The following is a 71,262-nucleotide window of genomic DNA, read 5'->3' as shown; positions in this document are numbered from 1 at the left end:
GAAAGGTGATTGAAAGTGTTACGAAAAGATTCTACCAATAACCCAACTTCATAAAGTTCTTCACTATTTGAGAATAAGAATAATAGCTACTACTTTTGTTTTTTTAATTTATTTTTATTTTATTTACTTTTGGCTGCGTTAGGTCTTTGTTACTACACACGGGCTTTTCTCTAGTTGTGGCGAGCAGGGACTACTCTTTGTTGCGGTGCTTGGGCTTCTCATGTTGCGGAGCACGGACTCTAGGCACGCGGGCTTCAGTAGTTGTGGTTCCCGGGCTCTAGAGCGCAGGCTCAGTAGCTGTGGCGCATGGGCCCAGATGCTCTGCAGCATGTGGAATCTTCCCGGACCAGGGCTCGAACTCATGTCCCCTGCATAGGCAGACGGATTCTTACCCACTGCACCACCAGGGAAGCCCCTAAAGCAAGGATTCTTAATCATTAAACCTTCAGACCTCACTGCGCACATATTTTTAAAAGTTACTTAGTTTCTAGGCTTTCCTTTTGGATCAAGATAGTTCCTGTTTTACATATTTGTTCAGATATTATGCTTGTACAGATGAATCAGATATTTAAGATTTGTTCTATTGATAGCTTATTCACACTGTTTTAGCTCTGCTTGCATGTATGAGGCCAGGTGCCATCTAGTCTTCAGGTTAACATTTGGGTGAAACTAGGTTTATTTTCATAGCCATTAAGAGAGTGAAGGGGAGTAGTCAAGGGAGATGGTTCTAATGACTAGTTTAAAAAGCACTTAAAGCAGAAATTCCAAAGAAATACAATGTGAAGGAAGGGCAGTCAAAGAGAAGGTCGGTGAAATTTGGGGTGGGTTGGGGATGGTAATAGAGAAAGGGAAAAGGAAAGGCCAAGTCTGAGGTAGAAGGGAAAGGTGATGTGTCTTTTACGTACCTTTAATAAAGGAGGCTTATAGGCTTGTGAAGAATAATAAATTAATAATATCCACCTGTTTTAAGATAAGGTTGCCCCCTACTGTCACTTCATCATAAACTGAAGAAAAGGTGGTAGCCTGCTGTTCATTCTGGTTTAGATAATGTATATTCCTGAAGTGCTTCAGGAGGCCTGCAGTGCTCAAATTTGGATAAGCGTGTGTGGGTGCTGCCCACTCCTATTCCAGGTATGACTTTTATTAGGACTTTGGGAAAGAGAGTCAAAAAGTATATTGAACACTTAGTATAAGAGAATAACTACTAAGAAATAAAAACATACATGTATATAGACCTGAAGTTTCCTGGCCTCTGCTTTGATCATAAACCTTTAAATTTTAAAGGATATAGAACCTTCATAATATAGTGGTTAGGATTGTCGACCTGAAGTCAGATTGCTGTGGTTTATATTCCTGCTTGATTTTTAGGGCCTTGGACTTGCTTAAACCCTGTGTACCTTTCAGTTTCCTAAACTGTAAAGGTGGGATAAGTGTTTCTGGCTTCATAAGGTTATGAGGTTTTATGATATCCATATAAAAGCCCGTAACAAAATAGGAAGAGCTCAAGAAATGTTGGGTGTTATATCATGGTATCTTGAAGTCACATATTCACATGTGGGGATGGTGCTTATTTTGCCCCTTTGTGCATACCTGTTTTTGTTCACAGGATTTCCACTAGGATCCTTGGTTCTTTAATGTCTTCCTGTTAGACACCTATTTGTTCTTTGCAACTCAAATGTCTCTTCCTTATGGTTTTTCAAACCACTTCCCAAAGAATTTTTTTCTTGTGTTCTATAGTACTTAATACATTTGCCTTAGCATTTACAGTATTGTTATGTGTTCACATGTCTCTCAAGCTTGAGGATATTTCTTAGTCATTTCTGTTCCATGGTGCAGTAGTGCCTGGCCTATAGTTATTAATCAGGGTTCTCCAGAGAAACAGAATGAATCTCTCTCTCTCTCTCTCTGTGTGTGTGTGTGTGTGTGTGTGTGTGTGTGTGTGTGTGTGGAGAGAGAGAGAGAGAGAGAGGTAGAGGTAGAGACAGATATTTATTTTAAGGAATTGGCTTATATGATCGTGGGAGCTGGCAATTGCAAAATCTGCAGGGCAGGCCAGCAGACTGGGGACGCAGGGAAGAGTTGATGTTGCAGCTTGAGTTCAAAGGCAGTATGGAGGCAGAATTCCCTCTTTCTCAGGGGGAATTTTCTTAGTCTTTTTCTTAAGACTTTCAATTCATTGGTTGAGGTCCACTCACATTATGGAGGGTAATCTTAAAGTCTGCCGATTTAAATGTTAGTCTCATCTAAAAAATGCCTTCACAGCAACGTCTAGACTGATATTTGCCTGATATTTGCCCAAATATCTAGGTACCATGGTCTAGCCAAGTTGTCACATAAAATTAGCCATCATGATTGAGACTGAATTGAATCTAGTAAGAGAAATAAACAGATATTAAAAATAGCTATAATAAAAACCTGGATAACATAAATGCCAAATGGGGACTATTAAAATAAAAAGATTAAGTTCCTGAAATTGAAACATGGCTTGGGAGTCTGTAATCCTTGGATAATCTGAGCCACTGCTTCCATCCCTGATTACATACTCAATTAGACTAAAAAAAAAAAAAAATGATAGCCAGTCCCAAGATCTTGGGAATAAAATGAGTTCAGAGATAATATGTGTACGGGACTGTAGAAAAATAGATGCTACATCAATTGTAGCTTTATACCTTCTATATTAATTAGGGGCTGTTCAGTTTTCTTAAAAATGGCTTCTAGGAAGAGGTGGGCAGTTTTAGAGCAGGCTCAACAGATGAGCACATCTTAAAATTAAAACCTGATGAAGCACAGAAGGGACAATGCTGCCATCTTGTGGTACTCTGCTCCCCTAGTCAACAAATTCTGTATTGTCTCAACTAGTTTGATGAAGTTTGGCCTAAGCGTTTTCAACTATAGTGTTTTTGGTAAGTCAGGGTTTTCTGTATGGTCTGAACTTTTGTTTAAATAGTGAGGTATTTCAAAGTGATCTGTGAAACATCAGGTTTAAAACTACACTTTTCTAACTTTTTGAATCTTTTAGTTTGATGTTAGGCTTGACGGTACCCCCCACCCCCCCACCCTTCTCCAATCTCCTATCATCATCCACCATGCTCAGAATACTGTTCTAAGAAAAACATTCCAGGCCAAAGATCTTGCTGTGGGCAAAGGTCTCAGGAGTTCTGTGCTTTTATTCACCTGACTGTCCCCATTGGGCCTTTGCTGATAGGATCTGGGGTTAACACCTGGCCCAAGGGCAGCCAGCCCATGGGCTCAGTGGTGGAATAATTAGCCTGGCAGGAAAAACTCTGCCTAGATGGGGACATAGAGTATCTCATTGGCCTAGTCGGTTACTGTCTTGGGAATATGTATTAGAATACTCGGAGAGAATCAGCCCTCTAGTAATTGAAGGAGAAATGAGAAGACACACGGAAGCAGACAGAACAGCTGAGTGTTATGTGGGGAGGAGTAGGGATCCATGAACTTCTACTTCTGAAAGGGGGCTAGGTCATAGACCCCCTCAAAATATCTTGGATCCCGAGCTATTTTCCTGTATAAGGCTCTGTGTGACCTGGGTGCTGGGCTTTTCTTAGGTCCCTATGGGATTTAATTACTGGGCTAAGATTCCTGTTTTCCACAGTACCACCCTCCCATTCCCTACTTCCCTTATTTATGAGATAACCTTAACAATTCTTTACTTATTGCAACTTTAAGCATCTAGCATTGTCATTGTCTTTTAGTTTCCCTAGCATGTTATATCTTTCAAAGTGTTTTAGTGTGCACTATCTAATTTAATAATAAGGATGCTATTTAGGAGATTATGTGTTTCCATGCCTGCTAATCCAGGAGTTCAAGGAAGAAGATAACACTGACCAGCACCCAGGTAGGAGCAGTGCTGCTGCCAGCCACACACCTACTCTCATTGCTTGCTGGGGTTTTTCTCTTGTATTATCCAGTTTCTTAGAGTGTTCTCATCTCTGGCTGGATTTCTAATCCCACATCTACTTCCAGCTCATTCCCAAGCCTAAAGTTCAGAGCCCTAGCTCTGTTGAGCATCTGTTATATGCCAGGTGCTTTATACACAACGTCTCATAACAACAACTTTAGCAGTTACCACCCTAACACCATATCCTTATCAGCATTTTATAGATGAGGACATTTTACAGATGAGGACAGCTGAGACACATTGAGTCTGATAACTGCCCAGATCACACAGCTGCAAGTGGTGGAGCTGAATTTGATTCTGGGAGAAACCCAAAACTACCGTGTTGCTGGGGAATTTTCTTGGGCTAGAGACCCCAGGACCAGAGATAGAAATAGGCTTGGGAGTTTTACTTTAAATCTTTCTCTACAGCTATACCAGTGATAGGGAATTATGTGGACAAACCATCTGCTCATTTGTCTAATCCAGTCTGATAGTATTGGAAGAAGTGGAGGAAGCATGGGTTTCCCTGTTAGGAGAGAGCCTGGTAGGAATAATGCACAGAACTCTTCTTTGATTTTCCCGCAAGGCTGTTTTAATTTTAGGCTGACTCTGAAGCTCGACATTTCTGCAATAGAAACAAGCAACGGTGAGACTGCACCTGGGTGAGATGCGGCTCAGGAGCCTTCCCTTGAGATGCTGCTGCTGCTGGAGTAGACGGAAGAAGGGCAGAGCTGCTGGGAGAAGTGAGTGACTCCAGAAGGGCCAGGACATTCCCATTACAGCTGTTTTGAGACATTCACCACCACCACCACCTCAAGAAAGCATGGATGTTGCCTTGCTTGGCCTGCATTTCTGGGTCTTCAGCTGACCACTCAGCTCCATCTCTTTTTGCACTTTTATGGCTTTGGGGGAAGAACACAGGACGAGAAGCCAGATTTCCTCACTGGAGGCCCCTGAGCAGTTCAGTTTCCCTCAGGGGTAAACATGCAGACAGGAGGTGATCCCTAAGACTTCTGGCATTAACATTATGAGACACCTTGTATCTCATGGCTCTCAAGGAATGTTGGCTTATGGGCTGTTGCTTCACCAGTCCATCTGCTTGGTGCAGTGGCAGCATCCAGGCAAAAGCACTCATCTCAGATGCGATTTTTTTAGCCTTTAACTACCTCACAGCCTGGGCCTCAGAAGAATCCTAAGGTCCGTGAATTTACCCTCGCACAATGAGGGAGCTGGGAAGAGATCGCTTCTGAATGAGGGCAGATGTACCTTTCCTGTCTGGATTGAAGGAATAATGGCGAGGAGAGAGGAGGAGAGGCACACATGAGGCACCTTGCCTCTCTGCAGTCCATCCCGGAGCCTCTTATTCTCCTGATTCACCCTCCTTTCCTAAGAGAGGTGTCGTTCTAAGCAGCAGCTCGTGCCCCCTTAGAAGTTAGACCTGTTATTAAGGATGCAGACTGGCATGTCAATCAGGCTTTGACACACCCACCCTAATCTTCATTCTGTGCTCCTGTCGTCACCGTGAGACTATGTCTCACACACCTCTAACTAGTGGACCATAGCTGACCAAGGGCTCTGGCCACAGTGCTCCGAGGCCCCCCCTGCATTTGTACTGAGGCACGCTTTCTCCAGGCTGCCTCCAGCCAATGGTCCGCTCCCTGGGAGACATGGGACTTCTGTGATGTCAGCTTTGGCTCAGGGACTCCCCATTGGCTTTGATGAAATTCTGCTTAGCAGTTTAGGATGCTTCTCCCCAACCTCTGCTTCTCTCCTTCACTCCAGCAGACAGTCCAGGAAGGAATAAAGAGGCTGAGGAAAGTGGACATGCTGGAAGGGCTCTATTATGTAAGCCAAAAGACCCACCAGAGGATGCATCCCATGAGAGGACACACCAGTCACCAAGCTATCAAAGTGTACTGATGAGAGGGGCACCAACATCACTAAGAAGTTCTGGAGGCTGGGGATGATGGAAGGACAGACGGTTACAAACTGAGCTTGTTAGCATCTACGGGGTTCATAGAGGCCAAGAGGTGGCACTTAGCTGCCAGAAGCCAGGAGGCCATAATTACCTCCCTCACCAAAAGGCAAGGCTGGAGGGCAATCAGTGGGCTTTGCCAGCAGGGGGTTGTGGAGATGGCTAATGGGACACCGTGTCGATTTTGCACCTAGGAGCAAAATAGGCAGACAGTTGACAAGATGCTTAGCATCTGTAACAGGGTCAGCAAACTTTTTAGGTAAACGGCCAGAGAGTAAATATTTTAGGCTTTGAAGGTCACATGGTCTGTGTCACAGCTGCTCCACTCAGCTGTTATAGCACAAAAGCAGCCATAAATAATATGTAAACAAATGTATGTAGCTGTCTTTCAATAAAACTTTGTTTACAAGAACAGGTGGTCGTCTCGATTTGGCCCATGGGGCCATGTTTGCTGATCTTTCATCTATTTAAAAAAAAACCCCAAAACACGGGAGTTTCCTGGTGTTCTACCGATTAGGATTTGGTGCTTTCACTGCCGTGGCCTAGGTTCAATCCCTGGTTGGGGAACTGAGATTCCACAAGCCGTGTGGTGTGCCCCCCAAAAACAAAAACAAAAAAACACAACAAAATGGGAGCAAGAGGCTGAGAGCAGTCACTTTAAGAAAAAGTCATGATCTCTTGCTCAGTTCTCAGACTTGAGTCAGTTTTCAGATCTGGAACCCATTGACTGAAGAAGTGGCTGGAGGACGGACCCTGCAACACTGTGGCAAGTATATACTGTGGCGATTCCTCCAGTCTTTCCTCAAAAGAATCTACCTATGGCCATTTACTTGGGTGACTATACATTAGGACTATTGGACAAAGGTTCTGAGCTGACACTGATACCTAGAGACCCAAAGGAGCATCCTGGCTCTCTTGTTGGATTGGGGGCCTGTGAAAAGTGAGGTCCTGGATAAAGTCCAGCTTACAGTGGGCCCACTGGATCCACAGATCCATGTAGTGGTCACACTGTATCTTTTCCCACCACTGACCCCTCCAACACCGTGGGGGTCAGCTGGCAGGGCTACCTGCACTGCGCTTGGACCTGTTGCAACACCCTTACCTGCTCCGGCCCCACTCAACACTGTGTCGCTCGGTATGTGGGCCAGAGAAATATCCCTGGGGAACACAAAGAGGTCTGTAAGACAGTGTGCTTCCTTCTTTGTGACATGGTTGTAAGATGCAGCAGTTTGTCTTCTGCTTTAGAAAGGGCTATCCCAGAATACCCTTGACCAGTAGACTTCTAAAAACGTCATTGAAATGGCCTGTTTCTGACTCTCCATAGGGTTTATTTCCCATCCTCTGAAGCACAAGCATCTTACTGACTGTAGCATTCTAGCCTCTTCTTGCTTGTCCTGTCCAATCAGGGACATCATCAGTGTAATGGATCAGTGTGCTGTTCTCTTGGATATTTAAGAGGTCCAGAGTTCTCAGACTATAATATGATAGGAGGTGGGAGAGTTAACATAACCCCGAGGCAAACTGTAAATGAATATTGTCTGCTTTTGCTGCCTACAGAGCCTCAACCAGCATTTCTCTCTGGAGGCTTAAGGAATGTCTGATCCACAGGTATGGAATCTCATATAGCAGAGCATCCAACCAGGGGATATACTTTCAAATGGAGGGGGTGTTGGAGAGGGTCATGACCAGGGGTCCTCTGGTTGTGTTGTGTACTGCTCCACTCAGAGGTAACTGGCCCAATGGATTGGGAGGGCCTTCTCTACTCACAACTGAAGCGCCAGCTCTGAGAAAGCACTCTGAAAGGATGGAGTGCCATCATTCAGAACAAGGTGTCTTTATTAAATCGGAGACCTCTATAGGGTGCTGTGTCCTCAGTAGGAAGGATATAAGGGTCTGGAAACCAAGCGGTGGAAGCAGGGATGGCCTTGTTTACTGTCATTCCTAATGACCCACTGCGGGATTTTTTTTTTTTTTTTTTTGCGGTACGCGGGCCTCTCACTGCTGTGGCCTCTCCCGTTGCGGAGCAGCTCCGGACGCGCAGGCTCAGCAGCCATGGCCCACGGGCCCAGCCTCTCCACGGCATGTGGGATCTTCCCGGACCAGGGCGCGAACCCGCGTCCCCTGCATCGGCAGGCGGACTCTCAACCACTGCGCCACCAGGGAAGCCCTCACTGCGGGATTTTGTGCTTCCTTTCCCTGCAACTCTGGGCTCTGCATGGTTGGAGTTTCTGGCCCCCAAAGAGAACGCACTATTGACAGGGGCACAATAAAGGTCCCATTGAACTATATGGTAAAGCTGCTGCTATGGGGTAAAAAGTTCAAAGGGTACTTTGAACTTTTTGTGTCCAGGGACCAGCAGGCAAGAGAGGAGTTGCCATGGTAGCAGGCGTAACTGACCCTGGTCATCGGGAGGAGGAAGGCTGCTTTTACACAAGGGGAGCAAGGAGGAATATGTGTGAGACTCAGGTGCTTCAGGTGGGCATCTGCTGGACTCCTTTGCTCCGTTATAACTGTGAATAGACACATGCAGCAACCCAGCCTGAGGAGGGTTTGATCAGCAAGTGTTCAGACCCCTCAGGAATAAAGGTTTGGGTCACACCACCAGGTAAGCCACCAGGACCTGCCTACGTGACAGCTGAGGGTAAAGGGGATGTAGAATGGATAGGGGAGGGGGGAAAGGGGAGACGGTGAGTAAAAATGTGGCCTTGGGATCAACTCTAGTGATCTCAGGGGACAGTAACTTACCCAGTTTCTCCCTCTTCTGAGTTGCCCCTCAGGAGGGAAGGCCCACAGGCCCATGAGGAGCTGCTCCCTGCACCTGCGTGGAGAAGTAGATCTGTAGGACACAAGGGGTGACTGCGGGGACAGGAGACATGGTTCCCAGCCCCTCCAGGGAAATGCTTGCTGCCCAGAACCTCAGCTGCACACCTTCAGAGCCTCCCAGTGCTCCCTTACAGGTGGACTTCTCCTGTGGTGTTCAAACGTGCATAGAAAAGAGACAGATGAACTAGTAGAAGATTTGCTACCTGCTCCAGGGGTCAGGAAGGCCTTAGGTCCTCATACTCTCCGCAACTCCTGAGTTTTTCATTGACTACTATTCTCCAGGTGCTTATCAAATGCGAGTCACAAGTTTGCTGGGCCTTTAACAGCCCTCTGGGCAGCCTGTTTTAGCTTCTTTTGACACTTCTACCTGGGAACCATTGCATGGAACCCAACACACTTTTGTTGGGAAAAAGACATTGCTAAGTCCTGGGGAGAAGAAGATGTAAAAGACACAGTTCCTGCCCTCAGTGGCTTTATGTTTTTCATGGCGAGACGCAGTTTGTCACGTTATGCATAACTTTTTAAAAAGGGGTAATAAGTAACCATGACACGAAGTACCAAAGGAACAGAAACTGGTAATGATGGGACTCACTGCTGGCACGAAGGCAGGTTTGGGAAGAAGCATCTTGAAGGAACCGATGCTGACAGGGAGCCAGCCCTCGCTACAATGGAGCCCTTCCTACACACCAGCTCTTGATCTTGAGGCAGAAGGAACACCCACAAGCATTTATTTGCCCTGGAGGATACATTGAGACCTCCCCCACTTTTTGCTTCATCTCTTGGGAATATCAGTTCCACTCTCAGGTTCAATTTTATGTCTAAGGGGCACTTTGCAGTGCAGTATATCTGTACTGTAAATAGTTTTGTACTTTTCCGATTACTCCCATCTTTGAGAAATGAGGTCTAATATTCTTATACCAGACTCAATACTGTACTGTTTCATTTGCCTTAGGGCAGACCTGTAGAACTTTCTCTTCAGTACCTTGTATAACGCCTGCCTGAACACTGGATAACAATAATTCCTATAATCCTATAGTTACTTTAGTAACTACAATTTACTGAATACTTATTCTATGCCAGGTATGGTACCAATCACTTTGTATATATTAACTCATTTAATTTTCATAAGGATACTATGAGGTAGGTACTGATAAAAATACCCATTTTACCGATACCGTTAACCGAGGCACGTCAGTTCATTCTTTCTGAGAGTGGTGGTGTATGAACACAAAGGTAACCTTTGGTCTTCACAGTCGCACATACTCTGAGGTATTTGTGGCCCAAAAGTCATAGTGTTTTTTCCTCCAGCATATCCTTGAGGTAGGAGGACATATTTATTCCTATCATGTAGATGAGGAAATTTAGGCAAAAGGAATTTCCCAAAACTGAGTTTATGAAGCTAAGTTTCTGAGAAAGACTTGATTCCACTCATGTCCTCAGAGACCCCTTTGGATGGAGAGTCTGAGTCTGCCTGAGCCACACCGTCGTTCTCCAGCACTCTAATGTACATTTTTTTTCCTTAAATTTTTGACTGCATCGGGTCTTAGTTGCGGCACGCAGCCTCTTCCGTTAGGCGCGCGGGCTTCTCTCTAGTTGTGGTGCGTGGGCTCCAGAGCATGTGGGCTCCATAGTTGTGGCACACGGGCTCTCTAGTTGTGGCTCGAGTGCTCAGTAGTTGCGGCGCACGGGCTTAGTTGCCTTGCAGCATGTGTGATCTTAGTTCCCTGACCAGGGATCAAACCTGCATGCCCTGCATTGGAAGGCAGATTCTTAACCACTGGACCACCAGGGGAGTCCCTCTACTGCACGTGTATTTAGCAGAAGTCTTTGTTGTTCTAGGGCTGAGGGTTTTCACTGTCATACCACCTTGCTTATATAAGTAGAAAAAAATATATAATAAGATCTAATATGTACGGAGCCTATAGTTGCCATCTTCCTTTTTTTCTCTTGGCCGCCTAGTATTCAGTCCCTTTCCCAATTTGGGGGAAATACTCATCATAAGAATCCTGGTGGAAGTCAGAGGGGCCATGTACACTCTCTCCTTCCTCTGACAGCTGTGGCGCTGGGCTTTGTCATCAGTTTGGTCAGTGGACACTTCCATGAGGACTTGAATTCTCATTCCCTTTATATTTGTGTCACTTACTCTGGAGTCATTTGCCAAGGCAGGGGGAGTATTCTGAGGGCTGCCAGGCTGTTCCTACTGAAAGATGGTGTTGCGTTTTCTGCTTTTTGATTTTGCAGAGCTGCTGATTCCTGTGCACTTTTCCTGCCATCATTACTTTGTCATTTTGAGGGTAGTGTGAACCCCTGAAAGCCTTAATACATTCCTTTTCTGTGTAAGTTATCCAGAGCTGCTTTCTTGCCTTCAACCAAGAGTGCTGATTGAGTTAGAGCTCTTTGTAGTTTGTGAAGCACCTCCATATGCATTAGTGCTTCCGGTCTGAAAAACAGCTTCATCTTCTATGTAACAGATGAGAAAACTCCAGCCACCCTGTAACCTGATAGCAATTCTAGTTTTTATTTGACATGCAGAATGACTGTGATGAAAACAGTACATTCAGGAGGTGCTGGGGCTGCCTTCAAAAAACACCTGGCATAATACACACAATCATGCTCTGTCTGCCCACCCCCTTCTGCTTCTGAGAGTGCCTGGTGGTCGGGCAGGATGAACACTGTGTGCTGGCGGGTCCCTGCACTAGGAACTCACCCTAGCTCACACACATCTCGCTGCAGCTCCTCAGAAGCTTTTTGTCAGCTGCGCTGCTCTCTCAGCTAGGGAGGGTTAGCTGGGGCCAGGGGCTGAGGCTGCTTCTCTAGCTACTCAGGGAGGGGAGGATTTGCTACGGGGAAGGGACGAGGGTGGGGCGTGCTGATCCGGCTAAAGCAGGGGATACTATTTAAAGCTGCATGCCTGCAGGAACAGCCTCTTCACAATGCTTCCTCCTGCGCCTTCCTTTTCCTGTTCTCCAGAGAGCACTTTCCTCTGTTCCGTTCCCCGTGCCCACCCATTCCTGTTGCCAGCCCTTCCTGCTCACTAGCCTGCGTGTCTTCCCAGAGCCCTGCCAGTTTACTACTCTGTCTCCTGGATCTTCTTGAATTGGGGTCTGTTCCTCTTCGTGTCCGCCCCGCCTATCACTTCCTCTTCCCACTCTTAACAGTGCGTCTCCTAGTTTCCCCTCTCCCTAGGTGCACTTGCCCTACTTGGCAGGTCCCACATGGGTAGGAACGGAGTCTGAGTTTTTCAACAGTGTATGGCCAGGCAGTGGGAACAGGGCTTGCTTGATGCATAGCAGGCAGGGACCCAGAGATCATGCATCATATGGAAGAAGGACTGTGTGAGTGAGCGAGCGAATGAGTGAACTCTCAGCTCCCCCTCTTCCTGGCTGTCTCATGTTACGGTCCCAGCTCTTCTTCAAGGGCTTAAGAGAGGGCTTGGGTGAGATAGTAGGATGAATACAGGTAGAAGCCCCCAGCATGTGGGATCTGCTCAGGACACCTTTCTTAACTCTGAATCTGATTTCACACCACCAACCTCAAACCACCCAGCAAGCAGCACATCTCTTGTGATTCTTTCCTGCCGGCACCCTTCCCATCTAAACCAGGGCTGCTGCTGCTGCTTTTTTTGTTGTTGTTGTTAAAACCAGGACTGCTGATGCTTTTTTTTTTAATTTTTATTTTTATATTGGAGTACAGTTGATTTACAATGTTGTGTTAGTTTCAGGTGTACAGCTAAGTGATTCAGTCTTACATATACATATATCCACTTTTTTCTCAGATTCCCTTCCCATATAGCTCATTACAGAATATTGAGTAGAGTTCCCTGTGCTATGCAGTAGGTCCTTGTTGACTATGTATCTTATATATAGTAGTGTATATACCAATCCCAAACTCCTAATTTATCCCTCCCCACCACGTTTCCCCTTTGGTAACCATAAGTTTGTTTTCAAAGTCTGTGAGTCTGTTTCTGTTTTATAAATAAGTTCATCTGTATAATTTTTTTAGATTCTACATATAAGTGATATCATATGATATTTGTCTTTCTCTGACTTACTTCACTTAGTATAATAATCTCTAGGTCCATCCACGTTGCTGCAAAGAACATAAGCCATTCTTTCTTATGGCTGAGTAATATTCCATTGTATGTATGTACCACATCTTCTTTATCCATTCCTCTGTCAGTGGACATTTAGGTTACTTCCATGCCTTGGCTATTGTAAATAGTGCTGCATTGAACATTGGGGTGCACGTATCTTTTTGAATTAGGATTTTCTCTGGATATATGTCCACGAGTGGGATTGCTGGATCATTTGGTAGTTCTGTTTTTAGTTTTTTAAGGAACCTCCATACTCTTATGCATAGTGGTTGTACCAATTTACATTCCCACCAACAGTGTAGGAGGGTTCTGTTTTCTCCACACCCTCTCCAGCGTTTATTGTTTGTAGACTTTTTTGATGATGGCCATTCTGACCAGTGTGAGGTGATACCTCATTGTAGTGTTGATTTGTATTTCTCTAATAATTAGTGATGTTGAACATCTTTTCATGTGCTTTTTGGCCATCTGTATGTCTTCTTTGGAGAAATGTCTATTTAGCTCTTCTGCCCATTTTTAAAATTGGGTTGTTTGTTTTTTTGATATCGAGCTCCATGAGCTGTTTGTATATTTTGGAGATTAATCCCTTGGTCACTTCGTTTGCAAATATTTTCTCCCATTTTGTGGGTTGTATTTTTGTTTTGTTTATGGTTTCCTTTGCTATGCAAAAGCTTTTACGTTTAATTAGGTCCAATTTGTTTGTTTTTTTTCATTACTCTAGGAGGTGGATCCAAAAAGATATTGCTGCGATTTATGTCAGAGAGTGTTCTGCCTCTGTTTTCCTCTAAGAGTTTTATAGTGTCTGGCCTTACATTTAAGTCTTTAATACATTTTATTTTTGTGTTTGGTGTTAGAAAATGTTCTAATTTCATTCAGGTTGTGGAACTGGGAGGTAAGGTGGGGCATTTTGGAAATACACAGGGGCATTTTTATTTGTCAGGGTGATTAGGACACGATCTATTGGCACTTAGAGGGTGGGAGCCGGGAATACCAACATCCTGTACTCTGTGGATAGTGCCATACACAATTAATTGTCCTGAGTCCTGCATGATTTCTGGTGCCCCCTCTTGCCCCAACATTTAAGTATAAAAAAAATAAAGAAAAACACGTGGGTTGATTGGAACACAGAGAAGAGGCAGAACCAAGGGAACAGTGGAGGTGGTGCCTGTAATCCCGGCCTTCCCCACCATGGCAGCTGAGCCTGCAGCCCCAGAGAACCCAGGAGTAGCAGGGGAGGCAGTACACATGACTCTGGCTTCCTGGCCACAGCAGTGCCTGCAGCCACAAGTAGCTGGGCAGCAGTGGCAGTGGTACCTAGGATACCGGCCCACCAGCTGCTGAGGTGCCCCGTGGTCTACCACCTGCAGTGGTGGACCCTGCAAACCTGACAACACTGGACACGGCAGAGGCAGCTGCATGACCCCAGCCGGCCTCCACCCTCCCTCCCAGTGGTAATGGAGCCTGTGACTCAGGGGATCTTGGACGCAACAGAAGAGCCCACCATCCTGGTGCACAAAGCAGCCACATCAGCAACACTGACCCCCAGAGGAACGGAAATGATAAGGAGGGCAAGGGGCCACCCCTGTGACAGAGGTGGTAGAGGGTGGAAAGTACTGATTCTCAAACATAATTTATCAGAGGCAGCGCAGGTAAGAGAAACTCAAAACTTGTCCTATAGTGCCACCTACTGGAAAAACAAAAGAAAAGCCTCTAATTTCTAAGCTGTTGAATTGTTAGAATCACGCAGAAAGTTGTTGGCTACTTCAAATGCACCGGCAGAGGAACAATTCATCAAACACCATGAAGAACCACAGTAACACCATACCACAAAAAGAAGATGACAATTCTCCAGGAACCCAACTTAAAGTCACAGAATATTGCGATCTCACTGGTAAGAGAATTCAAAATAGCTCTCATGAAGAAACTCAATGAGCTACAAGAAAACTCAGAAAGGCAGTTCAGTGAGATCAGGAGTAAAATTAGTCAACAGAAGGAATACTTTACCAAAGATGCTGAAACTCTAAAAAAGAGCCAAACAAATTCTGGAGCTGAATAAGTCAGTAAATGAGATGAAGAATGCATTAGAAAGCGTTGAAAATGGAGCAGACCACATGGAAGAGATAATTAGTGAGCTTGAAGATAGAAATCTAGAAATGATGCAACTAGAAGAGGAAAGAAAAATGAGATATTAAAAAAATGAGGAAATTCTATGAGAGTTATCTCTTTTAGGAAGGGTGACATTAGGGTAATGGGTATCCCAGAAGGAAGAAAGTGAGAAGGGAGCAGAGAATTTATTTAAATAATATCTGAGAATTTCCCAAACCTGGGGAAGGAACTGGTTATAGAAGTCCATGAAGCTAAGAGAACATCTAATTACCTAAATGAAAAAAGACCTTCTTCAAGACACATTATATTAAGATTGTAAGAAGTCAATGACAAAAAAATGACTTTTAAAGGCAACTGGGGAAAAAAGGATGGTAACCCACAAAGGAACCCCCATTAGGCTTTCAGCAGATTTCTTAGCATAAACCCTACAGGCCAGGAGGAAGTGGAACGACATTCTTAAAATATTGAGAGATAAAAGCTGTTGCCCAAGAATACTCTATCCAGCAAAATTATAGTTCGTATACAAAGGAGAAATAAACACTTTCCCAGACAAACAAAAGCTGAGAGAGTTCATCATCCCTAGACCTTCCTTATAAGAAGTGTTGAAAGGAGCTCTTTACCAGAAACAAAAAGTCAAAAGTACATAAAACTTTGAGCAAGGTGATAAATAGAACCAGAAAATTGCAACTCTCAATCAGAATAGGTTTTAAACACTTTATTATAGCATAAAGGTTAAAGGGGGGGAGCAGAAAAAAGTAACTGTAACTACTTCAACTTTGTAACAAGCTCACAACATAAAGAGATAATTTGAGACAACAAAAACAAAAAGGGGGGAAAGGAAGAAACCCATATAGGTAAATGAAGATAAGATGCTATCAGCAGAAAAAGGATTATTTTACCTATGAGACATTGTATACAAATCTCATGGTAACCACAAAACAAAAATCTAGAGCAGAGACGGGAAACATAAAAAAAGAGGAAACTGAGAAAAACATCATAGAAAACCCCCAAACTAGAATAGCAGACAGAAACACAAGGAAAAAGAAACAATGGAGATATAGAGCAACCAGAAAACAAAAAGTAAATGGCAGTACTAAGTCCTCATCTATTAATAATCACCCTAAATGTAAATGGATTGAATTCACAAATCAAAAGACACAGAGTGCCTGGATGGATTAAAAAACAAGACCCAACTATATGCTGCCTCTAGGTGACAAACCTCAGCTCCAGGGACAAGCATAAGCTAAAAATGAAGGGATGGTAGATGATACTCCAAGCAAATGGCAGACAAAAGTGGATGTAGCCATACTCATATCAGGCAAAATAGACTTCAAGCCAAAAAGATAACAAGTGACAAATACAGACAGTACATAGGGACTTCCCTGGCAGTCCAGCAGTTAAAACTCCGTGCGCCCAATGCAGGGGGACAACTTTATTAGGTTGCTTTACCGAGCTCTTACCTCTGTGATTGCCTCAATTTTAAGTTTGCTAGGGTTCCTCTTTAAAAAGAAAAAAAGAAAAAAAAAAAGTTGACTGAAACAAAAAATTCAAAAAGAATTATTCAGAATTCACAGAACGAAATAAATGTAAAAGAAACGTAATTATACTTTCAAGGGACTTTAAAGTTTGTAACACATCTGAAATTATAAAAGCTTAAAATTGCAGTAAGACTTCTGGACACCCTATATGTGTTATAAAAAGGTGCTCTAGATCTGATGTGGTCGAGGACCACTCACCTACACTTCGCACCTACTTAGAGCAGCCAACTGAAAACATCCAGTCATCAAAGCAGGACGCAACGTGGTGTGGAGACCAGTGTCTGAAAGCCAGCTGACCCTGACCTCCACCCTGAGGGAAGAGCGCTGCTCCAGCGCTTACCAAGGCAAGTTTTGGGGCTTCTCTGAGCCTTGGTTACCTTATCTGTGAAATGAACGCGGGAACAGTTGTCTCTCTGGACAATCTTGGGAAGCAGATGAGAAGCCCAGCAGGGCTCACTGGACGACCCAAAGCAAACCGCCAGGGCCTCTATCCACAGCCCTGCCTTCACCTTGGTTCCTCCCAGTTATGCAACGGTGTAGGCTCCCGGGAATGGGGGGAGCGACAGGTGGCCTCCGTGCCCTCCTATGTCGCGCCAAGGGCACCCGGCCGCGCTCCAGGGTGCGCTGCGGGTAGGGGCGTCTGCCCTGCCGGCAGCGCCCCGGGCCCTCTGGACTCGCGTCCCTGGCTGTACCCTGTGAGCGCTCGAAGCCCGGGTGCAGCTTGCACTTGGCCTTGGCTCCTCGGCCCGTGGCGCCGGGCGGGGCAGCGGCGGGACCTTTCCGGAACTTTCCTGGGGTGGGGGTGGGCTCGCTCTCCCCGCCTCCAGCTTCCGCCCACGGCCGGGCGGGCCCCAGCAGAGGCGAGAGCCCTCGCAGGGAGCGGCTGCTTCTGCTGCACCAACGCTGTGGCCGGAGGCTCTGCGCACCCCTGGGTAAGAGGCATCCTGCGGCCTATATCGGGCACTTGGCCAGGGGAGGAGGACCGGGCGGGGACAGAGATCACCCATAAGGCCGACTGTTAACCCAACTCTGTCCCAGCAGCTGGGACTGCGCGGCGCCTGTGTGTCGGGTTACATCCCTCTTCACACTTTTCTTCCCCACCCCCGGCATCTACAGCTAGTGCTGACCTTACTGGAACCCGGGTCTTGGGACTACTTCCGGTAGTGTCGGGCCTCGGGGTCGCGGAGAGGCTGACCTGCGAGGGGCGGTTAAAAACCCGAAGTATCCGTCGTCTTGTGTATGGGAATTTCTTGGTATCTTAGTGTGTGGGAATTTCTGGCACCTTCTGCTTGTTGACACTCAGCATGGTTCCCAGGGCGCGAGGGGTGCTCAGCCCCCGGGGGTAGTAAGTGACGTCTGCTTGCCCACAGTGGGGCACATTTATCCACACAGCTCGAGGCACAGAGGGGCGCTCAAGGAGTCAGCTTCAGCTGCGGCTGGAACCAGCAGAGGAGAGCATTTAGGGCACGTGCTGAGCAGGAACTGGTGGAAAGGGTAGAAAGGGTCCTCTCGTGGAATTGGGGTCCTTTCCTTTCCTCTTCGCTTCTCTCTTTTAGTTATAAAAGAATCCCGACCTAGCTTCTTACTCAAAGACACAGTGAGCAGAGCCTCTGGATTTGCCTGGGCTGCCCATTGCTGTAATGTAGGGTTCTGACCCATTTTTCTGCCAATTGCCACTTTGGCATTTCTGGGAAGCCTAAGGGCCACTTCTTGGTGCAGTACTTTTGAAGGTGTAAAATAAAAGGCATAGAATTATAAAGGAAACCTATTTCAAAACACTTGTCAACATATTAAAAGAATTTATGCAGTAGTATATGTGCCTTTAGAAAAATGAATGCATTAAGTAACATGATCTAGCAGTGGATCTAAGAGCTATCATAATTTTGAAATAGTAATGAACACAAATAATGTTTCAGGATTTGGGCAATGCTTGTAATGTAAGAAAATATCTGTGATTTCTATTGGTGACATAGTCATAGGTACTACTAGTATTGCTGGGGTTTCTTGTATAAATATATGAAGAAAGTGCTAAAGTTCAGTTAGAGATTAGTGAAAATAAAGATATAAATTTTTATCTTCCACCCAAGTTCAGGAAGTCAGGTCACATGGCTTCTGGTCTTGACACTTCCACTGACCAGCAGCACGAGCTTGTCTTTTGGACTTCTTTTCACCTTGGCTTCTTCATTGTACTGTGGAAATAATTGTACCTTCCCAAGTATTTAAGGTATCCAGTATTGCACCTGGCACAGAGGGGTGAAATAGGTACCATTTATTAGAACTTCTCTCCCTCACTAGACCCCAAGCTTGTGGCAATCACCATTATGTCCCCAGTCCTGGTACGTGGAATGTAGTCAATAAATATTGTTTGAATGAATAAGTGCATTGGAGAGGGTTGCTTGTAACTACATCTAAAAAACCCAGAATTTATCCAGGAGACAGCTGGTGGTTTGCAAAATGACTCTGCTTAAAATTCGAGCTGCTTTTTCCTACTGGCTGAACAATGTAGAAACACAGCTGGAGCTGGAGGGCTTGAAATGTCAATCAGGGCCTATGGGTCTGGGCGTGTGGGTCTGTGTGGCTGGTGTTTTGCCAGAGAAAATGAAATTGAGTGTTGATAGGAAACTAGAACTCCTTTGCAGAACAGTTTCTCCTCCATCTTGCCTGTGTCTAGGCCTGTTAATCTGATGTGATGTAACGCAGGAAATTGTCTTATAGGGAATGGAGACAGACCCATGATGAGGCATTTCTGGACACAGATGCACATTTCTCTTTCCTCTTTTCACGTTTCCCTGCTCTGTCACCCATTACATAACTCCTCTATGACCCTTGAAGATTTGATAAAAAGGAGCAGAAGGTGAAAGTTGCTACAAGCTGCCTAGACTAGACCTAAAGCCAACTAGTTGCTTCTTAATTCCCAGCCTTAAAAGTCTATGTAATCCTGGACATATACACACTAACAAACGTAGTAAGGTAGATAGCTAGTGGGAAGCAGCCGCATGGCACAGGGATATTAGCTCGGTGCTTTGTGACAGCCTGGAGGGGTGGGATAGGGAGAGTGGGAGGGAGGGAGACGCAAGAGGGAAGAGATATGGGAACATATGTATATGTATAACTGATTCACTTTGTTATAAAGCAGAAACTAACACACCATTGTAAAGCAATTATACCCCAATAAAGATGTTTAAAAAATTTAAAAAAAATAAAGAAGGAAAATAAATTCTGAAAAATAAATAAATAAATAAATAAATAATCATGCAGGGGAAAAAAAAAAGTCTATGTAATCCAATAAATGTGGATGGTAATAGGAAGAAGAAAAGTAGATCCAGCTAGTGAACCCTGTGGCTTACTTTGTAAAATTGCTAAGTTGGGGCAGAGAGGTGGGGAGAGAACTTTGTAAAGAACAGTAAATTTAGAGCACGCTGGGTCTGTCTACTCCTGTAACTTTGAAGAGGGCAAATGCTGGTGTTATGAACTGAATTGTGTCCCCTCAAAAATTCATATGTTGAAGCCCTAATCCTCGTACCTTAGGATCTTACTATTTGGAGAGAGGGCCTTTAAAAAGGTAATTAACGATAAATGAGATCATAAGCGTGGGGCCCTAATCCATTATGACTAGTGTCCTTATAAGAAGAGGAAAAGACACCAGGGGTGTGCAGAGACAAGACCATTTGAGGGCATGAGAAGGTCCAAGCCTAGGAGAGAGGCCTCATGAGAAACCAAACATGCTGACACCTTGATTTTGGACTTGTAGCCTCTAGAACTGTGAGAAATCAATTTCTGTTGTTTGAGCCACCCAGTCTGTGGTATTTTGTTATGGCAGCCTGAGCAGAATAATATACAGGCTGAGGAATTTTACATTGAATGTGAGCTCTTTATTCTCTTTCTTCCTTTGTTGCACTGACCTTCAAGGCCATGTGTTCCAAATGATGTTGCCAAAAGATGGAGGAGGAAGGCTCAACCCAGATAAGTTTTCTTGTGTCAAGCCGCTGATATTTCTGGTTCAATTTTTGCTGTAGGATAGCCTGATGTTAATCAGGCAGACTAATTCAACCTGGACCTTGCCTTTTGAAAACAAAAGCTAAGCATCTGACCTTTTGGTTCTGCAGTTCCATAGGGTGAACCCTCCTTGAGGCAGTGGGTGCCACATGTCTGGTTGCATGAGTGGGGTTGACTCCCAGGGTAACTGGGAATCTCAAGGTGAAAAGAGTTGGTTAATATATCAAAATATTATACTGCTGCAATTACATAGGGCCCCAAGAGACCTTGCTCTTGAACTTCCAGCCTCTAGAACTGTGAGAAAATTAATTTCTGTTGTTTAGCTGTGGGTTCTCTCTCTCTCTCTCTCTCTTTTTTTTTAATGGCAGCTCTAACAAGTTAATATAACTTGGCACTCTATTCTAAGTCGTGATCCCAGCAGGTCCATCACTTTCTTTTAGGACCCCTCTCGTTTACCTACCCAAGAATATCTTATGCTCTCTTTCTACAGACACTCTGTATTGTCCCTTGGATCCTGTCTGAGGTCATTAAGGCCTTCTTCACCTTCATGGTCCTGTTAGGAAAAACAGTCTTAAGCAAATGACCAGCCTAGCTGCTGAGCCATGTACAGAGCAGATGCTTTTATAAATGCATGGTGGGTGATGGGATGATGGTGTTGGTGATCATCCTTAAGTACCATGGGGTAATTCCTTTCCAGTCATAACGAATTTACAAATCTGACCCTAGCCCAGCCCTCAGGGAGCTTTCATTCTGTGTAGCTGGGAACCAGCAGCTCTAGCCCAATCTACAGTAATGGAGAGGAAATATCTGTGTCTTTATCCTGGGACCAATCCCTGACTTGCAGCTGTAGCCCAATCTACAGTAATGGAGAGGGAATATCTGTGTCTTTACCCTGGGACCAATCCCTGACTTCTGGAAGGGGGAGGCCTCGATATTGGGGCCTGTGGTGATTTCAGTCTATGATACTTTCTTTTTCCCTTGGCAGTTTGCTGTAAGGCAGCCCATGGTGTCTTCATAGGAAAATGGTGTGTTTTAACAATCACCTTGTTTACAGTATAGATTGTGAGAACATCCCAAGGAGGTGCTGCGTTGAGTAAACGTGGTTTTGTATTTCTGTGAGCATGTGCGTGGTGCTTTAAGTGGGTGACGGGCCATCCTATTTTCTGGCCAACTGGGTTTGCACGATAATCGTGAGCCTTTCAAGGTCTAGGTAATCAAATCCAAGCTCGTTTTGAGTCATAGAGTAGGAGGGACCTTTAAAGTCAACTGGACACATCCACTTATTTTACGCTTGTGGAAGAGGACTCAAAGCGGTTGCGACTTGCCCGTGGCTCCACAATGTCTGTTTCCTCACTTATAAACAGGGATAATAATACCAACCTCTCGGGTTGTTGTGAGAAATTATGAGAAGTTCACAGTGTAATGCCTGTCACGTAGAAAACCTTCAGTAATTTTTTCTGATGTTTTTGTTGTGTCTGGGATAGTGCACAGTACAACTGCCCAGTGAATCATGGTCAGCAATGGTGCTGGTGTCAGACTCGGGGGAAGAGAAAGGGAGATATGGTTTCCATTCTGATTATGTTCAAGGCTTGGTTACAAACCATTGTCATTCTTTGCTGCAGTAGTTTAGAGCTCCAGTCAATTTATGGAGTTAGTAGGACAAGTATTCACATTTGAGTATCTGCTTGTGAACCTCTGTTTCCCTTTTCCCCTCGTTTAGAGGATCACAGAGTTTAAAAAAGGAAGGGACCTTTGAAACTACCCAGTCCAATCCTTTATTCCACTGATGAAGAAAACATGACCCAGAACAGTTAAGGACAAGCCCTACCTGGCACTACCTGGAATGTAGACTTGGGTCTCCTAACTCCTGACACGTCCTCAGACAAGGCTTTTGCAGGAATGGGAAACTGTGTCATTTATTTAGACATAGGAAAGACACTAGCTTAGGGAACCTGGCACACCTGTTACTGTGTCTACCCCCTCATTCCATCCTAACCATTAAAGTATTGAACTTGGCATCTCTTCAATCACGTTCAAACAACACATGTGTAACGTGTAATTAAAGAGTCTCTTCTCATTGTGTTAAGACCTCACACGCTGGATTCCATGGAACAATATGCCTGACAAATGGGCCAGTCCCTGTTTATAATGAAACTCCACTCCTCAGAGACTTCTTGTATGTGAAACTCTGGGTGGGCATTCCAGCACTCCAGAGGCTGATGAGTAATTTTATTGTGATCGTTGAATGGGTTCAGGAGATCAAGGCAAAGGTGGATCCCTGCTGTGTGACTGGAAGCAAATTAATTCCACATTAGGCCTCCCTGTCCCGTGTGTCTTGCTGTACAGTCTCGGGATGGACACACAGAGGCATATGCAAACATTGAAACCTTCAGTATACTTGACTAGAGGCCAACTGTGAATGGTGGGGTTGAAGGGGAGCTAAATTGTGATGATTTATACACTAGAACATGAGTGGTCAAGCTCCCACTGGCTAAAACAAGCAGAGAAACAAGGCACTTCCCCCCATATAATTCAGACAAAACCTTTAACTTCATTTGAAATAATCCAATTGACTGTCTTATTTTTTTTTCCTGGAGTCGTAATGTGAGAGAATTCTCTTTCTGTAAATAGGATTTTTATTTTCTGCTTAGCAAATGTATGGTTTGGTGAAATTGTCAGTCCCCCCCCCTATTGCAAAGCTCTCTGATTGTAAAATGAACATGGGCTAGGGAAACTTGTAGGAAATTTCTCAGTAGCAAAGGGAGCCACTGTTTCATTGCCATGTCCTCATTAGTAACTCTTTTTTTTTTTCTGTACGTGGGCCTCTCACTGTTGTGGCCTCTCCCGTTGCGGAGCACAGGCTCCGGACGTGCAGGCTCAGCGACCATGGCTCACGGGCCCAGCCGCTCCGCGGCATGTGGGATCTTCCCAGACCGGGGCACGAACCCGTGTCCCCTGCATCGGCAGGCAGACTCTCAACCACTGCGCCACCAGGGAAGCCCCCTCATTAGTAACTCTTAATCAGTAATTCTTTAAAGAAAATTCCTACAGTTTCCCCCTAAAGAGTTAGGGAACTAAAAAACCCAATGTGACTCTAAACCCTGAATCATCAGGGAGCTGTCCAGGATTGTTTCTGTTGCCTGGACAATTTTCTCTTGGTCCACTACTAGAGCACTACCTTCACAGCTTCATGTTTAAACAAATATTTGGCATTGTAACAGCTCTAGAGGTAGAGTTCCAACATGGCCCTGCAGGCCTAAACGAAGATTGCCCCATTTTCTTTATTTGTTAACAAAATAGTAATCCAGTTCCTGAATTCAATGGGGAGGTGAGCTGAGAGGAAGGGCGCCACCTGCCTAATCCCTTCTCCGGCTCAGCTCCTTCGGCTCCTTCGTTCTCAGGGCCCTCAAGGGGCGTGGTTTCCTTCTCTATCACGCTGCTTTGGATCTTCACGGCACTCTGAGTCGTCCAGTACTGTTACTTACACTGTCTCTCCAGTATAGCCACCTGAACAAGGTCCCGGTTCACATCCTTCCTTCTTTATCCCCTATGGCTAATTTGTCACAAAAATTCCTTCAACATCTGTTTTGCATTCACACCTTCATCTCTGTTCTCATGTCTATTCGAAGCCCTTGCTGGTGCCTGAATTTCTGAATCAGCCATTTAATGGACCTTCATATTCCTGGTCTTCCCTGGGACAATAGACTCTTCTTATTCATCCCAGGTTCTGCAGTGCTTAGCACAGTGCCTGGGACATAGTAAACACTCAAGAATGCTGAACTCAACCGAATTGCTCTAAGTCATCCTTTCGACTCCCCCCCAGGGGGTCTTTTGCAGTTTCCTTAAGAACTTCCAAGGGCTCTCACTGCCTTTAGCAGGGACCACAGCTCATGTGCAGCTAGGGCTGAGCAGTAACAAAGGAGTATCGTAGGCCACGTGGGGCTGGGTGAGAGCTGGAACCTCGTGCAGGGCCTAGATGGGCAGTGATGGCTCAGCTCCAGCCGAGAGTTGACATGTGAGAAGGTGGGTTCAGATGTTGTCAGAGAAGCCAATAATCTGGAATCTCAAGGGTAAGATATCCAAAAATTTTAATGTTGGCACTAATTCAAAATTTAAGCAGAATTTGTGAGTCAAACAGAACACAGCTCTGGTCTGCATTGGGCCTGCAGGTTGCTACTTTGTGACCCCTAGACGAGATTATGAATTGTCTAGGATTAAGCTTCCAACCCCAAATTTTACTTAATATGCCTATACAGTTGTATTTCTCTGTCTTCCCAGTTGGCACCAGCTTAGGCTCTCTTCTCCTTGTCCACAGTTATGCCATGCTCATTCTAGCATTTGGGATTCTATCTCCCAAATCCCTAACTTGTCCCAAACTAGCCCAGACCGGCCCTTGCCTAGACTTTCCTGTTTCTGTCCACACAATGCCTCTCTCTTCAGCTGCCTAGATTCAACTTTGGCTCCGTCCCCACAGGGGCCCTTCTTACCTCTCATCCAGTCATTCTCTTTCCCTTACCTCTGTCTTATCTGAATCTTTATTTGTATTTCTTTTCTTTTCTTTTTTTTTTTGCGGTACGCGGGCCTCTCACTGTTGTGGCCTCTCCCGTTGCGGAGCCCAGGCTCTGGACGCGCAGGCTCAGTGGCCATGGCTCACGGGCGCAGCCGCTCCGCGGCATGTGGGATCTTCCCAGACAGGGGCATGAACCCGTGTCCCCTGCATCGGCAAGCGGACTCTCAACCACTGCGCCACCAGGGAAGCCCTTTATTTGTATTTCTATTGCTAGCACTGAATCAGGCCCTTATCCTTATACCTGGACCACTAGTCTCCTAACTGATGTCCAGAATTGGTTTTGTCTCTCTTTTGACTTAATTTTCTCCTGGACACTAGATTGATTTTCTCAAAGCTTTCCCCTCTGTTCTGAAAACTTTGATATATAAAGCCTCAGTTCCCTGGCATGGCCCTTTATAATCGGGCTATGATGTTTCTTTATTACCTACTCCTCTCAATATCAGTCATATCTGGTTGGCCTTCCCAGCTTATTAGTCAGGGTCTTGTGAAACACTTGGCACACTCAAACAGTGCTGTTAAGGGTTTAATGAAACAACTATTTACAAAGATGTGGGCAGGGTTGAAGGGAACCAACAAGAGTGGTGAAGCAATGGTATTGATTTGGGGCCTGAAGAAGCAAGTAGAGGGAGTGATTACTAGAACCCTGAGTCAGGGCGGTAGCTGAGGGGAAGGCCACCCCATAGGAACCAAGGCCTTCAGCTGGAGGAATTCAGCATTGCTCAGCTGAGGCTTGGCTGGGAGGGGTCTGGGGAATAAATATCCGAATTTCATTCTTTTCGCATCCTCCGATCTCCTGGTGCCTCCCACTGGCTGAATCCAACTGGAAGCCAGAGGACCAGGGAGGCCAGCTGATGCGCACCTCGCAGGTCAGCTCCCAGGGTTTGGAGAGGGCAGAGAAGGCTGGAGAGAGGTCTGGAGGGCAGTAGCCTACTCTTTGATTCATTTACCTATGCTGTTCCCTCCCATAGCATCTCCACTTGTCCAAATGCTGCCGATCTTTTACCTGCTGCTCAGATTCTGTTTCACCAAGTTTTCATTATTTCTTCTCTCCTCAAAACACCTAAGGTGTTTAGCTCATACTGATTACATTGTACTTTGCTTCTGCTAGTTAAATCTAAGATACGGGATATAAACCCAGATTTTTGGAAGCCAGCGCCAACTTTCCTTCCCCTAATCCAGAGATGATGTAGGTGGTGGAAAATACAGGTGCCTCATTTTCTGGCAACTGTCCCTGAGGAGGTGGCTAGAGAGTGCTGCACTCCTGGTAGGCTGCAGAGGTTTTCTGCCTGTTGCCACCAACTGTTTGGACCCCAGGGTTGACAAGAAGGGCCCAGATACTCGGTAAGTGTTGTGGGGATAGATGGGACCAGAGTTAGAACCAGAGTCTCCAACCATCAAGAGGTTTCAATCTCTCTGAGAAAACATATGCATCAAAATGCCAACAAATAACAGTGACCACAAGAAAGTTCCAAGAAGGGCAAGACAGGTACCATGACTTGTAGAACCAACCTGGGCTGGAGGGACTAGAGAAGCTGGGACTTGGACTGCACTTTGGGCCACGGCTAAGATGAGGAGACAGGAAGGGGCATTTCAGAAGGGAATAATAGCCGGGGGTGAGGGGCTAATGTGTGCTCCATTCCACTAGAATGTAAGTTCCATCAGTACAAGGACCTGATGTGACACGTTCACTGGTTTTTTTTCCCAGCACAGCTCCTGGCGTAATGAAGGAGAGGATCTCAGTAATTGTCTTAGTCTGTTTGGGCAGCTATAACAAATACAGTAGCCCCCTGTTATCGGTGGGGGAATACATCCCAAGACCCATCCCCCTCTCCCCGCCCCAGTGGATGCCTGAAACCATGCATAGTACCGAATCCTGTATATACTATGTTTTTTCCTCTATGTGCATACCTGTGATAATGTTTAATTTATAAATTAGGTACAGTAAGAGACTAACAACAACAACAATAAAATAGGGCAATTATAACAATGTACTATAATGACAGTTATGTGAATGTGGTCTTCAAAATATCTTGCTGTATGAAGTTAATGCCTTTTCCATCCTAACTAAGCACTTATCACACCGGGGCTGTAACTTTGGCAGTATGAGGTGCAACATCAATACTAACACGAATTTCTTTTTCCTTCTTCATAATTTCATGGATAGAAGATTCATTCCTACCATAGACCTTAGCAAACTCAGTATATGATTTCTTTTATTTTCTTAAGTCGAGGTCTTTCACCTTTTCAATTAAAGGGAGCATTTTACATCTTCTCTTTGGCAAATCCAAATTGCCAGCATTGCTACTCTTGTGCTTTGGGGCCTTCATTAAGTGAAACAAGGGTGACTTGAACACAGCACTGAAATACAGTTGATCTGATAACCGAGGTGGCCACTAAGTGACTAAGGGGCAGCTTACTCTGGACAGAGTGACGATTGATGTCCCAGGTGGGGTGGAGTGGGATGGCGTGAGATTTCATCACACCACTCAGAATGGCATGCAGTTTTGAACTTACGAATTTTTTATTTCTGAAATTAAAATTTTAATTTCATTTAATATTTTTGGACTGACGTTCACTGTGGATAATTGAAACCACAGAAAGCAAAACTGTGAGTAAGGAGGGACTACTGTACCACAGACTGGGTGGCTTATAAACAACAGAAATTTATTTCTAACAGTTCTAGAGTCTGGAAAGTCCAAGATCAAGGTGCCAGCATAGTTGAGTCAGGGCCAATGTCTTTTCCCTGTGTCCTCACATAGTAGAAGGGGTGAGGGATCTCCCCGGACCTTCTTTTATAAGGCACTAATCCCATTCATGAGGGTTCCACCCTCATAACCTCATCACCCCCAAACGCCTCACCTACTAATACCATAACCTTTGGGAGTTAGGATTTCAACGTATGAATTTTGGGAGGGCACAAACATTTAGAGCATAGAATGAATTAGCAGATGGCTGGATTTCTTCAGTACCTTTGTATGTCAGATGTGTACACAGTGAATGAAGGTAGTACTTAATTAATTCAGAAACACTCTATTGAGTGTAGAGGAAAACACAAAGCACTAGGACACATCCCTACTCAAGCTAGAAAGGGAAAGATGTACACACATCTCACTACCTTTAACCTTCCAATATTTAAATTAGACATTCTAATGTTAAAAAAAACTTTCCCTTGGGGAATCCTGTAGTGGTCCAATGGTTAGGACTCCACGCTTCCACTACAGGGGGCCTGGGTTTGATCCCTGCTTGGGGAACTAAGATCCTGCAGGCCACACAGTGCGGCCAAAACCAACCAAACACCTTTGCCCTGAAATTTGGCTCACCTTATTATTGGCCTACCTTATCAGTAACTGGCAAGCTCTGCTGTTCTTCCATTAGCATCTAAAGCTAATAGACTGGGAATGGGACCAGGACTGGGTGGGGAAATTTCTGTCCATCTGCACAGGTCCTTGTATGTAGTAGGTACTCAACGAATACTTGTAGAAACATTCTTAGATACAGCAGAATTGTGGCCATGCAGATTTCATGTAACTCTTTCCATAAAGATATGATTGCACGTTTAGCATAGCTAAATGTAATTTAATCTGCATACCTTTTGTGTAGGAAATAAATCTGTAAATAAAAATATAGCTTAGGTGATGTTTTTTGAGCACTTCTGGCTGATGACACCTCTCTTTTATCAAGGATAAATGGCTAAAATATATGGGAAAACTTTCCTTGTTGGAGAAGATATCCCGTTTCAGTACATTAATAGAGTGGGACAAAAGAGAGGACCGCCCGGTGCTGTATTCTTCAGGAGTAATTATTGCATTAAAAAATCATACCGTAGCTATGTTATTTAGTTGCAAAACTTGGCTCACTCACTCACATAATTATAGCATTCAACAGTAATATGTAATTAAATTGCTTTTTAAATGCCACCTGACAGTTCAGCGAGTTTGTAAGGAGAAGGAGTAGAGCAAAATTTGTTAAACACGTAAAATCTTCCATCTGACTGGACAGTAGTGAATGCACTTTAATGTAGTGTATTAAAATGTACCTGGGATTTGTTTTCAATGAGGCATGGTGAAACCAGCACATCAGGCGATGACCGCCATGAAGGACAAAGTTTTGACTCTGAGTTCCCTAGGAATGGGAGGCCTGGTACACCATGTACCAGGGCCACATGGGGAAGCATGCAGCTTGGTCAGGAGGTAGAACAATTAAGGAAACCCTGTAATGTGGTTTTCATGAGGCAGGGGGAACAGGCGGACCAGGTTTGGGATTGGCTACTTTGAATAATTTTAGTGGGCTCTGGCGTATAGGGACGGCCCTAGTTGTCTGATGTCTGGTCCTGGGATGATTAGGGCAGGAGAATGTTGCCTTCTGGAATGTAAAAGCCAGACAGAGGAAGTGGTTCGGGTATGGACTCTGGGTTTGTTGGCTTTACTTATCAAAGGTGTGCTCCTAGACTGAGTTGTGTACTGTCTTTAGGAGTTGGTTAGCCCTGAGAGGGGCAGTCTCTTTAGGATTAACAAAGCCCCCAAATGTCAAACCATCATAAAATACAGAAATTAAAAACATGATTAATACAGTAGGATTCAAAATATCTCCAGGAAGGTTTCATGAAGTGTCTTATTCAATGCCATTGATAAGTGCCACAAATATGCCTACATACTTGCATGTACTTCAGATTGAGATGAGATCGCATTAAGGTACCATAGCATTTGGGGGGCAACGTTTGGTATTTTCCCGGCAATCCAGTCACAGTGACAATTTCCTTCCTGAGATTTTTTCCATATTTGGACCTGCCCTTTTATAGTTTAAGTCAGAGGGTGTGATGGCCAATATCATGTGTCAACTTGACTGGGCCACAGGGTGCCCAGATGTTTGGTTAAACATTATTCTGGGTGTGTCTATAAGGGTGTTTCTGGAGGGATCAGTAGACTGGGGAAAGAAGATTGTCCTCCTCAGTGTGGGGAGTGTCATCCTATCAGCTGAAGGTCGGAATAGAGCAAAAAGGCTGACCCTCCCACGAGGAAGAGAGAACCCTTCCTGTCTGCCTGCCTCGACCTGGGACATTGGTTTCCTCCTGCTTTGGTACTTGAACTGAAACATCAGCTTTACCTGGGTCTTGAGCCCGCTGTTCCTTTGGACTGAAACTCCACCATTGGCTCTCCTGGATCTCCAGCTTGCTGACTGCAGATCTCGGGGCTTAGCCTCCATAATTGTGTGAGCCAATTTCCAGGAGTGCCCTTTGTATAATAGGGAAAGTGATGATGTTTGCTTTGGTTCTCTCCCTCTCTCCTTTCCATCCCCTCTGGTTTAATCCTGGTTTTGTCCTTTTTTGGCTGTGTGGCCTTGATGTAACCAGTCTCCTGGAGCCTCACTTTTTTCAGCTGGTAAAATGGGGATGATATATCTACCTCTAGTGCCTAGCACAGTGCCTGGCACATCGGAGTCTGAGATGGTACAGTGATGAGCCAGTTTTACAATAGGGGTCAGGATGTAGCTTCACATTGTCCAAAGTAGCCATGGTATGCTGGCAAGGGGTGGGAGGGGCTTTTGCAGAGAACTGGTAGAGGGCGGGACCAGGCCAGTTCAGTGAGTCCCAGAGGGGTGGGTGGGCAGAGTGCCCTAGAGGAGTGCAGTAGGCACTAGAGGTGGATTTACCCAGAAGCAAATGAAGTTTAAGCTTTTGGGCCTCTCTCTTGCACAGGGCTCTGTGGGTGCTGGGAGTTCCAGGAGCAGAGGGGTAGCCAGGTTATAACCAGAAAGCATTATGCTTATGTTTCTGGTAAACTGCCTAAAAGAGATCTCAGAAGAGTCTTGACTCACCAAGGATCCAGACATTTATTTGGATTTGTTTTCTCATTCCAAATTAATATTAACTATCTAATTTTGTATTTGTAATTTTGGGTCTCCAACGTGTATAGGCTTCAATGCCCATAAAACCTGGATCTGCCCCTGCCTGGAGGGCTGCCCTTCTGGGGGATGGCATGTGGAGCCCCAGCAAAGAGGTCATCTTGAGATTCGGAGCTGGGAGAAGGTCCAGACTGGGAGCTCTCCACCTCTGAATTGCAGGCTCCCGCTAATGCCTGCACTGCTGCTCCAAAGGGCATTCAGAAAAAGTTGCTGTTTACGGAAAGGACTCACTGTAGCTCTGACCCTGCTGAAGATTCAGGTGACCTTTGGAAGATCACCTCGGCCCTCTGAGCCTCAGTTTTCCCATTTGTAAAGTGGTATCGATACCTCCAGTGTAGACTCAGGTATGGGTCCTGTGAATTGTAAAGCTCTAGGCACTTGGGAGGGAAGTATTGTAATTGTGTTGCTACGACTTGTATATCTGTTGTCTTGCTATTACTTGAAATATACTTAGACCTTAACATTTCAGTGACTAAAGAGCAAAGGTAATGTCCACCCTGACACACTGTTTTTTGATTTCTGCTTTTTGCTGTTTCATTCATTCGTTCATTTTAATTTTTTATTGAGGAGACTTTCCAGCATATACAAAAATTCACAGATTACCACAAGGAATGCCCATATATATGTCCATCAATTGGCTTCAGATTATTATCAACTCTGAAATAATGCCATTTGCAGCAATGTGGATGGACCTAGAGATTATCATACTAAGTGAAGTAGGTCAGACAGAGAAAGACACATAACATATGATATCACTTATATGTGGAATCTAAAAAAATGATACAAATGAACTTATTTACAATTACAAAACAGAAGTAGACTCACAGACGTAGAAACCAAACTTATGGTTACCAAAGGGGAAAGGGGGGGCAGGGATAAATTTGGAATTTGGATAAATTTGTATTTGGCAACAGATACAGACTACTATATATAAAATAGATAAACAACCAGGACCTACTGTATAGCACAGGGAACTATATTCAGTATCTTGTAATAACCTATAATGGAAAAGAATCTGAAAAAGAATATACATATATATAAAATGGAATCACTTTGCTGTACACCTGAAACATTGTAAATCAACTATACTTCAATTAAAAAAATTATTATCAACTCATGGCCAATCTGATGTCATCTACACTCCTACCTACTCACCTCCTGTAATATTTTTGAGCAAATTCCAAATCATTTAAACTGCAAGAATCCCAGTATTTAAAAAATTTAAGGGCCCATAAAAACTTACATCAATACTATTATTCTACCTCACTCATCCCCCAAAAAACTTAAAATTTTTTTCTTCCAATTTGTTTAGTAAGCTAAAATTTAGTATCATATATTCCCTCCCAACTCACTCCCTGGGGCATAAGTTACTTTACATTTGAATTAAATAAAATTCAGCTGATAGGCATTTTCCCTGAATTATCTCTTAGGTCTAACACTGTGAGAACTCAATTGAGGAGTAAGTTTGAATTAAACTCTGCTCTTTAATCAGTGAGGTGACCTTAGGCAGGTGCTCTAACTTTACACTAAACCTCAATTTTCTCGTCTGTAACATGGGGATACCAACACCCTCTTTACAAAGTTATTGTCTCTGAGACAGCATAAGTACAAACGTAAACATTCAGTAAATGTTAGCTATTATTATTATTATGATAGTTTCTCCCTACTTTTTCTTATCGAACCCTGTCTTCTGGAAGTAATTTTGTTGAGAGATGTAAATAACTGATGATAGCCTTGGCTGATTTAAGTTAAAAGGCCCAGCAAGCCCAAGGGGGAGGAGCTAATGGAGGAGGAAGAGCCTTCCTGGAGTCTTACCACCTGGGCACTAGGTGTAAGCCCAACCCATGCTGTGTAGACAAGGTTCATTTGTGTCTCAGAGACTGGGACCCACAGGGATCCAGACCCTCAGGACATCACAGCTCAGCATAAGCTTGGCTGGGAAGCTGGAGGTCCAGAGGTCAGGTAGGAGGAATGGGGTGGGTGGTGAGAGGTGGAGGCTGTTCATTGTCTGTTTTCCTCTTTGATTTTTGAAGTTTTCTACAAAGACGATATAATAAAGGTTGGCCTTGTAGTTATTGAAACCGAAAGCAATGAGGGCCCAGCCTGGCATGGGCTTGAGATAAGACAGTTGTGACCCATACAAAAACCCCCTGTTTCCTCAAGAGCAAAAATAGCTGAAAGGTTGGCTAAGTCTTGCTGGCCTGTTGGGTCTTTCATTAAGATGCTCTGAATAATCCTTGTTTAGAGGCCAGCTCTTTTTGAACTGGGCCAAGTGTCCTAGCTGACACCCGGTGAGTGGCATGCACGTGGCATAGGATTAGAGAGCTCTCGACACTGGCAGTCTGTGGCTTGTCCCAGAAAGGCTGGCTGTGAGAGGTGGGGGAGTCCCAAAGACTTGTCTAGACCAGGGGGTCTGGAGTCAGCAGCCAGCAATGTAAGTAGGAGATGCCTAGCAGGCTGTATTATTTTTCAATCAGCAGGGATTTTACTTCAGTCAGACTACAGCTATAACAAAGCATTTATTTTTGATTCTTTGAAGGAAGCCCTCAATTGATTTAGCATTAATTGAATTTTTATCTAACTTAAAAGCATGACGTTATTTAACTAGGACATGTATTTGTTATATGAAATACATTTTTTTCAATTAAATAAATGTGCCACTTGTTAAATGAAAGTTAACTGTGCCCTATTTATTGATTCTTTTAAAAAGTGTGTGTTTCACCTTGTAAGAGGGTAGAGAGAAAGCAGCTGCATTCGTCTGCATCGTTAGTGGGTAATTCTTATTTCTTAACCTAACAGGTAGATGTGTTTCAGGCTACCTTCTAGGGAGACTCAGAGACTTAGATTTATGCTCCTTAGTTATTTTGTTGACAGAGGTTTTTTATTTCTTTTCTGTTGACTTCAGGGTCAAGTTTGGCCTTTCCTTTTTTTTCATTCTGGTTAAGATTGTGTGACCTGCTTCCTTCAATTGTCTGTTTTCTTGATTGTTGCTCCAGACTTGGTTTAGGTCAATGTCAGAAATTTCTCTTGGTTCCTTTCGATATTTTCTGACACTACTTCTAACACCAGGTGTATGTCTTTTCCAACACCAGCCAGTTCTCTGACACCAACTGGGTGTTCAACAGTTCAGTTCTGATGTTAGCTCCCAGAGCTGCAAATGGCATCCCAGGCGACCCACACTTCTGCCTCCCTGACTACAAATTTTGGGGCTCCCAGGATGCCCTCTTAGGTTTGATAATTTGCTAGAATGACACACAGAACTCAGGAAAACACTTCACTTATGCTTACCAGTTTCTTATAAAGCTTATTTCAACTCAGGAATGGCCAAATGGAAGAGATGCATAGGGCAAGGTATGGGCTGGGGTTGGGGGAGAGGGTGGGGGGGTGCCACAGAGCTTCCATGACCTCTCTGGGTGTGTCACCACCCTCCCAGGACTTCGGCACGTTCACCAACCCCAAAGCTCTCAGAATCTCATTGTTCAAGAGGTTTTTTTTTTTAAATTTTATTTATTTATTTTTGGCTGTGTTGGGTCTTTGTTGCTGTGCGCGGGCTTTCTCTAGTTGCAGCGAGCGGGGGTTACTCTTCCTTGCGGTGTGCGGGCTTCTCATCGCGGGGGCTTCTCTTGTTGCGGAGCATGGGCTCTAGGCGCGCAGGCTTCAGTAGTTGCGGCACGCGGGCTCAGTAGTTGTGGCTCGTGGGCTCTAGAGCGCAGGCTCAGTAGTTGTGGCGCCTGGGCTTAGTTGCTGCACGGCATGTGGAATCTTCCTGGACCAGGGCTTGAACCTGTGTCCCCTGCACTGGCAGGCGGATTCTTAACCACTGTGCCACCAGAAGAGCCCCTGTTCAAGAGTTTTTATAGAATTCAATCTCCAGCCCCACTTCCTCCCAGAGACTGGGGGCAGGGCTGACAATTCCAGCCCTCTAATGACATGTTTGGTCTTTTTGGTGAACGGCCTCCATCGTGAAGCTATCTAGGGGTCCCATCCTGAGTCGCTTCATTAACATTAACAGTTATGGTTGAAAGGGGTTCCTTATTATTATTTGCTATTGAATAACAACTCCTGTCACCCAGGAAATTCCAAGGGTTTTAGGAGCTTTGTACCATGAACAGGGAATAAAGTGCAAATATATATATGTTATTATACCACAGTTGCAGAGTGGGATACTAAAAAAATATGATTATGCATTATTGTCCTGGGTTTTTTCTGGTCTTTGACTTTGTATCATGCCCTACCTTCTCCACAAATAGCATTAGATTGTGGTTCTGGTTTTTCTGATCCGAAAGTGAGGATGACATTACATTGTTAGAATGGGAGTGTTCCTGAGATTTTCAAGTGTTTTCAAGCTTGGAACATTTCCTCTAACACGTTCTTTTATGTTTGTGAAATTTTTGTTTATGGTTCACAAGTGAAATTTGACTGCAAAGACCAGGATATTCTGCTTGATGACTGTTTTTAATGAAGTTGATAGAACTGGTTCAGAGGACTTTGTGTTTATTTACACTGAATCCAGAAATAGGCTATGGGTAACTGCTGAAATAAAACAGAACTAGCCTTCTTGGCTGAATGAGGGAAGTATTTGCATAAACTCTTCCTCTTTCAAGAGGAGAACCATGGGGTATTAGGCTGGAAGGGAATTAGGAGGTTGAAGAGCCTCAGATGGTGTGGTTGGAAAGCAGAAACTTAGCCAGGCCTCCTTTTAGATCATTATTTTGTAACTCTTTCCATGGAGTTAAGATGTGTGTCAGGACCATGAAAAAGTGGTTTCCCTAAAAGGCAAGTGAGGAGTTTTGCTGTGATTCTGTTGTTCTGTGGACATATAGAAAGGCAGGATGTGATGACTGTCTATTCACCATAAAATATCTTCTTCCCTAGCAAACAGCAATATCCTAGTTGGTGATTTCCTCCACTCCTCAATGATTAAGAAACAAAGAACAAACAAACAAAAAACCCAACCAAACAAATAAAACCAAATTGAGTGATTTTTCAAATTTAAAGCTCATTAAAGAAAACGTAAGAAAAGCACATGCAAAGAAGAGGGAAAAAATCAATTATAGTGTTATCAAAACATTGCTAATATTTAGGTGTCAGTACCGTGCAAAAAATGGTTTCCCTTTTGTGGGAAGTGTGGAAAAGATATCTGGATTTTTTTCATTTAAGATTATCATGTAAGCACTGTTTTGTTGTTATTGATAGAGATAATAGATATAGAGGTTTAAAGCAGAGGCTCTGGCACTGAAGTGCCCAGGTTCAAATCACAGCCCACCATTTGTGAGCTCCCTGCCTCAGTTTTATCATCTGTAAAATGGGGATGATAATGACAGCCATCTCACAAGTTAAATGTTTATGTAAAGGACTTAGTACATGTTTGTTATTGTCATCAAAATAGATTTCATTATTATAACATTAATATATGTGTACAGTAGAGATTTTATAAGATACAGAAAAGCAGAAGAAATCAAAATCACCCATTATTCTAAAACCCAGAGAAAAACCACTTACCCAGTGTTAACATTTTGCTATTTTTTTAAAATACACTTTCTCTTACATAGTTGAGCTCATGTTGTAATTCCAGTTTATATCCTGATCGTTACGTAATTAGTCTGGAAAAGGCTAATTATGTAAACATAATTTGAAAAGACTACATAGGTCATCTTGTGTAACCATATTTTACTTAACCCTTCCCCAAAGTTTTAACAAGCAGATGGCTATTCCTGCCCATCTCCCCGCACCCCCCCGCCATATTTAAAAGAGAAGTAATCATAAATTAGCCTTGGTTAGAATAGTCTGGAGCCTGAGCCTTCCTTGGCCAGTGTGGAGCCTGCAGTTGTTTTTTCTGTAACCAGGACGTAATCAGGTCCAATCCACAAACCAGTTAACTCAGGGTTGAACGTATTATGAATGAATATGTGAGATATATCTTGGTAAAGGTTTGTCTTCTTAAGTATTAGAGGTTAATTCCTTAGAACAGAGTCCCAGAAATGGAAATGCAGGGTCAAAGGATGAGAAATGTTTTCTATAAGGGTCATACTGATTTAAACTTGTGGCAACAGTGTATGAGCCTGTCCCACTTTCTGTAGCCCCCATGTCCCTTCCCCCAGCTCTGGGTTGCTTTTCAGATCTGAAATATTGAGGAAATTGTCAGGGGTTCCAAAACACTGGAGTAGAGTTAATCTTAATTAAAATCATCACTCCGGCCCCTCCTTCTCACTCCTCCAGGGCACTTCTTTCTTCCTTTCCTTTTTCCTCCCAGCTTTCTCTAATTCCCTCGTGTAGCCTTCCTCTTCTCCACTGGAGGGGCGGGGGAGTCATATAATTAAGTTGTTCCCCTTAAGAAGTTGGTGAACTTAGCAGCTAGAAGTGTTATCCCCCAGCTGGGTACTTGCATTTTAATAAAGGGTTCCTGGAGCATTGTTGAACCCACAGGACTGAGCTTGACGGTGGAATTTGGGGTGCTGTAATACGCAGGGAGGGAGATATTTTGGTCTGGACCCCTCAAGTTATACAATAGACTGTATCCAAGACGTAAGGCCGGATCTATGGATGGGATGACGCCAAGGCCAGCTTCTGAGACGCCTTCATTTCCTCACTGCCAAAGCATCAGCTGCTCAGAGCAGAAACACCTTTTCCTAAAGGTTAAAGTGTGTCTCTTGGAAAAACTACTCGGGGAGATTATTTACCGAATTGGGTGGACATAATAAAAGACTAGTCAGCAGCATATGCAAATTCTTTTCATAAAATATAACTTTATGATACCAGGCAGGGCTCCTTTTATGGCTTTTGCATCATCTGGTTGAAACTGCCAAAGATATGGAGGGCCTCTGCTTATGTGTCTGTAGTCAGTGATTTAAATCGTGTGTCGCTGGGCAGGCAGATCCGGGTACTACTTAGTGGGGCTGAGGCTCTGATTACCTTGGCCTGAACTCTGAGCTGCAGAGAAGGTGGGTTTCTTGCTGGACTCTTTCTGTTTCAGCAAGGTCTCAGGTGCCCTTTGTGGCAAGGGATTGTTCAGGTGTCTCCCTGTAGACTCATACATATTTGGTGGACTGAAAAGCCAAAGGAAGAATTGAGGAATGTGCCTGAGAGGAGAAGGATGACAGCGGGATACTGTAGATGATGCCCTAGCTTTAGGGAGGGACAAGGAGAGGTACAGGCACATTATGAGGAGAACTTAAAAGATGAGACTTACTTGGTTCAAAGTCTGAGATGTCCTGCAAGGAGGAGGAGAGGGAGAAAAGGAAAGCTTAGCCAATTGTTAGCCATCTGTGGAGCATTCCCAAGAAGCTCTTGACCACAGCCAGGTGGGGAGGTGGTGTTGAAACGGCGGCAACCAGCTCGAGCCGGCCAGATGCCAGCCTCCCCTCCCTCCCTGAATGAAAATGCTTTGGTCCCATAGTGGCTCCTTCCTTACACAGAGCCTTGTCTGTTCCCTTCTAGCCTGATCCAGCCTGAAGATGACCCCGCTGGCCGCTGTGGTGTCCGGCCCCCGTGTCCGACTCTTTGCCTGCCTCCTCAGGCTGGGCTGTCAGCAGGCCAAACCACTCCAGCTTCACACAGGGGCCAGCCTCGCAGCCAAGAACCACTATGAGGTGCTGGTGCTGGGTGGGGGCAGTGGTGGGATCACCATGGCTGCCCGCATGAAGAGGAAAGTGGGCGCAGAGAATGTGGCCATCGTTGAGCCCAGCGAGGTAGGTCTCCCCCTTTTGAGTGCGTGCATGTGTGCGTGTGTGTGCGTGTGTGTGTGTGTGTGTGTGTGATGCACATGCATGTGTAGGTGAGGGGCTGGGTTGGGGATGACTGTCATGCCTAGGCCACCGTGTTCCTAGGTTAGTGCTTCTCTTTCTGGGCACAAAAAGCAGGTCGTCCAAAAGAATTGGGAGAAGGTCGGGGGAGGGAGAGAGCGAGGACAGATCTCTTGGTTTATGTTCTCTCTTTTAGTTTCTTAGGGCTGCCATAACAAATTACCATAAAGGGGGAGGCTTAAAACAACAGATACTTTATTCTTTCGCAGTTCTGGAGGCTAGAAGTCCAAAACCAAGGTGTTAGTAAAGCCATGCTCCCCTTGAAGGCTGAGGGGGAAGGGGAAGCTGTCTCATGCCTCTCTCCTAGTTTCTATGGTTGTGGACAGTCCTTGGTGTTCCTTGGCTTGTTGTAGATCACTCCAGTCTCTGCCTCTGTTTTCACACGGCCTTCTCTCTGTGTGGCCCTAGTGTCTTCACATGACCTACTTATAAAGACACCAATCATTGGATTAGACATTAGGCAGTCTGATGGATAGATATTAGAGAGTCAAGGACATTCTAATCCAGCGTGACCCCATCTTAACTTGATTACATCTGCAAAGACCCTATTTCCAAATAAGGTCACGATCGCAGGTCCTGGGGTTAGGACGTCAGCATATTTTTTGGAGAGAAACAATTCAACTCGTGTCATCCTCCACCTTCAGTCTCATGTCCAGAGGAAAATCAGTGGCCGTTGCACTTTCCTTTCCCTGTTCCAGTCTGGAGAAAGGGTGATGAGTTGAGGGGCAGTGGGGAAAAGGTGAAAACCCACTGAAAAGGTGTCAGTGGGCTTGAGAAATTTAAGTGTAAGAGATTATAAACAGATTATAAAGCAGAAAAAGGTAGCAGACACGAGGTGGGAAGTTGGGAAGTGTTTGTAAGGCACTATTTCATGAAAAATATTTTAAGATTGTCCAAAGCTTCAAAAAATAGTCAAGAGTTTTGGCGGTTGGCTTAATGTTTCCTAAGGAGCTGGGTGTGCACCAGTGGGAAGCTGTATCTTTGGGAGGAAAAAGCAAAATGGATCTGGTGCTGGTTTGGTGGAGAGGGTAGGGCAAGAAAGGCACAGTCCTTTTCAGGAAGTCTTCCCAGTACCAAACGAGGCTGCCCAGGGCTTTTTGCAATCTCCAACTGATACGTTGTGATTTGTGGGGAGACTGGAGGGCACTCTCCGTCTATTTCCTTTTAAAAGTGACTTTAATTCAGGGACAACATTTTAAATGACAGTGGTCTGAGAGCTGTATCAGGTGGCCTGTGGTGGATTGTAGCTAACCCACGGAAGGCCTCCCAGTGGGGCTACTCTTTGTGATGAGACAGGCCCCTCCAAGGCACTGGACACAATTCAGGAGGCCAGAATGGAGTCTGTCCTGCTCTGTGAGGAAGTGCATGACAGGGGCTGTCACAGGAGCTGCCAGCGGCTCAGGCCTTTGGCACTTTCTCTCCTGTGTCTGGTTTAGTGATTGCTAGAGCTCGTGCTTGTTTGCAGTCTAAAAAATAATCCGAGTTTGTATTTTCATTCCCTTTTCTGTTCAAGATGGACTTGAAGTCGTTGAGCTCTCACAACTGGAGCTCTCACAACTGGAGACCTCTAACTCCCTTATCTTTTTTTTTTTTTTTTCGGTACGCGGGGCTCTCACTGCTGTGGCCTCTCCTGCCGTGGAGCACAGGCTCCGGATGCGCAGGCTCAGCGGCCATGGCTCATGGGCCCAGCCGCTCCTCAGCATGTGGGATCTTCCTGGACCGGGTCACGAATCCGTGTCCCCTGCATCGGCAGGCGGACTCTCAACCACTGCGCCACCAGGGAAGCCCTAACCCCCTTATCTTTGATTCCATGCATTATGTATGGCTGTAGGGAGATTGCAGAGCTGTTCCTTATGTCCCCTTCACTCTCTGGGGGTGTTAGCAATTCTGTCTGGCCAGTATGAGGCATTTTGACAAAGTTGAGATCTGTTAGTTCCCCGGTCTGCTCCATGGATGTATTGGAATTCTCAGAGACCATTAAGCCAATATACCCTTTGGCCCCAAGCCTAGAACTTTCACAACTAACTGAGATCAAGAGTGGACCATCTGAAGCAGAAGAACTCCAGAAAACACTGGAAGTTTGGGTATCCTGGTGGGATCTGATGCCTCTGAGAAAGGAGAAGAGGGATCCTAGTGCTGATAGGGGATGTCTGTAGTCCTCCCCATGGGCTTGGGAAACACAGTGGGAAGTTAATGAAGTTTTGAGCATCCGCAAAGCGGCAGTAAACTTTTCAGACTCACCTCACAAATTTCTGAGGAACCGTATTTAGGTTTTTGGGCTTACTTTTTCTTTATATCCGTGCACATAAATGGATTAATAATGTGTGTGTGTTCGTATGCGTGTATATGTAACATGTACATGTTAAACAGCAAACCTGCTTTAAGCAATAAATAATACAGTGCTCACTAAAGACAGTTTATGGCTTTTTTCGCTGATCTTGGCAGAATTCTTTTGTAGGTGACTGCCCTTCAGAGCTTAACACAGTAGGAGACGTCAGTGGAGTCGGTGGGGGGAAGACTAACCTTCTGGAAACTTTTCTCTGTGATGCTCCAAGGGTCTGGAGGGAAGAACTGAGAGAGTCTAGCTCATGTACTTTGAGCTATGACCCTTTTGATCGGCCTCACACTGAAATGAATCTCCCAATACTTTGTTTCTTAGAGACATTTCTACCAGCCAATCTGGACCCTGGTGGGAGCTGGTGCCAAACCATTAGCCTCATCTGGCCGTCCCACAGCGAGTGTGATTCCATCTGGTGTAGAGTGGATCAAAGCTAGAGTGGTTGATCTGAACCCAGACAAGAACTGCATCCACACAGACAACGACAAGGAGGTAACCGTCTGGGTCCTTTGGCTTTTGTTAACCTGAGGGCTTGTATTGAACGCACAGCCATTATCAAACTGGACAGCTTCATGGTAAGAGGGCAGTATACGTGTGCGTGTGTGCATGTGTGTGTGTGCTGAATACTGCATGAGATGGGAGGGGGTGTGGGGAATGGAGGATGGGATAGATGGAAGGACTGAGAGATGAATTAATAAATGAACAATGAAGACAAGTATTTATTGAACACCACTGTTTGTCCTATTGCTTGGTACAGTATCATATGCCTGAATTTTTATTGCACAAATACTACTGCTCTGTGTGAAAATACCAGGTACCTCCCTCCTTTTTCCTTTGAAGCAGCCAGCCTCTCTATCTGACCCTGGTCCTGCAGAGGAAGGGGGTGTTGGGAAGTATCCATCCCAGTCACACTCGGGGGAGCTCTGCCAGAGCTGTTAGGGAACCGTGTGACTGCGGTGGTGCCAGGGCTGAGAATTGCTGCCGCTGCAGCTTGCGGCTCATGGTTGCTCTGCACCATTTAGAAGTCTCCTCCCACCCCCACCACACAGGGATCACAGCTTTTCAGCAACTGCAGCCCCTGTGTCTGACTGAGGGGATGAGGGCAGGATGGTGAGAAGACAGGCTTAGGAGCCATCGGGGCATCGTGTCCCCTCGTCTGCTGCTGAGCCCAGGACAGCCATCGTGCCGCACAGCCCTGTTCCGGGCTCCCATGGTTCTTGGGCCCCCAGGGTGTTATTGGCCTTAATATCCTGACCCGGCTCCCTCCAGACTGGGCACTCCAGCATTTTCACAGAACTGTGGAATCTGAGAGTTGGTGGGAATCTTTCAGATCCAACCCCTTGCTCTAAGCAGGGACCATTGGCGCCAGGCATTCTCAGCCTTTCCTTAGGTCATGGATCTTTCTGAGTGTGGATCTTAATTAGCCCAGTCTAGAAAATGCATATATGTACCTAATTTTGCATTTAATTTCAAGGAGTTCAGAGATGGTTTGCAGCCTTTCCCTGAGCCCTGATCAACCCTGAACCAACCCTCCTTCCCCGCTTCCTTCCTCCCTCCTTCCCCACCCTCTCTCCCTCCCTTCCTTCCTTCCTTCCTCAATATTTATTAAGCATTATTATAACCTAGGTACAGTTTTAGGGATATACAAGTGAACGACAATAGACAAAAATCCTTATTGTCCTGGATTTTATGTTCTAGTGGAGGAGGACATACAATAAACAGTAGACATAATAAGTTATATAATGTGTTAGAAGGTGATGAATATTAATTAAAAAAAATAGAGCCGAATTACTGGGATTGGGGCACGTGGGGTAGGGGGTTGAATTTAAAATGGGTTAGTATTTACACTCTCCAGGGCCAGGGACTTCTCTGACAAGCTATCCCTCTTCATTTTTTATAGAGAGACAGGTTATATGAAAGTTCTGCCTTTAATGAGTCAGAATCTACCTCCCTGTAACCTCTTTTTTGTTCTTTCTTGGGCCAGGGTGTTAGTGGCCATAATACTGTTCTTGTCCCTTATTCTTCCTACAGTGTGGGAGAGAAGGCCTTCTCTCTTTTCTGTGGAGAAACCCTCCAACTATTTGAAGGTGGCTCCTAGAGTCTGTGTCAGTCTTCTCCTCAGGTAGACTTGTCCTCCTGTCTCCACTTTCCTCAGATTTCATGAGCTCCAGCCCTCTCACTACCCTCTTTACCCTGCTTGAGACAGCATCTGGCTTGTTTTGCCCCCATGATCCATGGCCCCTAGAGGTGCCTGGAAGAGTAGCCAACACTACAGAACAGCCCAGAATAGAGTGGGACATTCTCTCCCACAACTAGATAGAATCCAAGCTAGCATTTGCCGAGTTATCACGGTGCTGATTCACGCTGGGCTAGAGGTCAGTTCAAACCACTGGGTCTTTTTTTCGCATGATCTACTGTCAAGTCAAGCATCCCCCATCCTAAAATATATACATACATATTTATTTATTTACATTAAATTAAAAAGTTTATATGTTATATATGTATTATTTTCTCCCTGTTGAAACACGTCCATATTTTCCCCAGCATGTCCAGGAGAGCAGACTGGATTAAACACAAGATAGTTCTCAATTCACAGGATTGAGTTTTGGGGCTCATTTCCCTTGCCAGTCTGCTGCCAGCTCATGGGACCAGCGGACTTGTATCTTCTAATACACATCCCGCTTTGGTACAGCAGTGCCTGCCTCCTAGTCAGACCCCTTTGCATTATAGGAATAGCTCAGAGTCCTCTGTGATTGGGTTTGTGTGTATCTTAAGGAACATAAACTTGTCTTATCTCTTGAGAATGAGAGGCACTGGGAGGTGCTCTCACTTCTGAGTCCTGCTTCGACATCTAAGGCCTAGACCCTTGGGAGAGTTGTAGAGTCTTGTTTTAGGGCTGTGAAAGAAGTTGGTATTAGTTGGTGAGACTCTTCTCCGAGATTTTTTAAGCAAAAATATTCCATAGCCACAGAAATCTACATATAACGTCTCTTCTTCTTGGTTTTGGTTCACCCTCCCAGCCTGCCTGGATCTTTTAGATTTTTGATTCAGACATCCAGTTAGCAATTTTTCCTTGCCATTATCCATGATGGTTTCATTTAAGTTCAAGGTTTTAATTCTTTAACATGCCCCTAGAGAACTTTTTTCTAGCTTACATAAATCAATCAATATTCTTTTGAAAATATTAAAAAATTTACCAAATCATTTCCATTCTTTGTTTACACTTTCCTATCCTATTTACAATGTGAGGGTACTGCTGAAATCTAGCCTCAGTGTGTCTGTGTCTCTGATTTTTCCCTGATTCAGAGTTCTGTTTGTTTGGAATGTGTCCCCCAGGCCCCACGTAGACTGGTCCTTGCTCCTTCTCCAGATTTAACCTGATTCTGTTCTCTTCCTTGTTCCTACTCCAGCACACTGACCTCTCATTTCCTCAAATACTTTGGCCTCCTTCTTCCCCAGGACATTTGCACATGCTGCTTCCACCTCTTACCCTAGCTAACTCCTGCTTATTGTTAGCTTAGAGATGACACCTTCAGACAAGCCTTCCCTGATCTACAAGACTAGTCAGGTTCCCCCTTGACATGCCATCACAGCATTCTGTGGTTTAGTAATTGTTTGTGTGATTATCTGGTAATGTCTGTCTTGCCCACTAGACTGAGTTCCTGGAGGGGTAGGAACTGGGTCTTTCTTGTTCAGCGTTGTATGTCCAGGACTTAGCACAATATCTGTCACACAGAAGGTGTTCAGTAAATCTTTGTGATCTAGTTGTGCCTCAGTTTCTTCATCTGTAAAATGGTACTACTAATAATACCTACTTCATTGGGTTGCTGTGAGGATTAAATGAATTAAAACATAAAACATTCATAACAGTGCCTTGTACAGAGTGAATGCTCAAGAAATGTTGCTGTTATTAATTTTTAAACAATACATGAAATAAACAAATGGGACTTAATTAAACTTAAAAGTTTTTGCACAGCAAAGGAAACCATAAACAAGACAAAAAGACAACCCTCAGAATGGGAGAAAATATTTGCAAATGAAACAACAGACAAAGGATTAATCTCCAAGATATACAAACAGCTCACGAAGTTCAATATCAAAAAAACAAACAATCCAGTTAAAAAACGGGCAGAAGACCTAAATAGACATTTCACCAAGGAAGACATACAGATGGCCAGGAGACACCTGAAAAGATGCTCAACATCACTAACTATTAGAGAAATGCAAATCAAAACTACAATGAGGTACCACCTCACACTGGTCAGAATGGCTATCATCAAAAAATCTAGAAACAATAAATGCTGGAAAGGGTATGGTGAAAAGGGAAACCTCCTGCACTGGTTGGTGGGAATGTAAATTGATACAACCACTTTGGAAAACAGTATGGAGGTTCCTTAAAAAACTAAAAATAGAACTACCATATGACCCAGCTATCCCACTACTGGGCATATACCCTGAGAAAACCGTAATTCAAAAAGAGACATGTACCACAATGTTCACTGCACCTCTATTTACAATATCCAGGACATGGAACCAACCTAAATATCCATGAACAGATGAATGGATAAAGAAGACGTGGCACATATATACAATGGAATATTACTTAGCCATAAAAAGGAAACGAAACTGAGTTATTTATAGTGAGATGGATGGACCTAGAGTCTGTCACACAGAGTGAAGTAAGTCAGAAAGAGAAAAACAAATACCGTATGCTAACACATATATGTGGACTCTTAAAAAAAAAGGTACTGATGAACCTAGTTGCAGGGCAGGAATAAAGATGTAGACATAGAGAGTGGACTTGAGGACATGGGGTGGGAGGGGAAAGCTAGGTGAAGTGAGAGTAGCATCGACATATATACACTACTGAATGTAAAATAGCTAGTGGGACGCAGACGCATAGCACAGGGAGATCAGCTCCTCCGTGCTTTGCGATGACCTAGAGGGGAGGGAGGCTCAAGAGGGAGGGGATATGGGGACATATGTATGCATATGGCTGATTCACTTCGGTGTACAACAGAAACTACCACAGTATTGTGAAGCAATTATACTCCAATAAAGATCTATTTTAAAAAAAAAGAATACATGGAAGAAAGGAAAAGGAAAGATTTATTGAGTATCCGCCCTGCGCCCGCGGGGTACTTGACTGCTGACTGGTGGAAAGCAGGTTTACAATCTGTGAACACACGCTGATGCTTTTCTTTTTCTAAATTATTACGAGACATCTATTTAGTAGATGAGCCTGGAATTTTGAAAGGTTTAAACATCCTATTTACTAAATTGTTGGTGTCAGAATTTACCTCCCCCCATCCCCTGTATAAAATTAGAACACTTGCCCATATTTAGCCTTCCAGCGGGGTCTGCACTGTTCTCTGAAATTGCTCAAAAGTTTTGTCTACAAGTTTCTGCACTTCCTTAGAGTTAGGTCATCTGGCCTGGAAGCGTGAACTCATTCAAAAGACTTGAGGCTTTCTTGTGTTGTTTGCTACTTTAGGATTTATTCTCCCTTATTTATTTATTTTTTTAATAATCTTAAGCATGTCTGTTACTAGTCCTTAAAATAATCAATATTATGCTCTAATAGAACCATCAAGGCATGCACAAACCAATGGCTTTTCTTGCTGACAGTGTGCATATATGTCTCACCTGTAGGGCACCACCCCCAGACCCCATGCCATCTCTGACCTCACACCCTGAAGACTCAACACAGTTTACTCAGCCATTTAATGGGCCTGGTGCACCTTCCTACAGATCAAGGAATTTAAGGGCACCCAGTCTCTGTGGGTAGGCAAATCATACAGGTGAAGATGTATATATTATCTGTCCACTTTGATAAACTGTATTTTTCACAAGCAACTGAAATCAACCATCCACCCATCCTTTCATCCAACAGACATTACCAACTTCCTCACTTTAATTTAGTGACTGTGCTAGATTCTAGGACTATAGGGAACAAGGCATAACCTTTATCCTCTAGGAGCATTCGATGTAGTGAGGAGAACATTGCTGCTGTATAACACAAGTGCTTCTCTATTTGTTACAAGACTGTGGCAGTCACCACCTGTGGCCCCATTCCGGGCTCCTGTCACGGCAATCATTCTCCAGTTTTCTAGGCAAGTCCTTTCATTTTACATCCTTCTTGCTTACACTCTTGTGCTTCAACTTGTCCAACTTCTGATCCTAAACCCCCATTTCCATCACAATAAACATGGATACTTTTGCCTTCAGCATGGATAAGCACAATGCCCATATTTAAAGAGAGGAGTTTTAAATTCCAAACAGATCATTAAACAAGATCAGGTAGGTTATATCACACACATCCTTTCTAGTGGCCCTCAAAAGAGCAGTTTCTCAGTTACGATATTGATCCAATTCATATGACAGGTCAGATTTGCTTGGGATTCACAAGCTACCAGATAGCTTTTAAAGAAAGCTGATTATTTTTAGAATATTACTCAGCCATAAAAAGAAACAAAATTGAGTTATCTGTAGTGAGGTGGACAGACCTACATACAGAGTGAAGTAAGTCAGAAAGAGAAAAACAAGTACCGTATGCTAACACATATATATGGAATCAAAAAAAAAAAAAAACAGGTCATGAAGAACCTAGGGGCAGGACAGGAATAAAGACGCAGGCGTAGTAGAGAATGGACTTGAGGACACGGGGAGGGGGGAAGGGTAAGTTGGTACGAAGCGAGAGAGTGGCGTGGACATATATACACTACCAAATGTAAAATAGATAGCTAGTGGGAAGCAGCCGCATGGCACAGGGAGATCAGCTCGGTGCTTTGTGACCACCTAGAGGGGTGGGATAGGGAGTGTGGGAGGGAGGGAGACACAAGAGGGAGGAGATATGGGGATGTATGTTTATGTGTAGCTGATTCCCTTTGTTATAAAGCAGAAACTAACACATCATTGTAAAGCAATTATACTCCAATAAAGATGTTAAAAAAAAAAAAGCTGATTGTTTTAAGATTTGAAAGTCATCCTCCCACTCTTCAACATGAAAAATGTTGTGTTAACACAAGCACTAGGGAAGCACTGTGGCCTCTTTGCTGTCGTTCTCCACTGTGTAAAAATACAGGCGTCTCGAGCTCCCAGAGGCCAGGCAGGTTATACAATATTTGTGAAGCAGTGAGGTGTGAGGCAGCAGAGAACGGTGGGCATGATGGCAAACTGGAACGTGCATCTCTGCCTGCTGTCCTGCGCACTACCCACAACCCCAAGTCAGTCACGGTAAAAAATGGAAACGCAGTGTTGGCCACACACATTTGGGGCCTGAGTCAGCCCTTGGGCTGCCACTTTTTGGGTCCTGGTCTAAAATGTCATTTTTTTTGTGTTGCAGATTTCCTACAAATATCTAATCATTGCTCTCGGAATTCAGCTGGACTATGAGAAGGTACTGTTTTAAGCTACTTTTATGTTACACTGGCATCCTTACGCTACGATCAAAACAGCGTTTAGTTGCTTTACATTCATTTTGACAAGAAAGAGTATTAAGCAATCCCCTTCTAGTTTTATTTCTCAGCAGTCTTTTTGTGGTTTTAAGAAAGTCTTCTCTAAGATTCTGTCAATGATCATGATATGTTCTAGCTTTAAACTATAATCAGAGTTCGGCGTGTCCGTGGCCTGATGGTAATTCTTGCAAAATAGCCACCTTTTCCACACTTACAAGAAAACTACCTTTCTCTGTAGGACTTAGTTGGTTATATTACAGATTAAATTTTCCTTTAAAAGTAAGATTTAGAGTGTGGAATTTCTAAGTAGACTTTAAGGGTAGAATACCAGCAGTTAGCTTATCAGGAGCTGGAAGGATGTCTTGAGTTTTGTTGCATAGAGCTGGGGTTTTTGGTATGAAGTGACCGACACAATATAAATGCTGCCCTAGAAGTTCCTTAGACCTCCCTTCTCAGTGAGCTAGAGAGCCAGATGCCTTCTGACAATTGTGAGATTCAAATTTATTTTCCTAAAACATAATGGGGTGAGTTAGTAATTATGATTTCCAGAAGCTTATTGGGGAGTGTGGATTAGTAGCTGAAGCACATAAAGCATTGTGATGACCAGGTCACAAGTTTCAGGAATGCAGTCCAGGTGAGGGCCACGTCTGAGTTGGATCAGCAGGGTCTTTGAAGTGTGTTTCTGTGTAAAAAACCAGAATCGTGACATGTCCAGGGTAGGGTGTAGTGAAAATGACCTGGGGCATGTTCTGTGAAGGTTTAAACAAGCCGTGACTTGGTGTGAAGGTGTGAAGAGTTTGGTGCCATGGGTCACGACAAACTGTGGAGGAGACTATGGAGAAAGGTGCCAGTTACAATTTCTGGGACGTCCTTGCCTCTTAAAAAGCCCACCAGAGTTGACTTAGCAAAGACAGCCCATCTCCACCATCCTGTCACCCCGACAGCCCAGTGCCGTGAGAGGAGGACTGTTTGAAGAGACCAGTGCTGAGGGTTCGTAGCACCCTCTTGCAGTAAACCAAGAAACAATAATATTTAAAAGTAACTGTTACTATGGAGTCTCTACTATGTACAGGGGCCATGCTAGGAATCTAATGCTGACTCCTCACAACTGCTTGTGAGGTAGATATTTTTATCTCCTCTTGATAGATGAGGAAACTGAGGCTGAGAGCGTGAATAACATTACCAGGGCTACTGTGTTACTTAGCAGTCTTTGTAGATACTAGAAAACTACCCAGGTTAGTGTAAACAAAAAAGGATTTCTCTGATGAGGCTACCAGGGTGTTTGGATCTCGGGGGCTGGAATGTAGTTGGGCCTTCAGAAGGGCTGGATCTCTGATCTGGGCTCTGCAGAACCGCAGCAGCTTCTCTCTGCCCAGCTGCCTCCGCCTCTTTCCCCCACCAGCTCCCGAGGGAGTCTCTGCAGCGCCGTGTCCTGCTCGCTGGTCTGCTCAGTGCAGTAGGACGGTCCACAGCTCCCGGCGCACAGCCTGTTATCTCAGACTTTCCCGTCTCCTTCTGCTTCAGGGTTCCCAGAAGCAACTTGGATTCAGTGGCATCATAAACTGCCCTTTACGACCAAGTCTCCTTAAAAGGAACTTGGCTACCGCTTTATGGCACCCTTTTCCTTAGCATCAACTTCTTCAGACTAGAGAAAAACGATGAAGGCAGATTTGCTGTTTGTTTATCTCTTCGACACTGAGTTTTTCTTTGGGAGCCAGGAAGTATGGAGGTCCTGTGGGAAGAGCCACAGGCAGTGGTCAGGGGCCTCGGTATCTAGTTCTGTAAGAGTCTAGGTGGGTCTCTCAACCTCGCTCTTCAGTTTCCTCGTCTGTGTCTGTGGGTCAATAATATTCCACCCCCTCCCTCAGAGGGGTATAGTGAATAGAGTGAATATTAACTAACATAGATGTGAAACTGCAGAAACATTAAAATGCAAGGTGATTTTATGGTAATAAATAGTTACTGTTGTTGAGACTGAGAATATTACAACTACTTAAACTGCCGCAGAAGATACGGTCAGTAATCAGAGGAATAGTTGCTCTTAATGTTGGATGCAATGGAGGAGACCATAGGACTCTGTTTCCTTGAGACCTGAGGAATAGGTGTTGGGTGACTCTGCAGGTGGGTGCCCTACAGCCGGGAGAACAGGATGGAGAACAGCCTGGGGAGGTTCTGAAGGACCAGGCCATCTTGATGACTGTTTTTGATGGTTCCCTGCTTGTGCCTGAGTCCCTTAACTCACTCCTTTCCATCTTCATTGCATTGTATGAACCTTCTAACATTTAAGACAGGGACCCAGTTAATCTTCCTGGCAGGAATACACTAATACTTACAAAACACTACCACGTAAGTGTCATTTTTCTAATCACCTTACACGCTTGGTCTCCTTTATTCCTGCCAACAACCCCATGAAGCAGTTACTTTTATCCTCATTTCACAGATGCTGAACATAAGCTTCTCAGTGTGCATCAGAATCACATGGAGGGCCTGTTAAAACAGATTTCTGGGCTGGCCTCTGAGTTTCTGATCCAGTAGGTTTGGGGTGGGGCCTGATAATTTGCATTTCTAACAAGTTCCCAGGTGGTCCTGTTCTGGGGACCCACCAGCTGATTTATTGGGTAATTTACACAGGATCACAGTGCTTGTAAGTGGAAAAGCTAGGACTCAGGCTGGGTCTGTAGGGTTCCCAAGTCCACGCTTTTAATTTCCTGCCTTTGCGGCCTTTACCAAGAGCTGGGCCTGGTCCAGCCTGATACAGAGTAATTTAATTTTGTTAATCACTGACAGTATGGGTCTTGGTTCTGCCTGTTGTTCTTTTTCTCCCCAGTAAGGCAACGGGTTCTCCGAAAAGGAAGTAAGCCTGGCTTCTTGTCCTCAGTCTGATGGTAGGCAGAGATAGGTTCAAATCCTGGTCTCCAGGCCAGGGAGGCCGAGGGTTTCTGCCGGGCCAAGCCTGTTCTGTGCTTTGACAGGTGACTGCAGGCACCACAGCTCTGGGCTTAGCAGATCCCTCAGCCACCTGCCTGCTCCACTGTGTGTGAGTCCTGGGGCTAATGACTGTGCTGAAATACTTGAGAGGTTGTAGAAATGGCAGAGAACAAGGACTCTAAACGCAGGCTCCATCTGCACTTTTGTTAAATAATAATTTCTTTGTGTGCTTTGTTGCAGATCAAAGGCCTCCCTGAAGGTTTTGCCCATCCCCTAATAGGGTCCAATTATTCAGTTAGGACGGTAGAGAAGACATGGAAAGCTCTGCAGGACTTTAAGGAGGGCAATGCCATCTTTACCTTCCCTAATACCCCGGTGAAGTGCGCTGGAGCCCCGCAGAAGATCATGTATTTATCAGAGGCCTATTTCAGGAAGGTATGCTTCTTTTCCAGGGATAGAGACAAGGAGGGCAGAAGGGATTTCATTTTTTTTTTGCAGTACGCGGGCCTCTCACCGTTGTGGCCTCTCCCGCTGCGGAGCACAGGCTCCGGACGCGCAGGCTCAGCGGCCATGGCTCACGGGCCCAGCCGCTCCGCGGCATGTGGGATCTTCCCGGACCGGAGCACGAACCCGTGTCCCCGGCATCGGCCGGCGGACTCTCAACCACTGCGCCACCAGGGAAGCCTGGGATTTCATTTTTATCCATGTCAAAATACCTTTTTTGTTTTTAAATTTTTATTACATATGTACAAAATTATGTAATTGGAAATTTACAAAATAGAAGAAAAGGAAGAAGTCACTCATAATCCAATTGCTTTGGTATAGCTGCTGTCATCAATTTGACATGTACTTCCATTTTTTTTCCCATACATATTTTTTTTTAACATGGTTATAATCATACTGTACATACAAATTTATATGTATTATATGTTATTAAATAGTCTTTGTAATATACTTTTTAAAGTGTGTATAAAAGTCTACTGGTGAGATATGTTAGAGATTGTTTAAATATATCCGTGCATTTGCACAGTTAGCTGCACATCGTTCATGTTTGTACATGATAATATCCTCAGCTGCTCCCACTCAACTTCAGTGTTATGAATATATTTTGGCTCTTATTATATATTCTTGGATGTATGATAGGCAAACCGCCAACTCTAAAGACAAAAAATTGTTCACTTAGAACTTTGGACCTTAGTGGAAAGAGATGTTTGGGTGAGGATGCTTTCTCAGCGTTCCTCAAACACCTTCAGGTGTCCACAGCTCAGGTACACCTGATGAGAAGCTGTGGAGAAGCTGCTGTCGCCCTCCTGCCCATGTGTGGGATGTCACAGTTGGTTTACCAAAGCACGGTTTGACTTGAGACAGTGACAGGATTCAAAGCAGCCTCTGGTTCTGTAAAGGGACACGTGGGGAGGGGAAGGTGGGACTGAAGAGGTGTTGAATGTGTGCTTGGAGCCTGGCACTGGCAAGGCCTTCCCCTGGGTTATGTAAACCTGCCCCAACCCTGTGGGGTGGGCAGTTAAGGAACAGGTCCACCATCACCGCTGTTTCTAAGAAAAGGTCACTCCTGGGTCATGAGAATTCCAGGTTGGCACAGCCTTTTGAGGTTCTTACCCACCCATCTTCTTTCAAATAGTGTGATCCAGGTGAGCAAATCCTAAAAGGAGCTGAACAAAAGAAAAGAGTCGGAGGTTAGCTTTCTTCCCTCCTGGAATTCTCTTTGCATAACATCTCCCAAGTCTTAGATGGCCCGAGAGGAAGGTTCTCTTTCAGGTGCCTTAAGATCTTAGGCACTTGGGAGGATACCAGCCTCTCTGAAACATATGAACAATACTAGAGCGTACGAGCCAAGCGGACGGGAACTTTGTTTTGTTCACTTCTGTCCTCTCAGCACCTAGAACAGTACCGGGCCAACTCTAGGACCTCATTAAATGTTTACTGAGTGAATCAACAAATGAATATATGAATAAACAATCCAGTTCTATCTTCCCTTGGACTTGACTTTCATCTCTGGCCCTCTTTGAACAGAGTCCACCTCAACACCTGAATCAAGTTGCACTTAGTTGCTGTGTCACTGACAGAAAATGTGGAGGCAGTGGATTGGTCCACAGCTCACCCACCAGTGCACAATGATGGAGAAAGCTGGCGAGGTCTCTTCTGAGGGTTTTAAGTCTTGTCTAGGTTAAAAAAAAAAAAAAAAAGGGTGGCCGGAGTAATACTTTGATGTTGGTTGTTTCTGTTCTTTTTCTCAGACAGGGAAGCGATCCAAGGCCAATATCATTTTCAACACTTCTCTTGGAGCAATTTTTGGGGTCAAGAAGTATGCAGATGCCCTGCAGGAGATTATCCGGGAGAGGAACCTCACCGTTAACTACAAGCAGAACCTCATTGAAGTCCGAGCTGATAAACAAGAGGCTGTTTTTGAAAATCTGGACAAACCTGGAGAGACCCAAGTGATTTCAGTGAGTGTGGAGGTGAAGCTGTCAGCTGAGCAGTGCCATAGATGCAGGCGGCGCTGAGGCCCTCACTTCCTTGTCCGTCATCATCGTGTGCTTGGGAGGCTGGTTACAGTGAGCATATTAGGGTTGCAACAGGGGAGACGGTGGACCAAAATGGGTGGGGAAGAGAAAGAGATAAGAGGCTGTGTCTATGGGAGGTGAGGAGGGTTCATCTACCAGTACCAAGTGAATTTTTATGCTATTTTGTGTGTACTTCCTTGGCATTGAGTCACTTGAAGCTGCCAGAAATATTTTACAACTTCACTTATTGCCTAGAGTTTAAGAAAGGCTCCTTAAATGCAGGATTTGGTGATTGTCTCAAATTATGGTTTGTGAGAGTCAGCCCTGCCTGTGGGTAGTTCAAGAATGATGGGTATCTTTCAACGGTGGAAGGGGCTGTCTTTAAACATCTTTCACCTGTGCCTGAAAGGAAATGCTTAAAAGTCCTTGAAAGATCTGGTGGAGCCACATCCTGCTTGGAAAGATCTAGCCTTTGTATATGGACTTGGCTTCTATGTGTCTGTGTCTTCTTCTGTGAAGTGTGGGACTAGTACATTAAGAACAAGATGTAAAGCCATCTGGAGAAGATGCATGGAAGCATCATTTGTTTATTGTCATTCTGGCAAGAGCTGTTACTAATGAGGAAACAGTACATAGAGTCACAGTTTATTCATTCAGCATTTTTAGAGGAATGAAGGAGTCCCTAAAAGGAAATTTTGAAGTGAACCAAAGATGAATTTTGTAAACATCAAAACTTCACATGTTAAGCTTCCTAGTACAAACTCTTTTTAAAATGTATTTCACACATCTTTCCTTTCTTAAATGGCACGTAATGACTATCATTTAAAATGCTGCTAATGACTCAAGGTCATATTTTTTTAAAACTTTTAGTTAGAAATGATCTCAAACTTAGAGAAGTTGCAAAAATAAAAATTGTGCAAAGAAGACTGTATACAGACTTTACCTAGATTCACTTTATTATAGAGTTTTACTCATTGATTTCACTTTCTGTTTCTCTCTATATGTAAGTATAATGTAATGTAATATAATATATTTTCCCAAAGCATTTAAAGGTGAGTTATGTACATCGTACAACATGGTCCTTTACCCCTAAATATTTCACTGTAAATTTCCTAAGAGATAGGAGTATTCTCTTCCATAACCACAGTACAGTTATCAATTCAGTAAATTTAGCATGGATACAATATTTTAATCTATGAGTTACAGTCCGGTTTTGTTGATTGACAAGTAGCATTTGTAGTGCTATCCCCTCCAGGACAGAAGCTGGTATAATTGCCATGTCTCTTTAGCCTCTTTTAATCTGGAATGTTTCCACAGCCTTTCTTTGTCTTCCATGACACTGACATTATACAGCTCCCTCCCACCCCACTTTTATTTTTTTAATAGAATGTTCCTCATTTTGGGTTTGTTTATGTTTTCTTCTGATGAGTTTCAGGCTCTGCTTTTTGGACTGAAATACCGCATAAGTGGTGTGTCTTTCTAGGGCATAACATGGGAAAGCACACAGTGCTCATCTGCCCCTCGCTGAAGATGTTCATTTTGATCGCCAGTCAAGATATGGTCCACGGCTTCCCTGGTGGCGCAGTGGTTGAGAGTCCGCCTGCCGATGCAGGGGACACGGGTTCGTGCCCCGGTCTGGGAAAATCCCACATGCCGCGGAGCGGCTGGGCCCGTGAGCCATGGCCGCTGGGCCTGCGCGTCCAGAGCCTGTGCTCCGCAACGGGAGAGGCCACAACAGTGAGAGGCCCGCGTACCGCAAACAAACAAACAAACAAACAAAAAAACATATAAAAAGATATGGTCCAGTTTCTCCACTGTATAATTATTATTCTTTTTCTTCCTTGCTAATAATAAGGAGTTTGGTGGGGGTGAGGGGGGTGCAATTTCAGACCACGCAAACACCCTACTCAGTAAAGTTTCCCACTAGATTTAACATCCATTGATGATTTTTGCCTAATCCAGTCTTTACTATGATGGTTGCAAAATGATGTTCCAGTCCAGCATTCCCTCCACCTTTACTGGTAGACTCTTGGCATCCTGTCAGCAAAAGCCCTCTCTTCTCAATTAATTAATTAATTATTAGTATGAACTCATGAATTTCTGTTTTTTCCCCCAATGGTTTATAATTCATCCCTGTCCTTAATTATTTTGGTGCTCAAGTTGTCCCAGATTTGGTCAGTAGGAGCCCTTTCAGGATGGCTCCTATGTCGTTGTGACATGTCCCCATCATATTTTTGAGCACTTCCTTGCTTTCTGGTGTCACAGTATGTCTCAGGCTCATCTACTTGCCCCAGCTCAGGGTCATAATTTTGCATAGCTCTTGCAGATTTATGCTCTTAGGGCCTACTGGGTTGTTTAGAGCTAGTTATCACCTTACAAAAGAGTCTCAGACTACTCTGTTATTTGATATTGTGTGTGTCCGCTTTGTGGTTTTCCAGTTTTCTTTTTTCCTGCTGTCAGGTAGTTGTGGCTTTGGAAGGTCCCTCCAGCTTCAGCTCTTTTAAATTGCTATTTCTAATTTTTTATTGGCTGGGAAATGAGATAGCCAAACTCATTAAATTTTATGTAAAGTAAAAGCAAATAGGCTACGTGTGTGTGAGGGCCCACAGCATACTTTTATGAGCAAAGTGTATGAGCTTGAGTGCATGGACTTAATTTTGTTATTTGGGCCTTTTTACTTTGGTTCTCAGCTGTGCTGTGGATAGTTGAGGCTGCAGATAGGGACTTGCATAAATAAATGGTTATGGTTCTTCTAAAGGGTTTATAAGGAAAGAAGATTATTTGTGCCCTTTTGAAGTATAGGATTTTAGGTAAGATTTTCCCTCCAGACCCAACTCCACTGTTTAAAATATGAATTTCAAAAAATCGACCAAAAGTCTTTAGAGCAGTGGCTCTCAGCCCTGGCTGCACATTGCAATAACCTGGAGAGCTTTTAAAATGTGCTGATGCCTGGGTCTAACCCCCAGGGATTCTGGTTAATTGGTCTAGGGTGTGGACTGAGGATTGGGAATTTCAAAAGTACCCCTAATGATTCTCTTGTGTAACCAGGATTGGGCACCACTGCTGTAAAGAATTAAATGTACCCAAAAGCCTATAGTCTCTGATCCTTCATAGAGAGCTTGTGAACTGGTCCAAGTCTCCTATGTTTATAAATATCTAAACTTTTTTTTTTTTTTTTTTTTTTTGGCGGTACGCGGGCCTCTCACTGCTGTGGCCTCTCCCATTGCGGAGTACAGGCTTCGGATGTACAGGCTCAGCGGCCGTGGCTCACGGGCCCAGCCGCTCCGCGGCATGTGAGATCTTCCCGGACCGGGGCACGAGCCCGTGTCCCCTGCATCGGCAGGCAGACTCTCAACCACTGCGCCACCAGGGAAGTCCTAAACTTTTTTTATATCATGGAGTCCTAGAACTGATGAGATTTTGGAGATTGTCTAACATAGTGCATTTCCTTATAGATGAGGAAAGGAAAGGTGAAATCACTTTCTAAGTAATAGCATTTCATTTTTCATTGTAAACGAACCTGTTCCTTCAAGCCAGAGCTTCTAAGACTATCATCTACAGGTTTCATATGTCAGAATCACTAGGGGATTTTGTTAAAGTGCAGACTCCTGTTCTTCTCCCACACCTACTGGATTGGGATCTGGGGGTGGTGGGGCCCAGGAACCTGCATTTTCCACAAGTCTCCCAAATGCTGCTTATGAACATTAAAGTTTATATTCTCAATAGATGATTTATGTTAATGAAGGATAACCAAGTGATTTATCAGATTCAGTTTATGGAAATAATGGATAAAGAACAAGCTACAACTGAATGCTAATGTTAATTTTCAGCAAATCTATAATGCAAACCCCAGTAGTTCTTTTCTCAAGTAAAGCTTCATACCTTTATGATGATTATGTGGAACTATTTAACCTTCCTCCTAGAAAAGATGTATGAAATTCATGTGTATTTGTGAAATTCAAGCACAGTAACTTTAGTAAGGTTTAGTCCTCAGCTAAAAAATGTGGTCTGGTTAACTGCAGAGATACAGACATGGCCTTAATAATTTGGTGGATGACGGTTCTTGACCATTCCATCTGCTGTCCTGCAGACATGTGGTCAGTCTCCATGTAAATGAACAGACCCAGCCTCAGGGACCCAGGCCCCAGAAGAGCCACCCAGAGTACTTCGCAGAACACTGCCCATTTGCCCCACTCCTTCTACCTTAAGGTTGATTAAGCTTATAATTGTCTGAGAGTGGGAATAAATACAAGTCACCTTCCTAACTCCCTCTGCCGCCAATGACTGCCAGGCCCTGGTGAGGGGACAGAGCTCCTTATGGAAACCAGGGGTTGTTGACTATTACAAGGTTAGGATTGTCCTAAGATGCTAAAGTTTTCGCCGTAATGAAATGTTTTGTGAACATTTAAATCAATTTGATATTGCTAGATGGAGTTTATTAAATGAAAGGAATAAAAAGGATAAACTGCAAAATATCATGTAAACAAAAAAGAACATTACATAAACAAAAGAGTTAAATGAGCCATCAGAATTGACCAGGTTTGGTTAGTGCCCTATTGCCAAGGGTAACCCTGATACAGGTTTTTGGAAAAAAAATCCGCCCTGCCTCCCACATGGTTCAATAAACCCAACACTGAATCAGACCCCTCCTTCTTCAAAGTGCTAGCCAATATTCTTGCCACCTTTATTTCACCTTAAATTGGCGTTTTGATGGTTTCCTTTATGTATTTTGAGTGTTGGCCCACATTTGGGAATGGTGCCCACTTATGAGCTCCTAACATGGCCTTTACAAGTTTCAGGTGCTCTGAGAACCTCTTTGCAGAATAAAACTGAAGTACCAGACTTTTACAAGTCGACAGATGAGGGTCAGGGCGAGAGCAACTGAGATACAGCCCCTGCTTTGTTTTAGTAATAAATAGAAACATCAATGAGTTCTTTCAAAATGTTAGTGAGGTTCACTCCAGTATTTCGGATTCCCCCATGCCTACTGCCCAAGGGATCACGTGCCCTCTGTACAGGGAGACCATGTCAGTTATTTTATCACCACATTCGCACGGGAGCGTGTAAAATCTCGGAGTGGGTGTGGATCAGTAATGAGCACTTACAGTGCTCCGTGCAGCCGTAGTACAGTGTGTGGGTTAGGGAGTTAGGACGGGAGCTTGTGGGGCTATAGAAGTAACAGAAGAAACTCACATTTGGATGCTCTCCCTTTTCGCAGTATGAAATGCTTCACGTTACTCCACCAATGAGCCCACCAGATGTCCTCAAGACAAGTCCTGTGGCTGATGCTGCCGGCTGGGTGGACGTGGATAAAGACACTCTGCAGCACAAGCGGTACCCAAACGTGTTTGGGATCGGGGACTGCACCAACCTGCCGACGTCAAAGACCGCTGCTGCTGTAGGTAAGACCACGAGTTGTGTTTCTTCCCCACTCGACGTGATGTCATCCTCAGGCACCGTCATAACGAAAACAAAAGTTGGGCACAAGTGGCATTTCATTATGTGCTAATGATATTAATGAAGATAGATTTCATTCTCTTCATTAATCATGAAGAAACTTTTGTGGCCTAAAAATGACTTTGGCCTCCCCAACACAGAAGCAAGTTGTCCGTGAACCTAGTGTTGTGTAAAGAAGAAAGTATCTGTTGAGTGCTTAGCACCAGAGTAGCACGACCTCATCTGCCTTTTCTCTGTCAGAGGGGTGGTTTTCAGGGGAGGGGGCATTAGAGAGAGAGAGGTACCGCTTTTCCAGCTCTCTAGAATTCTGTTACTTCTCATACTGCCGTGCTCTCATCCCTGGCCTTCTTTGCCCCCGATGCCGGGCAGGGTGGCTATTTTTCTTCTGCCTGAAACACCGTAAAACTAGGGAAGCATTTGTTTCCCCAGAAAACACATACAAGTCAATGAAAGCTTGCAGAGCAGAAAATTGCACTAAGACAGTGGAGATACAGTGGAGAGTGCCCTGATTGGTACATGATTAAGGCCTCAGCCTGGGAAACTAAATTCTTCACGTCGATGTTCTGCTCTAGCAGTGATGGAGGGAATTGCCTTTTAGATTCTGTTTTCTGTAGACAGGGACTGTCTTCTTTAGATGCTATGAAACACGGACCTCCCTGCTGACAGGTATGGGAGCGTTTTGTGTGAATTACACACCTGCCAAACATGTGTTACTTCTGCTTGACTATGTCAACCTAAGAAAGACTTTCTAGGAAATCCATTGAATGTATTTTTCATTATTATTATTACTATTTTAAAATTTATTTTTGGCTGCATTGGGTCTTCGTTGCTGTGCGTGGGCTTTCTCTAGTTGCGGCGAGCCAGGACTACTCTTTGTCGCGGTGCATTGTGGTGCGCGGGCTTCTCATTGCGGTGGCTTCTCATTGCAGGGCGTGGGCTCTAGGTGCGCGGGCTTCAGTAGTTGTGGCACGTGGGCTCAGTAGTTGTGGCGCACGGGCTTAGTTGCTCCGCGGCATGTGGGGTCTTCCTGGACCAGGACTTGAACCCGTGTTCCTTGCATTGGCAGGTGGATTCTTAACCACTGCGCCACCAGGGAAACCCGTCTTTTTCATTATTAACAGTAATTTTCCCCCAACTTTTCATTTCAAAAATCTCAAATCTATGAAGAATTTGAAAGTACAGTGAATACCCATATACCCTTCAGGTATTAACCAGTTATTAATATTTTGTGACTAACATAATAATTAACCAATAAATTAATATTTTGCTTGATCACTATGTACATTTTTTGGTTGAGTCATTAGAAAGTAAGTTTTGACATCCTGATACTTCACCCTCAAACACTTCAACCTCTATCTCCTAAGAAAAAGCACTTTCTCCTCTATACTCACAAGACCATTATCATATCCAAGAAACTGAACATTGTATTATAAAATCATCAATACAATCCAGTTTGAATTTCTCCATTTTCCCTAAAAATGTCCTTTATAGCTTTCCCCGCCCCCCGGCCCCAATTCCCCTTAAATTCATGAGCCAGTCAAAGGCCACACTCTGTATTGGTTGTCATGTCTCTTTGGTTTTCTTTAATCTAGAAGCCTCTGACTATTTTTTTTTTTTTTTTTTTTTTTTTTTACTTTCATGACGTTGGCATTTTTGAAGAGTCCAGGCCAGTTATCTTGTAGAATATCCCACAATGTAGAACCTTCTAGTAGTTTTTGATGATCAGATTCAGATCATACATTTCGGCAAGACTTCCACAGTGAGGCTGTGTACCTCCCACTGTGTCACCTCAGGAGCCCCTCATGTTAGTTTGTCTTGTCCCTGGTGAAGCTAGATTTCATCACTGGGTTAAGAGTTGTGCTCTAGTTACAGTCTAGAGGGATGGGGTCTTCTTAACATGTTCACATTAAAGTTATTTACAAATTAGTTTTCATGGAAAATCTAGATGCTTATGTTTTTCTGACTTCTCCATTTCTCATGTAGCTGCCCAGTCAGGAATACTTGACAGAACAATTGCTCTGATTATGAAGAATCAAACACCAGTGAAGAAGGTTTGTACGCCTTGTAAGAATCACTGTCTCAATTTACCATCTTCCGTTCTGCATGAAAACAGTGTTTTCCCACAATTTTGCCACTTCTTTAATTTCTCTAATATGGGCACTTCAGTTTTTGCCTTTAGTGTATTATATAATTTCTATTTTTTCACTGTACAAAAAATTAGAATATACAAAAAAAGAAAAAAATTACAACTGCTCAGAGTAAACAATAAATTCTAAAGTATCTACATAGCACCCGTGAAAGAAGCCACTTTCCAACTCTGTCTCATGGCCAATTTCAGTATGATGGCTACACGTCGTGTCCACTGGTGACTGGCTACAACCATGTTATTCTCGCGGAATTTGACTACAACGCTCAGCCCCTGGAAACCTTCCCCTTTGACCAGAGCAAAGAGAGGCTTTCCATGTACCTCATGAAGGCTGACGTGATGCCGTTCCTGTATTGGAATGTGATGCTAAGGTCAGTGCATTGCCTGGGGGAGAGGTACAGCTGTTAGCAGATCGCACTGACTTGTGCAGGGCGGTTGTTTCCAAAAGGCCTTCCAGCTTCAGGAGATATGACCCCGAGCAGGACTGTCGAAAGGGAACCATCTTGCTGTGCCAGGTCTCATAGATTAGTGATGGCCGCCTGAGAAGGGTTCTGAAGCCTCGGCCAGATGTGGTGGGAAAGAGGCTGCCCTGCGTGAGGGAAGGGAGCCCTAGCACAGCTACCACCCACAGGGGATGCAGCCTGTTGTCTCCATTATTGGCAGTGACCGAGTCTTCTGTCTTCCAGTTTCTGGTTCTCTCTTGCTGCTGGATAAATAATAGTAATCATCATAGTAAGTCACTTTGACATGTCAAGTACTTTATCATCTGCTACCTTGCTTTTGTTTTTATTATGTTATAGGACAAAGAAAACATAGCGATTAAGAGCATAAGCTTTGGAGTCTGACCTTTGTTTGAATCACGCGTCTGCCATTTACTAGCTGTGTGTCCTAGGGCCAGTTGCTTAAACTCTCTGTGTTTTAAGTTTCTCATCTGCAAAATGAAAGTAACATTGTCTTCCTCGCAGGATGGGGAAGAATGAGACAATACCTAAAGAGACAGCTACACAGTAGGCATTCAAGTAGTAAACAGAGTACCAAACTTAATAATTCCTCATTTTCTGTTGCAAAAAAAAATGATCTCATTTGACTTTCCTAACCCCTTTAAGAAAAGTAAGTCAGAATATCGATACCAGTGTTTTTCAGCCAGGGGTGGTTTTGCTCCCCAGGGGACGTTTGACAACATCTGGAGATACATTCTGTTGTCACAACTGGAGGGGATGCTACTGGCATCTAGTGAGCAGAGGCCTAGGATGCTGCTGAACCGGACAGCCTGCACCACAGAGAAGTATCTGGTCCAAAATGTCAGTAGGGCCGAGGCTGAGAAACCCTGACCTATACTTAATTCACGAGCAGGTGAAGGTAGAAGGGATTGCAGTGTGCATGTAGTAGGGGCTTTGTTTGGCTGAACCGAGTCAGCGTGTTCAGGCTCACATAGCAAGTCAGTGTCAAAGCCAGGACTTGTCCCCTCCTAGTCCTGGGATCTTTCTACTTCGCTGTCAGTCTTGCTGTATGGCCTGATAAGTGTTTTGTGTGAGCAGCCGCCAGGCTGGCCGAAGTCACCCCCATCTTTTCCGACGCAAAGAACTTTTCTGTGTCATTTCTTACAGGGGTTACTGGGGAGGACCAGCCTTTCTGCGGAAGTTGTTCCATCTGGGTAGGAGCTGAGGATGGCTCAGCTTCTGGATGGCTTGGAGGGATGGCCATCCATCCTTGGATGGCTCCTGGACCAAAATCACAGCCACTGATTGACCGCGAGCAGCATGAAGAACTCAAAATCTAACCCCGTAAAGCATTTACTGCTGGATGATGGTGACCAGATGCCTCCCTTTTCAGTCCCTCTGGACAGCCACCATGCAGGCTGCCCAGGGTGAGTTTGATTCTTTGGAAATACGCAAATGAAAGAACAGACTTCTATTTTTTAAATAAAAGCTTGCCATTGATTGACATTCTGTGAGAAAATTCTATCTTGACTAGTGGAATGAAAAGTTACGGCCCTGGGGAGGAAAAGATGGTGGTGGTGGGTTAGCTTACCTGTTATCTACTTCGAGTATTCAACTGATAGCAGGCCTAATTTCTCCAGAGCCTGTTTGGATTTACAGAAAACAAGAGTCATTCCAGGGAGAATAGTATTTCAAACAGTGTCTGTGAAAGCCTCAAAGACGTGCGGCCTAGAACTGGTGCTGCGGGGGCAGTGGACCGAGAGCCCGGCTGCTGGCCCTCTGCTCCGCCACCATGTTCACGCGGAGGCCACGTTCTCCTAGCCAGTGACTGATGCGGGGAGTGGGGTGGGTACTCGTGCTGGCCTATTCCTACAGGATGTGGAACTCTTCTTCCTGGCAACTTTGGCTCCAGGATTTCCCATTAGCCTGGCTGAAACTTTCTCGGGACTGCGTCGAGCCTGAGGTGGTTCTTTCCCATCCCTCCTTCCTTCCCCTCCTCCTTTCCCAGGTGTCCCTGCCGAATCATGGTCTGAAAGCCCTCCCTTGCCTTCTCCTGTTCCTCTTTCTTTAGCCTTGACAGACATTTCCCCCAATAAATCTCTTGCAAATCTAATTCTCTCATGGCCCCTGCTTTGCAGAGAACATACACACAGCGAGGATGGCGTTGATGCAGTCCCAATTCTGGCCAATAAAATTTTGAATGAGGTCACATTGGAAATATTGCAGGAAGTAGTTGCAGTTTATTTGAAGTTCAACAGCAAAATCATTTGTTCCCAACCAGTTTATTTGGAAGCTTGCAGTTTCAGTTCAGTCTGGTATTTGAAAGCTTTGCATGTTTCACATTTATTTATACACTCCACCAAAGGGCATTGCTTAGCAGTCTATGCAATGCCTTAGATTTTCAAAACAGTTTAGAGTTCAAACCTAAACTGTTACCTAGTTTAGGTAACAGTGTTACCTAGGGTTGCTAAGTCTCTCTGGTTTCCTGAAGTTCCCTGATGACTTGAGAAACTCTGCTTAGGCATTCATTCATTAATTCAGCAAGGATTTACTGAGCTGCTACAAGCTGCCAGGCACTGTCTTGGCCCTGGAGATGCAGTGGTGAACCGACAGATCACGGCCCTGCCACAGTTTTGTGGTTCCTAAAGGATAGTTTCCTCTCCTTTCCCTGGGATGCTGGGGAGCTTGCCGAAAGAGGCCTTGCTCTGATTTGGGAAGTGGACTTTCCTCTGGCACAGTTCTGAGGAGGAACGGGGTACCATCCTAGCAGCAGACCCCTAATCTGGCACTAGAAGTGGGAGATGTTTTCTGCATGACCACACATCTTCCTGTTTAACATATGTTATTCTGGCATAGCTATCAATGACGCCCCCTTTCACTCTCCGAAATGTCCTATTTGGAGCATAGATTATACTGACCACTGTAGTGATCGCACTCAGCCCTCCCACTCCCACCTCAGTTCTAGAATGGGAGAGCAGTGCAATAATAGGTGGCACTGCTTTTCCCTCTGTGCGGCTCTGAAACAGGCAGAGGTGGGGTGTTTCTGCCCTGTTCTCGGAGTCCCTGGGCCTTTACAGAGTTCCTGCCTGAGACCGCTGCAGCCTGCCTCCTGGTGGGCTGCTGAGTCAGCGAGAGCTGGGGGCTCTTCACCCCAAATGATCTTTCCCTGCAAGGTCCAAGAAGTCCTGGGAATAACCAGCCAGGACTCTCTCCCTAAACGTGGACAAAAATGTATTTTCAGAGAGTGAGGCTGTGTCTCTGGGAATGGCTGAGGCTCCGGGGTGAGTCACTGTGAAATCCTTCCCGGGGTGAGCTGGAGCTTCTTGGGTCTGTTTAGGATCGTGCATTCCGAATAAACCTCCAAGCATCAGGAAACTGCCTCAGTTCACATTATGCTGGGCAGAATTTACTGCCGGGGCTGGAGGGAGCAGTAACCATTATTGGTCAGTACACTGGTCTCCAGCTGTTACTCCTCCGAGCTGGGAAAGATCAGAAATGTACTGAACTCCAGAAAAGTCTGGCCTTTGAAACCATATCTCCTTAACCACGAATGTGGGATCGGCCGAGGGCGAGGCCCTTCTCTGGGACTGCCTCAGGTTAGCCGGGTCAGCAGCAGGAAGTGGGGAGGGGTAAGACCAGGATAGGTGGTGGTTTCTCCAAAGGTGGTGCCTGGGGCAGGGTGAGGTTGCTGGTCCCACCCTGTGGAGGGCTCCAGCTCAGAGGCTGATGCCTGCAGAGTGCAGAAGTGACTCAGGGCTAGGACTGCTGACTTGGGAAATCCCTCCTTGCCCCCCCACCCCCACCCTTGGTGTCAGCCCGGGGTGAGCTGTGGATATAGTGAAAACAGAGCTGGGTGGCAGCTTAGGGACCACTGAGATACAGGGAGGGAAGTGAGACTTAAGTCAGCAGGGAGAGCACAGGGTTTCAGATTTAGTTGGTTCTTATTTATTTATTTCTTTTGTATTAAAAACATTTTTGGTGTTTTTTCCCCCCTTATTTCTAAATTTTGTAGAAAATTTAGAGAACAGAGATCAACAAATGGAATAGAAATCACTCCAAATCCATCACCCAGTTGTAACAGCTAATAGCATCTTGGTGTCTTTTTCTCTAGTGTCCTAATATTGCTGTTACATATAAAGTTCCTGAAAACAAATAGGATCATACTGTAAGGACTGTTTTGTGACCTGTGTTTTACACTTAATATGCGTTGAAGACCCAGAGGTTGGTTGTAGAGAGGAGGAGATCGGTGAGTAATTACTCAAGGTGCACGGATCATTTGTCCTGGCTGAGAAAACTGCTAATTAATTAATGTAACAAATATATGTCATGTGCCTTGGAGAGTATTGGTATATAGTCATCACTAGATACTTTTCTCACATAATCCTCCAAAAACAGATAATTATCAAGGACATAGAAGGTCTTTTTGTGGAAGGTGGCTCTGTAATGCAACAGTTAAGAGTAGCTCCTCTGATTGTTTGTATGCACTGGATAAGTCCAGTCTGATTTTAAAGCAAAGCCCCTGCTTTATGTCCTAAGACCACAGATGGAACTTTCATTTGGGATAGGCTCATTGTCATCATTTCAGGGGGGTGGGGAAGGAACAAGAGCAATGCTTTGGATAAGATGAGGCTTTCTGAAAGGATGAATGAAAACCAGGTCTCTCTGCGTAGGTTAACTGCCAAGTAGCTAAGGAGATTGCTTGTCTCATGCTAGAGAAAGTCAAGGCTAATACTTTGCAACAGATATTAGGTAGAAAGGTCACAAGACACAGTTGAGAAAGATGGATGGCGAAATATGGAACAGTTTTCTCCGCCCTCGTATTGATTTTTAAAAAGTAACTTCCCGGGAGGAGTGCGTGCTCTGAACAGCCCTGAATGAAGTTATAACTTTCCATGTTTGCATGCAGTAAAACTCCTGTAATTGCATCCCTCGGCTATAATTTGAGGCCACACCCAGGCCCTCAGTGGTGCAAAAAGGCAGGAACTCTGGTGCTGTACTGGCACAAGCTGGGTTCAGATTTCTCGAGGGACAGCTGGATAGAACACAGGATCTGGAGCCACAGACGGGGATTCAGGTCCTGGCTCTCCCACTGACCCGTGCCTCATAGCGTCCCACTAGTGCGTTTTCATCACCACTTTATAACCTGTAGAGTGGGTAACAATACCTACTTCACAGGGTTAACACAAGCATTAAATGAACTGAGGTATAGCTTTTAGCAGTTTGCCACATAGACTGTAGCTGTGATTTGTTGTTGTTAACTCCAGTAGTTGAATGAAGTGCTCAGAAATACAGCTTCCCCTTAGACTAGGAATTCCTGCCTGTCTGTGAGAAATGGGGTCATGACGGCTCTCCAACATCCTTGTTCTAGCAAGACGGATTCTGGCACTTGATACCACCACAGATCCCTGCCCCGTTTCGACAGACTTTCAGAGTTGGGAAATAGCCAGCATTATAGATTAGCCCATGTGGGGTGGTGGCTAAGAGTACGTGTCTGGATCCAGCTTGCCTGGTTTGAATCCCAGATCTGCCTCTCACTGGCTGTGTCCCCTAGGGGAAGTCCCTGAAACTCTCTGGGCCACTGGTTAACTTAGATCACAGAAGGCCCTTTGTATTCAATCTCTCTTGATCTCAATCAGTCCCAGTCTCCAGGCTATATAAATACATATGATAGATATATACTATTGGTTATAGGGGTTCACTGACTGCAAGAATTCACTATCAGCTACTCCCACAAATATTTTGGGGGCATCTAATAAACACAAGGCCCTGGGGATTCAGAGATGAAAACCCTTGTCCTCAGTGAGCTCTGCTGGATTCTTTCCATAAAGCGCCAAGGTAGATGTCCCATCTGTGTGTGGTCATAGCATTCAGAATATGCCACTGTCTTACACCAGACGTTCAGGGAGAATATTCAGAGGAAGGTAAAGTTTGAGATGAGTCCCTGTATTAGCCAGGTCTCATTTGGTTCAGACAGAAATCCAACTCAAATAAGCCTAAGAGAAAAAGGAGAACTTATTGACTCATGTAACTGGGAAATTCAGGTGTTCACTTCAGATTTGGCTAGATCTAGGAGTCATAATATAATCGAGGTGCTCTCTTTTCCCTTTCAATTCTCTCAATTCTTTTTCCCTCTGACTCACTCTCTGTGACATGCTGTATTAGCAGTACCTAGAACAGCACACAGTAAGTTCTCAGTAAATATTTGTCAGCTGAACGAACCAGCTACATTTTGGCCATGTGCCCACTTCATAGCTAGGGGAGTGGGGTTTGCTACCTAAAGAAGTAGATTGATGGACAAATGTTCTCAGCACTCCAAACCATTATTACCACTACAGTCCTGAACTGCGAGGAAGACTTGGCCAGGAGCAGAGGAGCGGAAACTTGCCAGGCGTGGGGAACAGTATGAGTAAAGGGATGCAGGCGGGAGGCTGTGGGGACTGTGGGTAACTTGGTATGTGTACGAGGGATACTGAACGACAGGAAGACGGTGGGAAATGGGCTTCTGGAGGATCTTGGGTTGGGATCCCTGATGTTGCCTTTTGTTCCTCCAGCCCCACCCTGGACTTTCTGCATCCTGCTGTCTGCCCTGGGAGGCAGCCCAGCACAGGCTGTGCGAATGGTCTCCCCTGCTGTCTAGTTTCTGGTTGGGTTTGGCCAGTGTGGGTTGGTAAGAGGTGGGAGGGAGGGAGGAGGGTAAGGTTGGGGCGTTTCTTTTTCTGGCTCCCTCCTGGCGGGGCTATCTTGGCCCTATGATGGGGTAAGAACAGAAATTGAGAGTAGGAGTTAATTTGACAGAGATATTTTATATCTGTTAGCTGTTGAATCTAATAATAAAAGAATTGGGGCTTGTGTTTTTTTTTAACATCTTTATGGGAGTATAATTGCTTTACGATGGTGTGTTGGTTTCTGCTTTATAACACAGTGAATCAGTTATACATATACATATGTTCCCTTATCTCTCCCCTCTTGCGTCTCCAGGCGGTCACAAAGCACCCAGCTGATCCCCCTGTGGGGGCTTGTGTTTTATGTGTTTTCAAATTTCATTTTTTCCCAATAATTTTTAATTGTATTTTGCAGAAGTACTAGTCTGAGAAGAATTAGATTTTTTAAAAATCAAACAAAATGAAAGCAAACTGGGCTTCCCTGGTGGCGCAGTGGTTGAGAGTCCGCCTGCTGATGCAGGGGACACGGGTTCATGCCCCGGCCCGGGAAGATCCCACATGCCGCGCAGCGGCTGGGCCCGTGAGCCATGGCCGCTGAGCCTGCGCGTCCGGAGCCTGTGCTCCGCAACGGGAGAGGCCACAACAGTGAGAGGCCCGCGTACCGCAAAAAAAAAAAAAAAATGAAAGCAAACCCCACAAATCTGGTCCTTCAGCACAGATGGCTGGAGAAGCCCCACTCTGTTTTTGGGTTCTGATGCCCTCTCCCTGCACCCATCCTGACGGGCACAAGGGTGGCAACAGCTCCCTGGCTACGAATCCCAAGGGACCTCACTGTGCCTGCGGTTTCCCCAACCTGGCCCACCTTTGTACATAAGCCCTTCGTGAATTAGCCTCACTTGACCGTGTCATCTGCTTTCTGTTGGGCTGCTGACTGACACAACGTAAACTCAAAGGGGTGCAGAGCCACTGAAGGAATTTACGCGTGAATGAGAGGAGACTGTAGCAGCTTGGGTGAGCTATGGATTGAGGAGAGGACTCCAGACAGGCTGACCAAGGCCAGGGCCAACTAACTTCAGCAAGGAAGGGTGAGGGCTTGAATTAAGGCACTAAGGAAGGAGAGGAGGGGAAAAATTCAGGAATATTTAGGATACTGTATGTCAGGCAAACAGAAACCACTATATAAATAGTGCAGGCAGAAAGGAATTGGAAAGTGCAGAGGCTGGCAAACTATGACCTGTGAGCCAAATTCAGCCCACTGCCTGTTTTTATAAATAAAGAACACAGCCATCCTCCTCCATTTCTGTATTGTCTAGGGCTGCTTTTGCACTACAGTGGCAGAGCTGAGTAGTTGTGACAGAGACTGAACGTGGCCCTCAAAGGCTAAAATATTGACTAGCTGGCCCTTTACAGAAAAAACTTTACCAACTCCTGGAACATTGGGAAGTTGGTATGTATAGAACTCTAGGAATGGCTGGGGAAACAAACATCATGGGCAAGTACTGCTGGTTTTCAGGGGGTCAAGAGGCCACAGAAATTGCAGGAATACTGACCCCATTGATCTCAGGATTTGCCCCATCAAATCAGGTGATTGCTTGCAAGCCTCATGTCTACGGACTGATATGCCAGCCATTTCCAAAGGGAAAGGGCTTCCCTTCCATCTTCAATCTGGAAGGGAGGTGCAAATGCCCCTCCCTCACTGGAAGACTTTGGATGAAACCAGTTGTCTTTTCCCAGCTTTCGTCCTTGATACAGAGGTGAGTATAGGAGAGACAGGGATACCGAAGCCCAGGGCTTTGGGATGACTACAATGGGTGGGGGATAGGGAGGCTGGGATGACTGCCAGGCTTCGGGACTGTGATGGATGACAGTGCTGCCACGGAGAGGGAGGCGGGTGGAAGAGAAGATTCTGGACAGGGAGAGAGGCACTGCCAGCAGGTTAGTTTCCCAAATCCCTGCCAACTGTGGGGTCTCAGCCAAGTTCTGCGATGGGTTTTTTTTTTTTTTTTTGCAGTACGCGGGCCTCTCACTGTTGTGGCCTCTCCCGTTGCGGAGCACAGGCTCCAGACGTGCAGGCTCAGCGGCCATGGCTCACGGGCCCAGCCGCTCCGTGGCACGTGGGATCTTCCCGGACCGGGGCACGAACCCGTGTCCCCTGCATCGGCAGGCGGACTCTCAATCACTGCGCCACCAGGGAAGCCCCTGCGATGGGGTTTTACTTAGACTCCGTCACTCAGTGATATTCATGGAGTGAAACCATAAAGTAGTTTTGACATAAGAAAATTGGATTTACAAGCCTGGGATTAACATATCTTTCCAAACTTATAGGCTAAAGCAAGTTATAAGTATTCCTTTTAAAGGAGACGTTCCAGGAGATGGAAAACATTGGCAATCTGTTTGGCCCAAGGGCCCTGTTGGCATGTGTAGTCCTGTGAATGGCAGAGAGGCCTGAAGAAAAGCAATGAGGTGAAAAGAGCAGAGTGGAGGGAGAGGTGGTGAGAGGCAGAGGGTGGAGAGGAGAGAAAGCATTGCACCTGCGAGGACCTCATTAAAAAAGGGCAGTGGTCACTTAATCCCCTGTATGGGGGCAATGGGAGGACGTGGGGAAAGGGA

The 71,262-nt window shown here is 44.8% G+C and overlaps 2 protein-coding genes across 6 annotated transcripts in view; both read left to right on the top strand.

Annotated features, from left to right (window-relative positions):
* Positions 1-6,281, top strand: part of BLOC1S6 (biogenesis of lysosomal organelles complex 1 subunit 6) — a 22,651-nt gene extending 16,370 nt beyond the window's left edge. The window contains exons 5-6 of one of the 3 annotated variants that reach the window (XR_004348277.1): positions 4,504-4,644; positions 5,687-6,281. Coding sequence is in view for 1 of the 3 variants with exons in the window: in XM_032621274.1 (XP_032477165.1) it covers positions 4,504-4,551 (48 nt within the window). In the remaining 2 variants the exon portion in view is untranslated. Of the gene's footprint in view, positions 1-4,503 lie in introns of all 3 variants that reach the window. The other 2 variants (XR_004348276.1, XM_032621274.1) reach the window with 2 other exon arrangements.
* A 10,932-nt stretch (positions 6,282-17,213) lies between these two features.
* Positions 17,214-63,509, top strand: SQOR (sulfide quinone oxidoreductase). Of its 3 annotated transcripts, XM_032623343.1 has the most exons (10): positions 17,214-17,365; positions 38,338-38,588; positions 41,362-41,532; positions 48,386-48,439; positions 51,666-51,860; positions 53,681-53,890; positions 59,166-59,349; positions 61,388-61,455; positions 61,743-61,921; positions 63,158-63,509. In XM_032623343.1, the coding sequence occupies exons 2-10, from the start codon at positions 38,355-38,357 to the stop codon at positions 63,213-63,215; spliced, it is 1,353 nt and encodes a 450-aa protein (XP_032479234.1). In that variant the 5' UTR covers positions 17,214-17,365; positions 38,338-38,354; the 3' UTR covers positions 63,216-63,509. The 3 variants fall into 3 exon arrangements, with proteins under 3 accessions (XP_032479234.1, XP_032479236.1, XP_032479235.1); XM_032623345.1 differs by lacking the exon at positions 51,666-51,860 and having other exon boundaries at positions 63,158-63,496; XM_032623344.1 differs by lacking the exons at positions 61,388-61,455; positions 61,743-61,921 and having other exon boundaries at positions 63,158-63,496.
* Positions 63,510-71,262: the final 7,753 nt, after the last annotated feature.

Source organism: Phocoena sinus, chromosome 2 (assembly GCF_008692025.1).
Source record: "Phocoena sinus isolate mPhoSin1 chromosome 2, mPhoSin1.pri, whole genome shotgun sequence".
Classification (NCBI taxonomy): domain Eukaryota; kingdom Metazoa; phylum Chordata; class Mammalia; order Artiodactyla; family Phocoenidae; genus Phocoena; species Phocoena sinus.
Note: the sequence above shows the minus strand (reverse complement) of the source record. Positions and strands in the feature narration are given on the sequence as shown.

Coding starts and splice junctions, on each gene's coding strand:
- SQOR (XM_032623343.1), top strand. CDS start 38,355: ATGACCCCGCTGGCCGCTGTGGTGTCCGGCCCCCGTGTCCGACTCTTT. Junction 41,533..48,385: donor ACACAGACAACGACAAGGAG/GTAACCGTCTGG, acceptor TTTGTGTTGCAG/ATTTCCTACAAATATCTAAT. Junction 53,891..59,165: donor GAGAGACCCAAGTGATTTCA/GTGAGTGTGGAG, acceptor CCCTTTTCGCAG/TATGAAATGCTTCACGTTAC.